The following is a 72,089-nucleotide window of genomic DNA, read 5'->3' as shown; positions in this document are numbered from 1 at the left end:
AAAATGTTGGAAATCCCCGAAATGAAGTGTTTCCAAGATGAAATAACTTTCATTTTGAAGAAAAAAAAATTCAACAGATGTTATTCAAAATCGCCACTTGTCCCTTGATATATCCCTTGACAAAAGGACAAGAAGTAATGGGCTTAATTTGCAGCAAGAAAGATTTAGGTTAGATATTAGGCAAAACTTTCTAACTCTAAGGGTAGTTAAGCTTGGGAATAGGCTTCCAGGGGAGACTGTGGAATCTCCATCATTCGTGGTTTTTAAGAACAGGTTGAACAAACACCCGTCGGGGATGGTCTAGGTTTACTTGGCCTCAGGACAGGAGGCTGATGACCTTTCAAGGTCCCATCCAGCCCTACATTTCTATGAATCTTTATCATGCATTTCTGATTGCCTCCACTGCTCTCTGCCTGGTAATCGTTTCCTCAGGACTTACTCCATGCTAACCCTCCTGAGCAGCTTCCAAGAAACAACTCTGTTTTTGTGTGTGTGTGGAGAGGGGGGGATTGGCAGGGTTAGGAACAACCTGCCATAGAAACAGTTCCTCCTTAGCTCCCACTACACCTAGGGGGAAAAAAAAGAAAGATGCTTCCACTTGAGACATATGACAAGCAAGATTCATTCCTGTACCAGTGGCAGGTTTTCTGTACCGTACGTTAAAATATCACTACTTCTAAGTTTTAATTTGCAGCCCTGCAGAGAGTTAGAAAATGGAGTTTTATTTCACTGGGAAAGGGAAGATGTCCAGCTTCCCAGTACAATCCAAAATTCTAGCCCTAAGAGGGCCTGGTGTCTGATTTTAAAGTCATAACATTTTTAGGTCTAGAAGAGTAATTTTAGGTCATTTCTGGAGGATTTTATAGCTCTCTATCAGCCCTGAACAGTTGGTTTAATGGTAACTAAGGCTCCACTCCTACAATGAGCTCTGCATAGATAGATATCTCCACCCATAGGGAATTCAAAGGACTGGGGGAGAAGACTGTAGAGCAAGTGGGATAGATATAGATAGATTTTAAATTATTTAAATTTCTACCATAACAGAATACCTGATAGTGTGGTATACTATAAAGGTTTACCAGCAATCATAACTACAAAGTGGTTTCATTTTTATACTACCACACCACGCCATTGTGTGAGTGTATAGATAATGGTGATACGCACTATAAATTACATAATCATGAAAGCTTTCAGAGGAGCAGCCGTGTTAGTCTGTATTCGCAAAAAGAAAAGGAGTACTTGTGGCACCTTAGAGACCAACAAATTAATTTGTTGGTCTCTAAGGTGCCACAAGTACTCCTTTTCTTTTTGAAAATCATGAAAGAATCATGTTTTGGAATTCATGAACACTATATTCAACTTTCTGAATTTTTATCTTGCTGTTAAAACAACATTTTCTTCAGTACATTTATTATTTTCCTGCATGGTCTTCTTACTCCACTGGAGCTCAGTAATGTTTGGAAACATTACATGCATAACCTTAAAATGTGACATACTGAACAGGTAGATTTACGGAATCCTCTTGCCTTCACTTGTATCATCAGAACATTTGCTCCTTGAGCAGGCAGAAACAGACAGCCTAGAAAAAATGGTTGTGACATCTTCAGTTGCACAGGTGCGTGCTGATAAATCAAGGACAGCCAAGTAGCATGCTGACAGCCAATAGTAAGAATAATGTAATTATACAGATCAGTATTTCAGGAGCCAACACACTGGCAACTAAGGCATGGCCTACTTAGCAGGGACATTTTATTGCTCAAATAAAAGCAACGCTGGTCTGTTTTAATCAGGGATTAAAATATGAAGCATCACTGAAGTTTTTACGTAGTATAATCCTTGTTCTAAAACTTCTATATTGACCAATTTAGAGACTTAGCGACTGATTTTTGTTAAATGCAAAAAAGTTTATAGAATTGCTTTTAAAAGTGTTTTTAGTTACTTATCTTTCCCCCTAGAATGGTTAGGGGGCTGGAGCAGGAGGGCGGGGGGGGCAGGGAGAGCAAGAAGAGTTCAAAGCCTGCTCTTATTTAGGTAACCGAACACAGTGGAATTCCCTATTTTAAAATTTTTTGTTTTCAAAAAAACCTATATCAGATCAATGAAAATCTCATTTAAAGCATGAGCGCTAGTGCTACATCATCAGAGAAATGAGTAATCCTGAACACAAAAAGTTTTAGACTGGGTAGACCATTTCCAGTCAACTGGATCCTGTTCACTCACCTACCTAAGCATTAAGCTGAAATTAAAAATGATCCTTCTAGTTCTGAAGTTCTCCCACTGATACCAAGCACCCCATCTGGGGAAAATGGCTGTATATTATTGCAACCATGGTACTCTACTCACTTAGTTCTTCTCTCAAATGACTCTGGTGTTTCCTTTCTTTCTGCAATATCAAACAGACTATAAACTCCTTGGGGCAGGAGCTATGTGCCAACTTCTCTCATTTACATGGTGTAAGCTAGAGTAACTACACCGAAGTAGTTACCCATTTAAACCAGTGTAAATGAATGAAGCTGGTCCTCATGTCTCTTTTTTGTCTCAAGTGCCCCACACATCTGTGATGCTATAATAACGTCCCTGGAACGAGGCAACACATATAAATGACTACAATAGTAAGAAGCACTAGCACCAAAATTGGACTTTAGTTAAATGATTCATGTTGATGTGGGCTTAGGACTGCCATCAGTCTAAGAATTTTACTTGCAGACTATAGGCACTGTTTTTATTGCAACATCCCACTAGTGGAGCTCGCTACTGAGCAATTGTGAGGCAGAGATCTCAGAGATTGAAATAGCACTAGGCAGATCTATGAGGACATCTACAGTTAAACCAGTTCAGACGCAATTTCAAGGGCTCTGAGTCTGTGCACTTCAGGGCAGGAGCTAATCAGCAGGTGGTGGTACAGTACTGCACAATTAGGTGTGTCATGTTTGTTTTGCATCTTGTGAACTATTCAGCATTAGGTACGGTTGGAGACACGATACCAGAACAGATCGTTCATTGGTCTGCTTCAGTCACTTTAATCTCCAAGATATCTAATGTAAACACTGAATAAATATTCCCTTTAGAGAGCAATTATACTCTGAAAAGTGACTAGTTCAAAAGCCACCTTCCTACTTAGCAGGTCTAGTGCCAGTGTGTATTCATAGTCGTGTCTGCTGATTTTTACCAATGCGGGGGGGGAGGGGGAGGAGGGAGAGCTTACATTACTTTTTACTAATCATCACTATAGAGCTTACACTTCTATTCAAAAAAAGAAAAGGAGTACTCGTGGCACCTTAGAGACTAACAAATTTATTTGAGCATAAGCTTTCGTGAGCTACAGCTCACTTCATCGGATGCATACAGACTAACACGACTTCTTTTCAAGTGACCTTGTCTCTATAGTGGCTTGTACATCAGCAGTTGGGTCCAATTGTAGAACCGTGCCCACCTGTGCAACCCTAGTGAATCAATCTAGAAAAACCTGCATCTGGTTAGCTTTTTTCCTCTCACCCAAATGCATGAAGAAAAGACAATCCACAGAATCAGATAAGAGGGTTGCATAGCTAATCACAAGCAGATCTGGCCTATATAGTTTTTATTGCTGGTGATAATGCCTAAGTCAGAGGAAAAAATACCCAAGTTAGCTTCCTGTTGCCATGTTGAGTTTGCGGACCAGGCAGTTGGAAAAACGGAGCAGACCTTTGTAAGCTGAGCACATTGGATTTAAAAATCACTACGACACACAAAAAATTGAACCCTACACTGCCATTTTCACTAAGGCTTTGTCTTCAAGGACATTAAAATGTGTGTGTTTTGACAGCAAGAAAACTAAACACACAACAGTTAGCTCACTATAAAATCCCAAGTGGAGACAAGACACTTCTAGTGTTTATTGGGAGGTTCCTAGGCAAGATCAGCACTATATACCTCCCTTGCCCCCCACCCCTTGATCTTGGCTAGTTTACCTCCCTGTAAAACTAAAGTGGCTCCATTATGTTTTTACAGCAGCATTACGAATGTGTGTTAGTTATCTCATGGTGTAAACATCTTTTTGTTAGCAAAGACACAGTCCAAATCTCTTTTCAAAGTAAAGCTGCTCTTTAAAGCTGTTCACACAAATTGTACAGTCTAGCAATAGTAACAGAATTAGGTCTGCTCAAAAAAAAAAAAAAACCAGATAGCAACTGCACAGATATAGTAACAAGATGATTTTCATGACACATGGAAGACTCTTTCCATCTAGTTAAACACAACTTGTGTTTGGAGTTAGCTAGTTATTATAAAACATGCTTAAATACACTAATAAAAGGAACCCCAAAAAAGATGCAAAATTAGCATCCCCAAAAATTTCACATTCCTTCCCCAAATGAACCAAGTTTTGTATACTTGTGGAACTTCCACGGTACATAAGGGAGAGGGCCACAAGTATCCCCTCATATCCTAGGAACATGTGAAAAATACATGCTTATCCCTTCCAATGGACCTGTTGCACACTGCATTATTTGGACACAATTCACACAGCTGGGATTAGAGCTACCCCAGTGCAAATAAATAGGAACAAACAACGTGCCACACATGGGATAGCTCAGTGGTTTGAGCATTGACCTGCTAAACCCAGGGTTGTGAGTTCAATCCTTGAGGGGGCCATTTAGGGAACTGGGGCAAAAATTGGGGATTGGCCCTGCTTTGAGCAGGGGGTTGGACTAGATGACCTGCTGAGGTCCCTTCAAACCCTGATATTCTATGACTATGACATAGTATGGCTGAAGACCAACTGCTGTTACCCTTCTTCCCCACACAATGAAGCTCACCCATCTATCAAATGCACAAACCTTTCCACCACCCCATCTGTTAGATTAAGGGTTGAATCATCTCCCAGATGCTTTGACCCGCTTGATACCCACCTCCACCAGACATCCACCTGCCTTAACACATTGCACCCTATAAACCAGACATCCATTTCAACCTATCTCCCAGATGTTTCAATCATGAAAATACATCCACCCATCTCACCTTCCTGCTGCATCAACCCACAAACACAACCCCTGTCTGCCTCCAGTTATGTCCCTGGGGACATGTCATCCAACAGTCAAACCTACTGATCTCCCAACCAGCCAATATGCACACCCCACCTCCTAAAGGATGCACTGGTCAAGGGATTGAAGAAGCAAGAGATGAAAAGCTGCCATGTATTCACAAGCCCCAACTCTCCACTTTTTGCACTAGTTTGACAGTGATGACTTTGTATTCAACACAGTTACTCCTGATCTACAACAGTGTCAGGGGAGAATCTGGCCTACCATTCGCAGTACTGTTTAAAAAGATGATAAAAAATTCCATATTAGGCCATTCTTCTTAAATTAAAATGATAAGGCCTTCTCCTCAGCCGCTGTACACTGGCATAAACTCCTCTGGAATCAATGGACCTATGACAGATTATAACAGCAGAGGATCTAGCCTGCAAACTGTTGTCAGAGTGATAAATTCTCATGCTTAATAAAAACCTTCCCCGTTTTCAGTAAAGGAAGGCGAGTCTTAATTTTATTGTCTCCTGAAGAAAGCCAGGAACTAATTTTTAAATAATACAGTTCTCATTTATGCTAAAATCCCTTATAATTCCAGTGTAAATGGGCCTCAAAGTGGGGGTAAATGTATCTTGCCCTACCGGGGCAGTGTAAAGGAGTCTTACTGTAAATGAGAGTCTCAGGCAGTAGCTCCAGTGCTCTCAGTTGGGGTACTGACTATTCCTTTCTCAGAATCATATGTTAGCATCATAAAAAAAATATCACTGAACAGCAGCAAAACAGGGCATCTCTAGGTTCTGATAATCTCACCAACTGCTCTGCCTTCAAAGTTGTGCTTCACCAGTGTGTCCGTTCATCATTCTGCATAAGAATTCTTGAAATGTTTGTGAAGGGAAGACTTTTAGTGGAAAATGAATTAAAATTCAATGGTCACCATTGAACTGTCAACACTTGCCAGGTTAGTACAGTTATCTCCCATAATATGTTGTGCACACTGGAAAATGCTGACTTCACAATGGTCAACACTAACTTAACGTAACCAGTCTGGACCACAAAGCTACTTACTCCACAGTACTGATCATCATTAAATATCTGGGGTGGCAGCGGATTGCCCTGTGCAGGCTGTCTTTCCTCAGGAATATTTTTATACATCCATTGTCTTTGTTCCTCCGACATTGTGATATCCACCTCTTCAAAATCTATCCTGTTGGCTTCCAGAAATCGTATCACATCTTGCTGCCTCTTCTTTATCTGAGAGAGAGAAAGAGAGAGGAAAACAATACATCACAGCTAGCCCATCATTACTAAAGATATGTTTAAAGCCTGAATATGCTTGTCTATTTTTTACTCAAAGGTCAAAAGGTTCAATAAGAAAGTCAAATATTTCTAAGTTAAACATATGTGACTTAACACTGCAGTTTCTTTATTTACAAGTTACGAAAGTCTACAAAGTTCTGCCTCATTTTCTAGGCAGTTGGCTGTTTGTTTTTGGGGGGTAGTTTTTGTTTTTGTTTTTAAAAGATGCCTGTGATAGAGGAACACCCTGACTGGTACTCCAAATAAGTCAAAGATAAAAGAGTAGCTGGTTTTCAGATTCACCATGCATTACTGGCCACATTTTAAAGGTCTTTAGGTACCTAAAGACGCAGATAGGCACCTAGTGAGAGTTTCCAAAGCGTCTACATACCTTTTAAAATGTGGCTGTGGGTTTCCTGAATAACAGTTTATTCATATCTTAGGTTCATACAGAACACGCGCATATGCTTTGAGATGGAGATGTTCTTGTCTCATACCAGCTTTGTCTTAACTGAAAAAAAGGGGGGAGGTGCCCTGTGGGAGGCTTGTTTTGGTGGGGAGGGTTAAATAGAGATTATCTTCTTGACAAAGTCCTAGCAGAAACAGCACACAGGTAGCTTTTACCCTGATGCAGCTAGTCAAAGTCAACTCTATATGACTGCACCCGCCCCCCCGCAGTGTTTACCTTGACTAGTTAAAAAACTGCCTGTGCCCTGTCTTCACTAGCACTTTGTATAAAAGGGATAACTATGTAAAAACACACCTTTTTTTGCAGTGAAGACATAGCCATAGAGTCTTCGAGATTGAGGTAAAGCCTCTGGGTTACTAATTCAGCCAGGATCTGTTCTGCATTACAACCAGCTTCACACTCTATTTCCAGCACGTCCAAGATCCTTCTACTAAGGCACATTCCACCTAAAAGGGGCTACACACTGTATTCACTATACAGTCAGACTACTCAAAACATATTTCCCAGCCATACTGTTTGAAGATAAAAACTTATATTTAAGAATTTTACAGTATAAAAATACTGTGGCGCAAGATCCATCCACTCGCTGGTTGGTTTAAACTATGGGTGGATGGATGTTACCTTTGGGTACCATAGGACCCAGACAGTATTTAAAAACTATCAGTTTTTCAAGTGTGTGTACGAGCTGTATTTGTCACACCACTCTTCATATTGGAGCCATTTGATACATCAAATAACAAAAATAATAATCTTCAGTGAAATTTATTACAGATTACAGTAAAAATTCATATTGTGCCTTTCAGGTGACTTTCAGTGGTGAAATAATTACGTCCTCCTTGAAACAAAGACCATGGATATCTCCAAGAGGCTTTGGTCCAATTTCTGCAAAACAACGTATTTCTAAAATGTCTGAACATTTATGTGCTCTGCTGCAGAAGGAAACCGATTGGCTCCTAAATGTGTATTCCTTGTAACGTAACAACCAGTTATTCAATACATTTGTGTTTCTTTCAGTGGTTGGTTCCTTCTTTTACGTATGCCGTACTGATTTTTCAAACAATGCACATTATGAAAGAGCAATCACTCTCATACAAAACTTTTCTTCTAAAACTGTATGCAGAAAATACAAGATTACCAGTAGTAGCTCAGTTACCATCATTACCACCATTTTTCTGCTAATCAAAGCACAATGCTGAAAGTAAAATGACTTCTTGTACTACGACATTAAACTCATAAAGGAATCATATTGTAGAAGTGAGAGAAACAGTTCTTATCCTCAGTAACTTACAATAGAAGATGAGAGACAACTTCAATCTGAAATGGAGATTGAGATTTTCTTAAAACTGGCCATTTTATTAAATATTTGTTCAAGTAAAGATGTGCAGGCTAAGATGATATTGCAGGAGGGTTTTCCTTGGAAATTCTGCATGTGTAATGAAAGATTTTTAAAAATAAAAATGCCTTCCCATTTCACAATGTTCATTCTGCCTGCCAATTTCCACTAGTCTTGGACACTGGCGACACAGACTACTGACAATTGCAACGTAGATTTAATCAGATCCTCAGCTGTTGTACTGATCACACAAAGTGAAAATTCTTGGATTTCCCTTACCTTTTATATAGCATGATCCTAATCTGCCTTTAACATAGTAAAGAAAGTCATCACAATTTAATATAGTATTAATCTTTAGAGCTCAGTGCTTATAGTGACTCCTATATTATCTACATGCTGATAATTTAGAACATATGTACTTTGTTTTTGGTTTTATTGTTAATCCATACTGCAAGTCACAGAAATAAAACTGAAAAAAACAGAAATCCCCATCTACACCAGATCTAGACTTCGTGTTTGGAGCTGGTCTCCCTAACAGGGTTACAAAACAGCAACAAAAAGAGAGTGTCATGTAAATATACACAGAACTGCTGTAATTATGTAGTTTGTCACTCATTGTTAGTAAAATTGCTCATCTGATAGATGGGGCTTTTGCAACGGGGAAACTGAAACGTCCAGGTTCTTATTTCTTGTTCATATTTTTTATTGATTTACTCCAGAAAATGAGAAGGCATCCACTGCTAAACCACATGTACTGTTTCTAAAAGATACTTCAAAGAGGGGCTAACTAAATGGATCTGTAAGAGCTATTTAGATCTGTGTGAAAGTTTCGTTAACTTAAAACATGGTCAGATTCACAGAGTGATTCAGCAAAACCAACAAGAATCAGGCTAGGTCACCCCCATCCACACAGGAACTTGCCATTTCCAACAAGTTCAGTCTATCCTCTACTTTGCCATCCCCTATGTTTACTGAAATGTGTATGGGGAAAGATGGCCTAGTGACTTGGCTCCTGTTGTCTTCAGTGAAATGGATGGCTTGCTCCCACCTCTGGATTTCCAGGGGGCAAAGAACTTACCTCCTTTCCTTATTCTGATTTTTTAGGACAAAGCAGAGCTTGCTTTCTCACAAAATCCTCTTTCTGAGCATCCTTTAGGGGAACAGGTGACAGACTGGTACTGAGACACCCTGGAGTTAACTGAGTGAGCAGGGAATACATGCAGAGGTTTCCCCAATAGCCTGGTGCATCCCAAGACATATCTCAGTGCAGAGTGCTAAAGTAGTATTGACAACTGTCAGACCTCATGAGCCTAGCTTGTGATCCTACAACATCAGGATGATGATAATGCTTCATACTTCTGCACCATCTTTGATCCAAGGACCTCAATATGCTGCACACAAAGTTAGTTAATTTAGTGTCATGACCCCTCTCCGGGGTAAATCAGGATTACTGTCTCCATGCTATATAGGTGATTACACTCAGAGAGAAATATTAATGCAATCTTTTCCTCAGGGAGAACTGCAAGACACTAAAATTTACTCACCCTTGAACTTAAAAGATTCTTAAAATACACTCAACTCTGCTCTATCCTGCCCACCTGTTTAGCCGAAGTTCCAAGAACAAATTAGTTTTCTTTATAACATGGAAAACAGTGAGACCATGCATACGCATCAAACAAGACATTCTGGTTTTGAGATAGCATGAGAACATTAATACTTTCTGATATGAACAGACAATAAAGATACACCTACTGAAACGAAAAAGTGTACCAGCAAAAGTTGCCTGACATTCCCCAGGCTGTACGATGGAACGACACAGATTGCCAAGCAGAATTAATGACCACTGCATACTACTATTAGTACCTTTTAAACCATGTTATATATCATTGGTGTAGTATATTCATTCTGATTCTAAGATTCTTATCAAAGATAAATTAATTTGCCAAATTTCATAGCACTTGCTGCAGCAATGCTATGGGCTGTAACTGAGGCCAATATAAAAATTAGCCCTGGAGTGCCACAGGATTCTAGTGACCTCTGTTATATTGATCGAAGAGAGAAATATTATAATAAGTAATATTTACATTTAATTTTGGACAATTTACGTTTGTATTATCAACAGAAGGAAACGTAGAAGATTTTGGGATTTATGAAGAAATTAGCTCGATAACATACCTTTTTGTCCTATAAACATAGGATCAGCATGTCTTTAGAAATCTGAGTGCAAGTGAAACGTAAAGAATTGGCACTATGACTAGCAACCTATGCTGTAATGTTTTTCAGGCAGCTATAACAACTGTTTCATCAGCTTGACCCAAGAGAACTACCATCTTCAGGGGATCAGACTCCATAATGAAATACCATGCTCTTTTATTTTGTATGCACAATGAAAGTCTTCATGGAAATAATGGATATGTGAGGACTACTATTTTTGTATTCAAATGGAAGTCTGTCTTGACACAGATATTGTATGTTTGTCTCCAGAAGGTGGTGATCAATTACCAGTCCTTTCTTTACATAAGCTTTCCCCCCCTACTCTTCCAAAGTAAAAATATATCAGCAACATGTTGTGGGCATGTTGTGGATATAAAACTATTACATCAGCATCTTCTGTTACCATGTTAGTATTCAGACAAAGCATTTTTACCAAAGATAGGTAAATGTTTTGTAAATCTCTTAAAATGTGAGCAATTTACCTTTGAGGGGAAAAATAGATTTGGTAGCTGTGCATTATAAGGTGTGACTGTTGATCGAAATGCTATTAAAATTATAACAACCTGCAGCAAATTGTACCAAAGAGCCATTCAGTCCCTCTGGAGCCACGAGATTCTTTTCTGAACCTTTTCTCCTAGGATTTCTGTATTTTTTCATCACCACCCATGAGGTGGGCAGACAGAATAGATCATGAACTGTTTACTTCCATCACTAAAAACAGACACTAGATTAACTTCAGTGGGACTCATGAGAAAGGTGAGCAGGATTTGGCCTGATACTTAGAGAGGAATCAAAGTGATCTGGTGAACTCTAGCCATTTCTGAACTGGGAGTGTCTGAAGGAGTACAGATAGTGCAGACACGTCGTTTCATATAGCATTTGTTCTTTGGAAGGGAATCGTGGTTACAGGGCTAGCTGCACCACTGTTCCCTGTCTGGTCTCTCTGAATGCAACCCTCCCTCCTCAGATATTTTGCCCTTACTGTCTCAGGGTGGAATCTCCCAGTTCTTCCATTTTTAGACAAGGACCCAGATACACTACCTTGTGGTAAGTGGTTGGTATACACACACTGCAGGCCTGACTGGGTTTCAGGCACCTGCAGGAGAGACAGAGACACCTCAGATTAGCCAGTTGCCGGATAGTTAGGGCACTTACCTGGGATGCAGGAGACCCATGATCGAGTCCCCTAAATTAGGCAGAGCAGCCACTTGAACCTTGCTTTGCCTAACTCCAGGGACTTGATCCTGGGTCGCCCACATCCCATATGAATGTCCTAACTACTGGGCTATAGAGTTAGTCTCTCTCTCTGAATGAATATTTTATTATACAAAATGGAACAGTTCCAACGAGAGGGAGAGAGAGAGACTGTATGACCCAGCGATTAGGGCACTCAACTACAATATGGGAGACCCAGGTTCAAGTCTCTTTGCCAAAAAAGGCAGAGGAGAGATTTGAACCTCGGTCTCCCCCATGCCAGGCGAGTGCCCTAACCACTGGTCTTCTCTTTCTCTTCTGTCATATATTCCTCTTTGGAATGAAACCAAGTATCAAAACAGAAATACTGTTTTCCAGCCAGCCCCAATAGTTATTTCCCTTCCATACAAGCGTAAGCACTTTTATACCAATATTACTGAGCTCTCACTCAGGGAGTTTTATTGCTTTAAACTATACTTGTAGAGTTAAAGTGGAACAATTTGTCTGTAGACTAAACCCTTAGAAGTCAAGCATGTAAATCCAATTTTGATATACATCTAAATATGCAATTAATAGAGTTATTTATAGTCATTGTCCCACAAGGTTAATAATTATCTTGCAGACATGCACCACCCTCATTCACCAGTGCAAACACTGCCTCTCCATCCATAGACAAATGAATAGCATCCCTAGCCAAGCACAACAATCGCTTACATGAAAAAGTACAGTTAGGAAAGGATTATTATTACAGTAGAACCTCAGAGTTATGAACACTAGAGTTACGAACTGACTGGTCAACCACACACCTGATCTGGAACTGGAAGTACACAAATCAAGCAGCAGCAGAGCCAAAAATAAAAAAGTAAATACAGTACAGTACTGTGTTAAATGTAAACTACTAAAACAAACGGAAGTTTTAAAACAAGGATTTGACAAGGTAAGGAAACTGTTTCTGTGCTTGTTTCACTTAAATTAAGATGGTTCAAAGCAGCATTTTTCTTCTGCATAGTAAAGTTTCAAAGCTTTATTAAGTCAATGTTCAGTTATAAACTTTTGAAAGAACCACCATAACACTTTGTTCAGAGTTACAAACAACCTCCATTCCTGAGGTGTTCGTAACTCTGAGGTTCTACTGAATTTGTGAGACAAGGTGGGTGAGGTACTCTCTCTTATTGGGCCAACTTCTGTTGGTGAACGACGCATGCTTTTGAACTACACACAGTTCTTCTTTGTGCAGCTTGAAAGCTCGTCTCCTTCACCAACAGAAGTGGGTCCAATAAAAATATATTAAGCTCACCCATGTCGTCTCTCTAATATCCTGGGACCAACACAGCTACAACAGCACTGCAAACAATAATTACTATCTGTAATCCAGCACAAAAGACCCAGTTACAATTGGAAGTGCATTGTGTTAAGCGCTGTACCCCCCCCCCCCAAAAAAAACCCCCACAAACAAAAAAACATCACAGACCCTTAATGTAATTTACAACTTAAGGGCCCAGTCCTGTACCACTGAAATCAGTGAGTTTTGCCATGGACTTTATAGGGAGCAAAGTCAAGCCCTAATACAGGGGTGGCCAACCGGGGGCTCCGGAGCCACATGCGGCTCTTCAGAAGTTAATACGCGGCTCCTTGTCTAGGCTCCAAATGCGGGGCTGGAGCTACAGGCGTCAACTTTCCAATGTGCCAGGGGGTGCTCACTGCTCAACCCCTGGCTCTGCCACAGGCCCCGCCCCCACTCCACCCCTTCCCGCCCCCGTCCCTCAGCCTGCCATGCCCTTGCTTCTCCTCCCCACCACAGCCTCCTGCACACCACGGAACAGCTGATCGGGATGTGCCGGGAGGGAGGGGGAAGCGCTGATGTGCGGGGCTGCTGGTGGGTGGAAGGCACTGAGTGGGGGAGGAGGGGAGCTGATGGGGGGCTGCTGACGTATTACTGTGGCGCTTTGGTAATGTACATTGGTAAATTCTGGCTCCTTCTCAGGCTCAGGTTGGCCACCCCTGCCCTAACAGGTAAGACGGAGGAAGAGTGGGGTGGGGAGGGAGATGCAATATAAACTAAAGGGGTTAGAGAGAATGGTAGCCACCGTCATGTTGGTTCTGTGGGTTTTTAATGATCTATGCACAAATGTACACAGTATTGTCTTCCAATGAAACTACACGTAGCAGCTGAAGACAGGAAAGAGAAACTGCATTGTATGAGCAGCAAACATTGTTCTACTGTGGTTATTGTTCATATGCTCATTTCACATACTGATAAGTATTCCTCTTGGACTTTGGTTGTTTACTTTTACAGAAGACAGAATTTTATTACTTCCTTTTTATATGTAGATTGTACAAATTCATAGATTAATAAAGTCATTGTGATCATTTAGTCTGACCTCCTGCATAACACTGGCCATAGGACAGCCTGGAATTAATTCCTGCTAGAGCTAGAGCATTGTTTTCAGAAAAACAGCCAGTCTTGATTTAAAAATTTCTAGTGATGGAGCATCCACCACACCCCTCGCAACTGGTTTCCCTTTGTTTCTCCGAGACTTTGACATGTGGCACTATATGATCGTGGCTACTGAGTATGCTATTTAACTTTTGTCATTCATAATCACAGACAATTTAGTAGTAACCTCACAAAGAAACTATAAATCAGGCTATAGATCATGGGAGGAGGGGCTCAGAGTCTTGAGGCAGGCATTACTGGTGCTCTGAAAATCTGCCACTATACTAGGGAACAGTGCTGTATGGAGCGCCACTCGGGGTCCAGTACTCTCCTCAACCAGCCATTGCTTTGAAAATGTACAGCGCTCCAGTGAGACTTGGCTAGATCCTGGGCTGCACCACCTGAGAAACAAAGCACAGAAGGGGCAGCACAATGGGAAAGGGTGGGGAAAAGGTGGTTTTATGCCATGTTGTACCACCTGGATTCTGAGTTGGAGCCAATATGTAGCAAGCACTTAGTGATCAGGAACAGTCAGCATGGATTTACCAAGGGCAAGTCATCCCTGACTAATCCAATTGCCTTCTATGACGAGATAACTGGCTCTGTGGATGAGGGGAAAGCAGTGGGCATGTTGTTCCTTGACTTTAGCAAAGCTTTTGACACAGTCTCCCACAGCATTCTTGCCAGCAAGTTAAAGAAGTTTGGGCTCGATGAATGGACTATAAGGTGGATAGAAAGCTGGCTAGATTGTCGGGCTCAACGGGTAGTGATCAAAAGCTCCATGTCTAGTTGGCAGCCGGTATCAAGTGGAGTGCCCCAAGGGTCGGTCCTGGGGCCGGTTTTGTTCAGTATCCTCATTAATGATCTGGAGGATGGTTTGGATTGCATCCTCAGCAAGTTTGCAGATGACACTAAACTGGAAGGAGGTAGATACGCTGGAGGGTAGGGATAGGATACAGAGGGCCCTAGACAAATTAGAGGATTGGGCCAAAAGAAATCTGATGAGGTTCATCAAGGACAAGTGCAGAGTCCTGCACTTAGGACGGAAGAATCCCATGCACCGCTACAGACTAGGGACCAAATGGCTAGGCAGCAGTTCTGCAGAAAAGGATCTAGGGGTTACAGTGGACAAGAAGCTGGATATGAGTCAACAGTGTGCCCTTGTTGCCAAGAAGGCTAACACCATTTTGGGATGTATACGTAGGGGCATTGCCAGCAGATCGAGGTACGTGATTGTTCCCCTCTACTTGACATTGGTGAGGCTTCATCTGGAGTACTGTGTCCAGATTTGGGCCCCACACTACAAGAAGGATGTGAAAAAATTGGAAAACATCCAGCGGAGGGCAACAAAAATGATTAGGGGACTGGAACATATGATTTTAGAGGAGAGGATGAGGGAACTGGGATTGTTTAGTCTGCGGAAGAGAAGAATGAGGGGGGATTTGATAGCTGCTTTCAACTACCTGAAAGGGGGTTCCAAAGAGGATGGATCTAGACTGTTCTCAGAGGTAGCAGATGACAGAAGGAGCAGTAATGGTCTCAAGTTGCAGTGGGGGAGGTTTAGGTTGGATATTAGGAAAAACTTTTTCACTAGGAGGGTGTTGAAGCACTGGAATGCGTTACGTAGGGAGGTGGTGGAATCTCCTTCCTTTGAAGTTTTTAAGGTCAGCCTTGACAAAGCCCTGGCTGGGATGATTTAGTTGGGGATTGGTCCTGCTTTGAGCAGGGGGTTGGACTAGATGAACCTCCTGAGGTCCCTTCCAACCCTGATATTCTATGATTCTAAGTTTCAGAGTAGCAGCTGTGTTAGTCTGAATCCGCAAAAAGAAGAGAACAAATTTATTTGAGCATAAGCTTTCGTGAGCTACAGCTCACTTCATCGGATGCATGAAGTGAGCTGTAGCTCACGAAAGCTTATGCTCAAACAAATTTGTTAGTCTCTAAGGTGCTGCAAGTCATCCTCTTCTTTTTATGATTCTAAGCAGGACTAAATCATCACGTTTTCTTAACATTTCATAGGGACTGTTACTTATCAATCTCTTCCTTCTATGACAGTAGTTCGTATGCTTCTACACCACTTGGTTTTGCTGCCTTAAATTACACAAGGGGGGAATAAACAGTACAGAGAAACCTATTCCCATGTCTCATTTGCAGTAAATATTTTGCTTTATTCAGAGCAAGCATTCTGAGCTAATGCTATGTGCTTTATCAGTCAAATGATTCTGTAGCAATGTTTTGCTGACACACACTCTGCCCATGAATTTTGCTAAGTGTGGTCTGTGCTTGCAGTTTTACAATGTAATTGATGAATAAATTCCAGGGCTTACAGCACATTCACTGTTTGTTTTGAGAGCACCAACAATTGTTTTAATTTTTTAAAAGTTGTAAAGATGCTAGGAAGTAGCAGCTCCTTGCTTTTTAAAAGGTGCTACCAAATCTGCTCCAATTAGCTACAGGTTAGCAAACGCTGAGTAACTGATACTTGTGCCCACATCTTGAGAAAATTACAAACAAGAAACATAACTGCAAGACTAATTGCAAATGTAAACATATTGGTGGCTTCAAACATACCAGCCAACACTGAATAGGTGTAGGTAGGGCTGCATGGGGAGAAAAAGTGGAGACTAGGAGAGCTTTTTGAAGGTAAAGGAATGGGAAGAGTTAAATATCTTGCTATAAAAGAGGGACTGTCCTGTACTAAAAGGAAACACTTTTCAAGTTAGTGTCCCCATTAAATAAAGATTTTAATGGATGATAAAAACAAATGGCGTCCCTTCCTCCTGCTTCATGAAAAGCTCTTCAGGCCCAGTGCTAAGATCTTGACTCAGACAAAGCTCCCATTGACCAACAGCAGGAGCTTTGAGTGAGGATTTTAGCATAGGCCCCTTAATAATCAGGATGGTAAAGTGCTTAGTTTATTTAATAACCTCACATTTAAGAAAAAAACAAAAACTTGAAAAAGATTCTACTCTTTAATACCATCTGAATCATGTAATGGTGGTTTTGTCTTGCAGCCCTTATATTTGCAGTGCTATTGGTCTGAGCATAATCCTGCTCATTAAAATAATGGCAACACACCCACTGACTTAAACTAGAGCAGGATTGAGCCCTCACACAAAGGACAGGTTGCGCCCATGTAATCCTGTAAAGTTTACCAGGAATATTCAGGGATCAGTCTTCTCAGTACATTGCAGGATCAGGAATTTAGTTCGCAGTTCCCCAACTTTTGAAACATTCAGTTACCTTATTGAATGGAGAGTTTAAAGGAGAAGAACTGCATTCTTTGAAATGAAAAATAACAAAATAGAAGAACACACGTTAGTAAATATTATGCAGTATGTAGATTAGAGAACAAGTTACATTAATTAGGAGAAAAACCTTCCTGTCAATTAGGATTAACTGAATTAAGGGTTGTGATTGTACAGTATATGTACAAAATACATTTTAATGGGGAAGGTAGACTTTGCTATATGAAATGTTTATTGTCAGCATGCAAAATACTTGTTAAAATGTCTTATTTTAACAAAGGAGAGTGGTATCAGAGGGAGTTGAATGTAGAGTACTAAATAAAGGATTCAGATATAGATAAGATTGACAAACTTGAGAAATCTTGTATTGGAGACATACAAGAAAATAACACTTGCTTTTCAGCCATTTTCTTGAAAATTACTTAATCATCTGCTAGATTACAAATGAAACATTAGTCTCCAACACTGCGAGTCTATGGAAATAATTTAGCTGTCATCGGGGTTTGGAAACACACACATTTATTAATCCCTGGAGTTGCAAAATAGCATGCACATTTTTCCAATATAGCATAGCTCAGCAAATGACAGGTGCTGGGCACAAAGATGCATTCTGTCTTCTCAGCTACTTTGATTTCTTGAACGAACTGTAGCCTGCCACCATACTTTTATCTTCTCAGCAACCTGTATGTGCAGATTTGGCTTCAAATGGGCTGTTACAGCTCTAGTTAAGCTCCCCATGCTGGATGCTCTCCAGAGTGCTGTGTTTGGACCCAGATGCTGAGCCTGTGTGCTTTCAAGCTTTCCTTCATCTGAGTAAGCTCCAGCATAGACTATGGCTATGGCATCTCTGGCTCACTTCCTAGACATGGACATTCTGTCTGATACCCCTTCTGGAAGTGGGACCCCACAGCCAGCTCCCAAGGACTAGTGCTGCTCCCCCTCACACACACCCAGTAGCTCAAGCACATCCTTTCCCAGAACTAGGGTTGCCAGGTATCCAGTTTTCTACCAGAACACCTGGTCAAAAAGGCACCCTGACGGCAACCGGGCCATTAAAAGTCCGGTTGGCACGGGACTAGCAGTCTCTCTGCTCGGCTCCGCACAGCTCCCGGAAAGTTACCAGCATGTCCCTCCATCTCCTAGGTGTAGGGATGGCCACGGGGGCTCCACACACTGCCCCCACCCCAAGCGCTGGCTCTGCAGCTCCCATTGGCCAGGAACTGGAGGGACACGTCACCGCTTCCTGGGAGCCTGCAAGGTAAGCACTGCCCAGAGCCTGCACCTCAACTCCCTGCCCGAGCCTGGAGCCCCCTCCCACACCCCAAACCCTTCATCCCCGGAGCCCACAACCCCAGCCAGAGCCCTCCCCCCCCACGCACCTTAACCCCCTGCACCAGCCCTGAGTCCCCTCCTGCATCCAAACTCCCTCCTGATGCCCACACCCCCTCCTGTGCCCCAACCCCCTGCCCCAGCTCAGAACCCCGTTCCACATCCAAATTCCATCCCGGAGCCCAACCCCTCCTCCCCTGCCCCAGCCCTGCGCCCCCTCCTGCACCCAAACTCCCTCTCGGAGCCTGCACCTCAACCTCCTGCCCCAGCCCAGAGGCCCCTCCCATACTCTGAATCCCTCATTTCAGGCCCCACCCCAGTGAAAACCCCCTGCCCCAGCCCAGTGAAAATGAGCGAGTGAGTGGGGGGGGGAGGAGGGATGGAGTGAGCAGGGGCAAGGCCTCAGAGAAGAGGCAGGGCAGGGGCAAGGGTGTTCGGTTTTGTGCGATTAGAAAGCTGGCAAGTCTACCCAGAACTCCCTCCTGATGGGCACGCTGGTTTATAGTTTACTCTTTCAGGAACATGTGATAGCTGAAGCGAATAGACACAGACTTTGCAAAAGTATTTCTAAAATTATTTTCTTTAGACAGTACAAGAGACAGATCCAGCTAAAACCAGAAACACCTACACGCCATTCCCTGCCTCCATCTCCTCACCAGTCTTGAGTGGTCTTTGGGATTTGGGTCAACATTCTTTCAGGATTCCAGGTCCCCTCTTCAGGACCATGTTCCTCCAGCTCACGGCTTATCCTCAGATTCATGGAGTCTCTCTGACCTTCGCAGTCAGCTTCTTTCAGTGCTGGCTGGTCTGCAGTCAGCAGGTCCTCCTTGGCTCCTAGAGCCTGACCCTTTTGTTCCTCTCTCCGAGTCCCTCTCTGCTTTTAACCAAACATCTCAGTCTCTTTGTTCCCTTTCTGGGGAAAGTCCACTGCTCCTCTTCCTCCTCCCCCCGCGGCCCCTCCGATACCCCTTATCTGCAGTGAGAACTGGTTCTCCTAGCCTTCAGCCATCCCAGTGTCCTAAAGTGCTTCCATCTGAATGGGAACTTGCAGTTTAACAAATTTCCATTGTCCCTAGTCTGAGAGAGGCATGATACCAGCTCTGAAAGCAGATAACGGATTCCACATACACCAAGGCACTCATTGATACAACAATTTCATAAAATCAACCGGAATTCATAAGTTGTACATAGACAGGTTCTCCAAACCATCACACGTGCCTCTTCCTTAGAGTAAAAAGAAAAGGAGTACTTGTGGCACCTTAGAGACTAACCAATTTATCTGAGCATAAGCTTTCATGAGCTACAGCTCACTTCATCGGATGCATCCACTGTAGCTCATGAAAGCTTATGCTCAAATAAATTGGTTAGTCTCTAAGGTGCCACAAGTCCTCCTTTTCTTTTTGCGAATACAGACTAACACGGCTGTTACTCTGAAACCTTTCCTTAAAGTACTTTCTATCAAGAGCAATTCAAACAGAACCCGAGCTGTTTAAAAAAAAAAAAATCTTAGCTCCTGGAGTAATAGGCACATTAGAAATCTCTAAGGAAGAGAGCTAACTATATGCACTATGCTATGGCAAACTGCCTGGTTAAGTGCCACTGCAGCTGCTTTCTGGGAGTCAAAAGCCTATTTGACTGGAAAGGCTGCTGCCCTATATGGGGCCTCCTTGGGTTGCACCTCTGTATTAAAGATGAGATAGTAGAAAGTGGACCATCATACTTTTCCTTAAACTCTGAAATGTCCAAGGTGTTTCAAGCTATTTGGATGTCCATTTTGAGAAGAGTGTATCTCTCCTGTGGCATACATAGTGCAGCAGTTGCTATGGCAAGTAACCATTGGTTTAGCTAGGTAGCGAATGGTTATGCAATACTGCGGGGTGGGGGTGGTTTTTAGCTTCTCGTGTCTCTTTTTTCCCCGAAGATGCACATAGGCGAGTGATGTTATCTTGCACTTATAGCAGGGGACTGGGAGTCAATGCAACTGGTTTTGGTAAAATTACACTTCTGTCACATATGATAAAAGCCCCAGTAGGGGTATAGAAATTGTCTTGAATCAGATATGCTTTCCTTACCTAAGAAACGCAGTAGAAGCAAAAATAGGCAGAGTACATCTGTCACTGCAGGCTCAAATGTAACAAGAGCATCAGAAACGTGCATGGCTCTATGATGGACTCTGCGATGGTTTCTCTTTTGTGCTTATATCAAAACAGCAATGCAACGAAATAGAAGACGAAAGAATGCCAGGACTGTCACCTCCTGTCATTTTATAAATCTGAATAAAGAAGAGTGAGGTGCGTCTGCAGTTAATCAGTATTAAATTAGAGGTATGTTCATCTGATTCTGCTAAGGCTTCATCACATCTCCTGTTATGGCTTAATATTTTCACAGTAAGATGTAACTGGGAATGTGATTTAATCATCAATATGAGAAACAGAGATAATAATCCAGCGTAGTAACTAGTTATTATGGTTCCTGTAGTACAACAGATTCCCTTTGCATTACTTTGCAAGACTAATGATGTTTCTGATATTTTTGACGTGCACAGAGGTGGAGGGGGAAGCATTTCAAAGAGGTGCTGTCTAGATGACTCCGATTCCAAACAGCCGGAGCTGTTCATCCTTCAGCTTTTCATGAGCCACTCGGTGTGTGTCTCTCTCTCTCACACTCACACACACACGCCTTTTAAACTTCAATTGATCAAAAGCTAGTTCATAGCCTGTAACATTACTTATTGGAATTTTACAAGGGGAACACAGATGTAGAAAAGCTACCTGATTTGCCCAAAGCCATGTGAAAAATTAGTGAAAAATCCAGAATTGGAAATGGAGTTGTTGGTTCCTAATCCCATTCTAGGACTTCACTTGCCCTCTTATTAATTGTCTTGCAGTAAATTTGATTCTCTTTGCTGGACCTGGACCTCCGATTTTGTAACCCACATTTACTCTGTGTGGTTTGCTGGATCACAGAGGTTTATAAGTCTCCTACATCTTTTTTTCTAACAGAGCTGAGCGTTTTAGCTCAGACAGTACAGGGTTCAACTTTTCTATCTGGTTCAATCCCCACTGCTGACCCCAGGGACATTATATTACATTTGTAAAGTACATCAGTAGGGTGCTTTCAGGCTGGAGCCTAGAACATTGCACAAAAGTTTTACATTTAAGAACAGCAATATAAAACATTAGCAAAAATACAAACTGAAGATATTTTGTTTTTTGAAGAACTCCTACCCCCACCCCAACCCCCACCCCCTCATTGCCAAACAAACACACAAATAAGATACCTTTAAGGTTTAATTACTAGGCACAGAAAGCTGCAATGCAATTCTGTGAACCTTGTATTTAGTCAATTGGGGCCTGATTCAAAGGCCACTGAAGTCATCAAGGATCTTTGGATCGAGTCCTTACTGTATCTGATACAGCAGCTATTACAGCACCTTTTGCTAACACGACTGTCAAGACGTTGCTGCAGTAAGGAGAAAATCAAGAAAATCAGATGTGGATACTTAACACAGTAAAACATTGCAGCCCAAGAGGTCTGACATTAACTTGATATTTTCCTTGAACAAGATGTCTTCACTCTGCATTCAATGTAATTCATGCCTATGATTTGTTCTAGAATAATTTGTTTCAATAATTAAAATACTGAAACTAGGTAAAGGAAAAATGCTGAAGTTTTGTGCTGCTTAGAATACTTTGCCCAAACAGGCACTTTGGCTAGTGGATCCTCAGAGCCAGTAAATGCCTTTAAATCAGATTGCCTAAGATAAGAACTTTCACACAATCCTATTGATCCATGAAATAGAATGGAATTCAACTCACTCTCTTGGTTGTGTTGGCTTTGCAGGGGTAACAGGAATAAAACCAGACATCTAAGACCAAATCCTGCAGTGAGCTGCTTGTGGATAGACTCTTGTACCCATGTAAAGCAACACTGAAGTCTTTTTTTATTTTTGTCACTAAAGTAAGCAAACCTGATGCTGAATACAAACACAGCTCCAGGTTCTCTTACCTCTTTGGGTTTTAGTTGGATTACGCAACTGCTTTCTAACAACAGAAATGGGTTATGGATTATTTTTCAATTTCCAAAACAAATGTGATTGGAGTATCTTCATTTTGCTTTTCCTTGATTTTTCACATTTGCATTGTGGATGCTATATGTCAGTAACCTTAACTGTTTGAAATCAAATTCAGTTAGCAGACATGGTGACTTAATAGATTAAGGATCTTCTACAATCAGTGCCAGTAGTGACAATAAAGAATGAAGCAAGACCCAATAAAGGGGCCACGGTGACCACTAGTGAAAAAAGGTCTATTCATGGGCTAGACCATTGTCTCATGGAACTGTTAGCTCTACAGGCTAAAGAAATAAAATCTTTAAAAATGTATGAATTGTTCTTTATCATTTCACAATCATGCCAGAGTGAGTGAATTCAGAGAAAAGAGATAACCTTAAAAGTACATGTTGTGCAATTGTTAGAGATTGGGGTTATTCACGTAGCTGAAGTTGCGTAACTTAGATCGATCCCCCCCGCCCCCACTGTAGACCAGGGCTGAGTTCAGGACATATTCCCCTGAAGGGACAGAAGTAGGGGTGAAGAAGCAAAAGGCGGCAGGGCCAGCAAAAACCTGCTAGGCTGTCTTTACGAGGTTTCCCACTGGTTTCAACTGCATCAGCTAAAATATGTTAAACTACAACTTGCCCTGTCTACACTAGGGTGTTTTTAAAAACTTTTATTTTAGTCTGGACAAGGCCTTAGGGTTTTCTGTAGTGCCCACAAGCAGTGATAGGGGACTGTATGGTGCAAACACTGAAAGGAATATTTACATTCCAATTAAAGCTGTTTTACTGGATATTTTTAAATTCATGAAGCATTTGCATCTACAGGTTTCATAATAAAATAAAGCCATCAGAGCTATTACAGTTCACCATCAACCATACGCAGGACTAGAAACAGCGATGTGCTTGAAAAGTCTTGGGATTCTAACACCAAAATGAAGTGTTGAGGTATTTTCTTTGCTGCTTCTGGTGCTCAACCTCTTGCTGGATACCATTTTACCATCCCTCCCCAAGAGGGCTTATCCTTTGAACTTCTACACATATTTATAGACAGGCCATTTTTCTTTTCTCTGGCATAGGTCAGATTGCACTAAGTGTCAGGGATTTAAAAAGAAAAAAACAAAACAGTGAGAATACACCTAAACAAAGGGAACACTGTGCTAGCAATGGTTAGTATATTTTTCAGGGACATTTCCAGCTCAGTACACTTAGTACAACCTGGGTATAATTGTGGAGATTTCAAAGGAATTATATTGGAGAAAACTTGGACCATTATGCTTGCCAAACAATGTCACCTCTCCTCGTGGTTAGCATACAGGGGTTTTGTTTAAACGAAAATAAGATGATTGATTCCCCTGTCCTTCACCCCACCTTCCATGCAAGCACATTCACACCAGATTTATCACAGGCTAAAGAGGAAGAAGGTTTGTTAAATCTCCCTGTTAGAGTATTGGCAACACATTGCTGTGTAGATAACAAAGAAACCAAACCCAGTATTGGAGGCTTGTTGAATATTTAAAAAAAAACAAAACTAGTAATTTAACCAAAATACCAGTGTAACCCTTCTGCCCGTCAGAGTTGGCAGCAACGAGGGCCGGGTTCAATATCTAGGGGATCCATTCCAATAACACAATGCAATCCGGCTCGAGCCCCCACCCAGTGACCTGGGACAAATATATACCACCCCCGCTGGGCGCCTCCAAGAGGCAATACTTCCCCTCTCGCAAGCACATAGTCTGAGTGTAGCAAAAAGCCTTTTAATAACAGAGAGAAACAATGTGGCATTATGTTGGGGAAACACCACCAACAGGATTCTTAACACAACCCATGAGCAAAAAAACCCACCCCAAGAAAATTGGGGCATGCCCCTTTCCCTTTGGTTCTTGAGTCCAGCAACCCCAAATCACCCAAAGTCCCAAAAGTTCAATGACCCAAAAGTCTCTGTCCCTGGTCAGGGCAGCCCCAGAGTTCGAAAGTTTATCTGTGGAGCTTTACCTCCCAACCTGGGTGGAGATGGGACGGGGGTAAGAGGCACCTTACATGATCTGAAGCTGACCGCCCCACAGCTCCATAGGCCTTCGCTTCGCTCCGCCAGCCACCCCACGAACTCCTTCGCTCAGCTCCGCGGCCCACAAGCAGCTCCTGCCGTCCTACGAACTGCTCCACCAGCCTGTCCACAAGGCACTCCAGCCATCCCGCAAACTGCTCCACAATATATCTTCAGGCTCCCCCACTACGTAGCACAATACTCAGTGATTTCAGCTCTTAGTCAGTTCAGCTCTTTAGTGAATTCAGCTTGTAGTAGGGGAGCCTCAGTGCTAGTGCACCATTAGCCCAAAGTGAGCTCAGCAGCCCGTAACTAGACTCCTAATGGAATCAAAATTAGCTCTGATATTCCACAGTGGAGAGAGGAGGAAGTGCAATTAGCACGTAAGGCCCTCACCAAGGGGCCCATGCCACCAAGTATTAATACTTGTCCCCAGCCTCTCTCAATTCACAGAGTTTTAAAACCCACGACCCTTGCCTACCGAGTGCTACTTAGTTGACGGTGAGTCCCTCCATCATAACAAAAGGCCAAGTACAGTTCCAAGCACAGTTCCCATAATCAGAGTAATAACAATTTATTCTTCCTGCCCCAATAACAGAGACACTGGGGATCCCACAGCAGCCAAAGTGACGGGCAGCTATGGCCTCATTCTAGGCGGGGTGGGTGTGCCTATGCAAATGAGATCAGCCCCTAAAGTTCTTTTCCACAACTTGCCACACCTCACCACCAGATGTCAGGGTGGAGCTCATCCTGACACTGCTTACACCAGTAGTGAGGTTAAGAAATGAAAAACAAAACAGTCATACCACACACCTTGTTACAGAACATTGATCTCAATGTTATAAATATAGCTACAATGGGCTAGATTCTGATATCATGTAAATCTATTTGACATCAGTGGCGTTATTACCGATTTACAGAATCTTGCCTCTGCCACAAAGCCGTGCACTGTTAAGGAACAGGTAGTTAAGGTATAAATTTCTTAAATAAATCACACACATTTAAAAATGATGGTATATCAGAATTCAGACAGCCCTTGTATAAGTACCAATATTGATAAATAACTGTTATAACAGGATTTTGCATAACTGTGAAAAAACTATTTTATTTCTATATTTGCAAATACCAGCTTGTCATAATGTTTTTCATTTTCAAAAACTGCCCATCCCCTAGTCAGTACTACAAACACAGGCATGGAGACATCCACATTACATTTTTTTTTTTTATTTTTGTATATAGCATCTTTGCCAAGGAAGAGAGAGTACCTTTCAGTCTAAGGTATGTTTTAGGTATCAGTCACTAATTTAAGTCCCAACATCTAAAGATATTTCTTTGTAAATTCTTATGTGTGCATATTTCCTTATGTTGACACTCCTGTTTCAGATATGCATTATGAAAACTGCAAATATAACAAAAATAATCTTAATTTACTCACATTGTAAATAGAACTCAATCAATGGCACCATCGCTCTTTACAGAGCAAGGTGTATGCGCCAATGAGTTCTCTGATTGCTGTTAAGTCCGACGCATGAGCGATGGGCCTGTCCACAGATAAGGCACACCCATACACTAACAATGCTCTGAATCCAAGCAGCAGATTCTTTCCTCCTCTGACGCCAGTCCTCACAAAGCCCGATCCAGTCTGCTTCGCAATGCCTTGCTCCATCTATCTACATACAAGCTGACGCTGCTAATTAGAGTGACATTCTTCACTTCTTTCCCAATCATCCAAAGGATTCCAAAGGATACTAAATCATCTTTGCAAGCATCCTGAAATCTGCACAGTGGTCTGCCTCTATTTTAGACACTTCTTGAGCTTCAGAGTACAGCGCACGCTTCTGGATCTTGTATTCCAGCATTCACTTGATATGTCCAAGCCACCTGAGTCTTTTCTTACTAATCAACATTCCGATGAATGACATACCAGCATGATTTAACACTAAATAGAATTAGTTTATCTACAAACAATGGAACAGAAAGAGAAGGTAACTGAACATCCACAGCAGAACAGAAGGGCAGCAATAATTTCCTAGGGAAAATGATGGAAGAAGCATTGCCTAAGACATTTAAAACTTGATTGGACAAAGCACTAGCAAATGCACTTGAGAGAACAGTCCTACATGTATGGATGTCCTACAACTTCACCCAAGATGTCATAAGGAGTGGAAATCAAACCATCAGTTCCTTCCAGACCTGTTGGTGTGGGTTCTGGAGGGGTGTTTCATTATTTTCTAGTGCCCTTGGCAAACAGGGAGATAATGCTGTGTCCTGAATTGCACAGGAGAAGATGCAGGCTCGGCTTTCCATGCACTTGGAAGAGTATGGACATGACCTAGCTGGTCTTTCCCTTCTCTGATACCTGATTCTACAGTGGTCTTCTCAAACATCAAGAAATAAGTTTTAAAACTTCACTGTTTTAGAGTATTACTAAAGTAGAGAATCGGTAATGGGTTGCAGTGCCTTTCCCCTTTATGTCACCTATTCTATTCTGCCCAAAGATACTAACAAATGAAAGTCTTTCCTATCAGATGGCCGTACAATAGCTTATATAAAGTGAGTTGGTGGTCTTAGTCCAGTACTAATGGTCCACGTCATCTAAGTCACCATCATAATTGGCCCTACTGCTGGCAGCCAAAGCAGAAAAGCCAGTGGATGAATTGACATGAAAATTAAACTTCACTTCAACCCCAGAACTGGGATGGCAGGGTAATGGGGGGAATCTCTAACTGCTGCTGATCTTGGTGTAAAAATTAACTTGTTTGTCAGTCAGGTAATAACTAGCTAGATTAGCCCAGCCATCCCTACCTGTGCCTGAAGCTGGGAATGGGCAACAGGGGATGGATCACTTGATGATTACCTGTTCTGTTCATTGCCTCTGAAGCATCTAACAGTGGCCAATGCCAGCAGACAGGATACTGGGCTAGATGGACCTTTGGCCGTTCTTATGTTCTTATTCTTAACTATTCTAGCTGGTGATTATTGGACCAAGCTTCTCCTCCCCTAGCCCCCCCAAAAAACTCAAATAGGTCATTATGGTTTGAAATAAATATGAGACAAATTAAACATATCAATATTGCACTACTACAATATGAACTGACTGCCAGTTAATGGGAGGGAGTGTTTCTATTATGAATGCTCACTGAGCATGTACTGTTAAAGTTCTGAAGACATTCTGTATTTGCTCAATAGGCTACTGAAATGGATAATTCGTTTTTATTAGCTGTATGCAAATAGTATGCAAATACTAAGCATTCCAAGCACTTCATGCCAAACTGTATCAGACGACAAACCTGTCATCATGCAACTGACCTGAACACAAACAGTGCACAACAGAAGACCAAAGGAAGAGAATACATAAACCTTCAGTGGGGAACAAAGTCCACTGTCACTCTACAAAAAAAAAAAAAAAAAAAAAAAAGAATGCCAATAATAGCACTGCTCAAGCATAAAGTATACCAATTATATCTGAAGCCCTGTGATGTTTCTCATTAAAGAACACATTCAGATGAGCATTTCCATTCCGATTGTCTTCATGGAAATATAAGCTGTCATTTTAAATAGGAATATGGATATTTATAGGTCACATGCATAATTAATTAACCAAGAGAAAACTGTAAGGACTTCAGCTACTATCAAAGGACATAATGATTGATGCCCTTCAAAATTTAATTCAAAGAGTTGTGCCCACTTCAAAATACTTGTTAACTTGCAGATACGCCTTTGTCCTGAGGTTGTTCTGTGGTTTGTTTGTTTTGGTTTTTTTTAAAGCCTCCAGTAATTATCAGTAGACTTTATTTTGTTTGTTACAGTGCCCTGAGGAAAAATACGTATTTCAGACTAAAGCAATGCTGTTGCAAGACTCCCCTTCTCTATCCATGGGACGTGACTAACAGTGGTAAAACTAGGTTTCAGAGTAGCAGCCGTGTTAGTCTGTATTCGCAAAAAGAAAAGGAGTACTTGTGGTAAAACTAGGCTACTTTACTCAAGAAATCTCATCAATAACTTAAGGAAGAGTTTTAAGGTTTTTTTTAAGTGTCAGCTTACCAATTTTATTATACTTTCTTTAGTCATTTTAATTTTTTCCAAGCACACACGCATGACCCCAGACCTCCCTGGACATTTTAAATACCTTTCATTTCAAAGCAGGCAGGCTGATACAAAAAACAAAAAACAAGCGGGACAGCATAAATAAATTTTCTCTCACAGTAAAGTTTTTGTACGCCAGTGCTAGATGAAGACTGACTACATACAACCAAGTATAATTATGTTGGAAGCAATGCTACAGTAAATACTAACATTCTAGTCTAAATCAAGTTTAGAATGGAAATGGTGGAATAACAACAGGGAGGGCTGTACCATGATAAGAACTTCTGCTAGGAGAGAGGAAACAATCTATCACAGCAATACTCTTATAATAAAACGAGGAAATACACTTTATTTAAAAAACAAAAACAAAAAAAATACCAAGCAGATATCCTGCTCTGCTTGTTTTTAAACTAAATTATGGGAATCATAGAATTGTAGGACTGGAGGGACCTCAAGAGGTCTTTTGCTCCAATTTATTTCACTGCTTAAACACCCTGACAGAAAGTTTTTCCCAAATAAGCAACCTAAAGGGGAAGGATAGCTCAGTGGTTTGAGCATTGGCCTGCTAAACCAGGGTTGTGAGTTCAATCCTTGAGGGGGCCATTTAGGGATCTGGAGCAAAAATTGGTCCTGCTTTGAGGAATTTCCAAACACTAGATGACCTCCTGAGGTTCCTTCCAACCCTGATATTCGATGCAGGGCCGGCTCTACACTTTTTGCTGCCGCAAGCAGCACGCCAAATTGCCGCCTGAAGAAGGGAGCTGCCACTAAATTTCCGCCGCGGGTGGCCGAAGAAGGGGGCTGCCGCCGAATTGCCGCCGTTGGACTGTGAAGATACAAGCTGATGCCGAATTGCCACCGTGGCGAAAAAACTCATGCCGCCCTAACGACGCATGGCCTGCCGCCCCTTTAAGATTGCCACCCCAGGCACCTGCTTGGAATGCTGGTGCCTGGAGCCGGCTCTGATTCTATGATTCTAAACCATACCTGCTGCAATTTAAGCCTATTGGTTCTTGTCCTATCCTCAGAGGTTAAAAAGAACAATAATTCTTGTATGAGGCAAGATACTGATACTGTAAAAAGAAAAGGAGTACTTAGAGACTAAGGTGCCACAAGTCCTCCTTTTCTTTTTGCGGCTACAGACTAACACGGCTGCTACTCTGAAACCTGTCAGATACTGTAGTTTCGCAAATAAACACGGAATTTATGGTTCAAATTTGAGACCTCTTTTCTTATTCCACCCCACCAAATCTTATCAACAAAGGCACCCCTGTCCACCACTAACTACTATCTGAAATGTAGGTCCCCTAAGCAATTGGCCCCACCCAAATCCAAGTGGTTCCTTGGAATTTCCAAACATTTGATGAGCAGCAGAGTTGTGTGTAAAAAGAAAAGGAGGACTTGTGGCACCTTAGAGACTAACCAATTTATTTGAGCATAAGCTTTCGTGACCTACAGCTCACTTCATCGGATGCATACTGTGAATGTTTGCAGCGGGGAAGCGCCATCCCCCCAGCCAGCTTTAGCGACAGCAGCGTGGGTGGCTGGGGATCCCAAGCAGCCAGCTGGCCGCAGCCACCGCCTGCCCCTCTGCCCTTCCAGGTGCGCCTCCCACGCCCCCCATCACTCACCGCCACCGAGCCAGAGGAGGATGCGATGAACACCCGGATAACCATCCTCACTTCATTCGCCGCTTCTCTCCGGCCAAGGGGAGGCGTGGAAGGGCTAAGGGGGCTTCCACTCCTGCAGCTGAAAGCCGCTGCTGCGAGCTGGGGGGTTGCTTGCAGGACCTCGCCCGCCTTGCTCACCCCGCTGAAGCCCAGAGGCGCTAGCAGCTCCAGCCCTGCCTTCGCCTCGGGACTCCCGCTTCGCCTGGCAGGAGCCGCAGCCGCAGCGCAGACACCCAGAGCTGAGCGGGAGGCAGGAGACGAAAGCAGAAGGGGGGAAAGAGAGGGGCGTGCGCAGTGGTTGCTGGGAATTGTAGTGCTGCCGCTCTGCCAGCTGGTGGATGTGTTTCCAGGGGGGCAACCTGCACCTCCCAGCTGGGGGGGGCGACAGGTCGAACGGGGCCCCACCCCGGTCTGAAAACCGGGCTTTAGATCCGTCCCCACGGTCAGGTAGTTTAGTAGGGAACAACCTACTTAATAGTAGCCGCTAATTCTGGCTGTCTCTAAATTCTGGTGGCTCCCATAGGGGACACTTTGAGGAGGCCTGATTCCGAGAGATGTTGCACACCCGCAGCTCCCATTGACTTGAGCCTGAGTTGGGGGGCTCAGTATCACGGCCTGCCAGGCATGCTGGTCACCCCAGTTATTTATGGCCAAGGATCTAGACACCCTCCCAAATCAACAGTGGAACAGAGGCAAGTAAGGACCATTTTTAAAGATACAGGCCACAGTGCCTAACAGCTTGTTTTCATCTGCAGCATTATTAAAGTACATCCATAATAAGGGCTTCTTTCACATTGAGCTTTGCCTGCATGCCAGCTGATGGTGTTTAGAAATGACAAAACCCTATTTTTCAGCTGAGTTTTGAATTCCCCTCACTCTCAGCTTTATTTTCTACTGCCTGGCCTAGTGTCTACCCGTCTGCACAAAGTGGGTGTCAAAGGCCACCATTGTGATCTGGTGGCATTTTTTACACTTGCTTCACACAAGTGAAAATTACAATACAAGGTTTGAGACCGAAGAAAATCAGACCGCTTGCCCTTTCAGAAAGTCATCCTAACCCACTATATTTCAGTTGCGTTAAAGTGGGTCCCAGTCTTCACCCAGCTGTACATATTTATAGCTTTCAAATGTTGGCAGGTATGTGGCAGATTTTCTCTGAGCTGATTAGGGTAAAGAGATGTCTCAGTTTACCAGCCAGTGGCTAATAGGGATTGAGCCATCCTCAATAATGTTCTTTACATTTAAAAAAAAAAAAAAACAACCCTTGAAACCTACAGATTGTGTCTCTAGCTAGTCACATATTCCTGTCATTGTTACCCTCATCCTCCTAGGTCTCCAGACCCAGCCAGGTGGCCAATCACCCCTCTGATTAACCTCTCCCCACCACATGATCTATCCCTGCTGCTGAACTGGCTTGTGTTGTTCTCCATTATGCTCATGTAATGCCACTGACTTAAATAACGTTGCACTGGCACAGGAAGGGCAGAATGTGACATTTGGACTTTCCTTTCCTGGCAGCCAAAGGATATGAATGTCAAGCACATTTTTAAAGCTATTTTCATATTTTATTATATATATTGAGATCCTGAGACATTGTTTGGCTGTAAGATTTAAAATAAAAATAATATACAAAATCACGACACGCAGTGTCTATTTAGGTCCTGATCCATGAAAGTCATTGGAAAGACTCTCATTGACTTCCAAATAAGCTCTAGAACAGACTATCAATATCCTGAAGATTAAAGCACAATCTTATAAACTAATAATGCTCCTGTCTTCTGCAAAGTTTTAAGAATTATACCTCACTTTATTGAAATCAATGGGACTGCTCATGTGGGCAAAGCAATGCACGAGTTTAACACTTTGCAAGACTGGTCCTAAAGCTGTTGCATTCATTCTAATGCCATGTTAGAACCTTTTAAATAATATTTATTTCCTTTCCAATTTTGTCTTTTTTTATTATTTGGCAAAAATATTTTCCCTTGTATTCTAAGAGTCTTAACATCAATTTTATTTTTTGTGTTTATTTTATTAGAGCTCAGTGCTGCAGTCCTTACTCTCACTGTGGGGGCAGAAAAAATAGCATCACCCAACAGTTTATTGGTTAGCCGCTGCTGAAGAGCCAGCAAAGGGCCCAAAGGACCCCAAACTTTAATTATGGTTAGTTGTTGTATAACCAGGAACAATTTGTTAAAATTTCTTGATGGCAGCATGGTGGTCATAACAATTTGTTAGACATTCCCCATTACATAGCTTAGTCCACTCTCCTTTCGATGCAGGATTGTTTCCTACATTCTATCTTCCAGTGGTTTTCCAGACTGTTTTTAAGTGTGGACCTTCTATGACTTCCCACCTGATTCTACAGTCTAATAGATTTTACTTTGGGAAATTATTTAACTTAATATCTCACCTAAATGTTCTCTATTCAGTATTTTATCCTGATATTCCTAGTTCAGCCCTACTAAATATTTATTGGTAAAGTACAACAGCCCGAATCAGGCCTATTGAATACAGCTTCTTCCATTTGAAGATCTCATAATGTTTTACAAATATTAGTGACTCTAGCCTTCCAACGCTGCTGTGAGAGAGAGAAGTATTATTAATCCCATTTTACATATAGGTAAACTGAGGTACAGAGAGATTACGTGTCCAATTCTGTGGAGTGCTGGGTGCTCTTAACTCCGATTTGAGTAAATTGAAGCTGAAGTCACTTAGCGCCTCTCATGAACAGTCCTAATATGTGCTCAAAGTCAGATAGGAATTGTATAACAGATCCAGGAATTGAATCCAATTAAACTATTGTATATTTGGAAAGGATGCAGTAAGGAAATAGAAAATTTTGAAATGCTTACATGCTATTAAAGTCTGGCAGCATAAATACTGTAAGATTTTTCTCTTATATTAAGGTTTCTTCTATTATTTGCTAAGTTCCAAAGCCACATATCTCATATCCATTAATTTTTCCCTCCCATTTCATGTTTGTCTTTTAAAATATATCAAAGAGTTCATGTTGCTTCATTGCATTACAGAGCTGCAATAAACTCACTAAAGCCATGGGAAGAAAAAAGCTTGTTCTATTTGTTTAGGTGGCCTCAGGCAACATTACTAAGAAGCTAGAGGACTTTCCATATAAAATATTCTTGAGTACTTTAAGGCTCTTAAAACCTTTTAAATGCTGTATTCAAATATTCTGAAAGTGCATCTGGATTATTGCTGACATTATTTTGTTTTTTATAGTCACTAAGCAGCATTTTCTTTCTATTCTTAGGGATATTAATTATAAATCATAGTATTGTATTGTGAGCTGGTTTAAATTGAATAGTTTTTATATATGTATATATATATATATTACTGTAAATAGAGTTGGGCTCAAGTAAGAGTTTGGACAACCCCAAGACCTGAGCGGGGGTTAGACATGGAGATTTTGTGTGGGCCCATTTTCTGATGTTAAACAAATGCTGCCTTTATCTTCCATTTAAAATGAATACTTTGATGTGTGCCTACAGCAATGAGAGAAAGCTAAAAAGAAATCTGTGTTTCATGTACAACTTCAGATAAAAATAACATTTTTCTTGGGACTCAGATGCAGCTATTGAAAAGAAGTGAGGGATGTGATCAGAATTGACTGCAGGCAGGCGATGAACCGGAACAGTGGTCATATGTCTGCTCTGCCACAAAATACTTTTGACAAGATATCAAACAATACCTGCCAGTTCCCTTTATTCTCTCTCTAATTATCCATCTGCATCACTAACCCTGAAAGTTTAGTAATATACACACTGGAATATGTCTCCCATGTTTTGGTCTCTTCTGATCAAGAGCATGCCTCATTTCAATGTGTTTCTATTGTCACATTCTCAATTTTTGCAATGAGTTTCTATTATCTTGGGCCCACTCACATGTCTTGTGTCTGTAATTTCTCAGTATAAAATTTTACAAGCCATACGTCCAAACTATTGCAAATCCAGATTTCTTTTTATTTCTCTTTACAGTCCATGCATATGAAACATCCAATCCTGCAAGGGACCAAGAACATTCAAATCCCAATGGTTAAGTATAAGAAATTTGATACTGAGAAATTACAGACACATAATCTTGTAGATCTGCATTTTAGCCTGTGTGTACACTATACAGAGATACTATGAACTCTCTAGAGAGAAACAACTAGCAGCCATGTGAAATTTTACACCAAGAAATCATATAAATGCAGAACCTTTGCAGGACGAGCCCTTAAAGTCAGTTTCTGCAGCCACTCCTGTCCATATCCTGTAGCCAGACTCGCATTCCATTTCCATTGTGCAACATTAGATGCTTGGAAACCAAATGGCAGAAACATTTGGTTGAATGTAAAGAAACTTGCCATAAAATAAAATATTGTTCAAATGATTTATGAGCAGGTTTTCATGTTTACAGGGAAGGCTGAAATATTTGCATTCTGAGACAAGTTGAAAATGTAAACTATGATTTTTTTTAAAAGGTTTCATGGTAAAAATAATTAATTGTTATACCAGTACTTTATGGAAGATTAAACAAAACTGTGCTGCTACAAATGTAATATAGGGCACAAAAAGAAATGGCTGGGAAACAGGAAGGTAGAAATGTGTGTGCAGATGTGTAGCTGACAAGCCAATTCTAGTTGTGGTAGAAGATTGTTTGTACGGGGCAATGCTGTAGAGAAGGGAAAATGAAGAAATCTCTCTCTCTCTCTTCATCCCAAAACATCTTTGCAGAAGCCTGGAGCAGTACAGCATCACCTTTCACTCCTGCCCATAGCTTGTTCTTCCCTTAAGCCCAGCCTGGTCATGTCCTGCATATGATGTCCTGCCATCTAATCAGTGGTCATTCACTAGGTCTGATTGACCCTAGCTGTGTTTGCATTATTTTCTTTGGCATCCTATCATCTGTTTGTCTTCTGTAGTGTCTTCACCATCTTAATCCTTTTTGATTGTAGCCAATCCTATATCCTGATTTCACATGCCACTTTCCTTCTAACTTCTTCATTTGTCTTAAAATCATTCCACCTTACGCCTGCCATTTTTTGAAGAACTTTCATCTCTACTGACTCCAGCATTCTGATGTCTATTTCATGTAATGCACTGCTTCCAGACCATACAGCAATACTGTTAGTACACTGTTTTGATAAATTTTCATTTTGGTGCCAAATGTAATGTTTTTATCAGTCTATAATTTCATCAGTTTCTGTGCAGCACTGGTGGCTAAGGCATGTCTCCTTTTAACCTTATTCCTGAAGAAACTGTCGTTGCTGATCAAACTTCCTAGGTACACATAGGAGTCTGCTTGTTTTACAACTTCACTGCCGCTGCATTTCAATACTTTACCTATAGTCTCTTTTCCAAGATGCAACCACTTCATCTTCTTGGCATTTATTGAAATCCAAATAGACTACACCAATTTTCAAGCTAGTGAATACTATTATCATTAATTCAAAATGTGTGTCCTAGCTGTACAATATTATCTGCATAAACCAAGGAGCCTAATTCTAGATCATCCAGTGTCACACCTTCCAACTCATCTAACATTCTTAAGGTCCAGTTTCAGAACATGATGAAAAGCAATGGTGATTCCATGTCCCCTTGTCTTTCACAAAACTTTGACTTGAAACAGTTGCTTTATTTTCCACCAATTTTTATGGCAGTTACAGGAATCTTCATACATAACTTTTGTAATTGCAATTATCTTATCTGGAATGCCATATGATTTTGCTACTTTCCATAATGCTTCCCTCCAAACCAAATCAAATACCTTTGTAAAGTCAATGAAAACAGCAAACATCTTTCATCCCCATTCTTGATTTTTTTCCCGATCAACTGTCAGAATGTGAATATCCGATGAATACGACTTCGGCCTGGTCAGAAGTTGCACACTTCCTCTAAAACTGGCCTTAATCTGTTGACAATTACTTTCATCATGATTTTTCCTGGTATTGGCAATAAGCGTATACCTCTATAATTATTTGGATCAGCAGGGTCTCCTTTCTTCAAGATTGGTACAACTATTGCCTTTAGCCAGTCATCTGATACCTCCTCTTGCTCCCATACCTTCTTGTATATTTTTTCCTGTTACTTTGATAGCACTTGTCCTGCAGGCTTTTATCAGCTCAGCTGTTATATTGTCTAATCCAGTGGTTCCCAAACTTGTTCCGCCGTTTGTGCAGGGAAAGCCCCTGGTGGGCTGGGCCAGTACGTCCTTTGGCCCGCACCACTTTCTGCAGCCCCCATTGGCCTGGAGCAGCGAACTGCAGCCACTGGGAACCACGATCAGCCGAACCTGCAGACGCAGCAGGTAAACAAACTGGCCCGGCCCACCAGGGGCTTTCCCTGCACAAGCGGCGGAACAAGTTTGGGAACCACTGGATTAGACAATGTAACAGCTGAGCTGATAAAAGCAGAACAAGTTTGGGAACCACTGGTCTAATCCTTCAGCTTTCCCAATTTTTTACTGCTTCCCTGCTCTTTCTATTTCTTCTTCTAATGGTGGTTCAGTGCTACTATCCATTCTGCCTTGCAAGCTGCCCTGTTCATCTAGCACAGGGGTGGGCAAACTTTTTGGCCAAAGGGCTACATCGGCATTGCAAAACTATATGGAGGGCTGTGTAGGGAAGGCTGTGCCTCCCTAAACAGCCTGGCCCCCGCCCCCTCCCACTTCCTGCCCTCTGACTGCCCCCCTCAAAACCTCCAATCCATCCAACCCCCCCTGCTCCTTGTCCCTTGACTGTCCCCTCCTGGGACCTCACCCCCTATCCAACCCCCCTGCTCCCTGTCCCCTGACTGCCCTGACCCCTATCCACACCCCCGCCCCTAACTGCCCCCTGGGACCCCATCCCCTATCCAACCCTACCTGCTCCCCATCCCCTGACTGCACCAACCCCTATCCACACCCCTGCCCCCTGACAGCCCCACCCCGGGACTCCCACGCCTATCCAACCCCCCGGTTCCCTGACCACCTCCCTCCCAGAACTTCCTCCCCATCCAACCGCCCCCTGCTCCCTGTCCCCTGACTGCCCCCGGGACCCTCTGCCCCTTATCCAACCCCCCCCCCACTCACCCCCTTACCATGCTGCTCAGAGCAGCAGGAGCTCGCAGCCATGCCACCCAGACAGAGCCAGCCACGCTGCCTGCACTGCCCGGCAGGAGTGGCGGGCCAGAGCACTGGTGGCACGGCACGCTGAGGCTGTGGGGGAGGGAGGACAGTGGGGGAGGGGCCGGGGGCTAGCTTCCCCAGCCAGGAGCTCAGGGGCTGGGCAGGACAGTCCCATGGGCTGGATCTGGCTTGCAGGCTGTAGTTTGCCCACCTCTGATCTAGCATGTCTAGAATGCTTGCATCTGGATGAAAGACAGGATTCAGCACTTTGTCAAAATGCCCCATCTATAATACCAGTGTCACATTCTGTACCTCGTGGGAACACCCAACACCCCCGTGTTAATCCTTATAATATGATTGTGTGGTGTTTAATGCAAAGTTTGTCATCTTGGGTGTCTTTGGAAGGCTCATGATGCACTGAGCATTGTTGTTATAATGATGTTGTGTAATTGTTGTTATAGTAATGTTATAGGCTATAATTTCATGCATATAGTTATGAGACTGAAAATGTGTCTTCATGGCTTAAAGTAAGCCCAGGCAAAAACTCTCCAAGAGCAGAGATGCAGTTCACACCTCATCAGGGCATATATAGGACAAACCCAGCCCAGCCTCACAGGAACAAAGGACGCTGGCCTAGGCAGCAACAAAAGGATCTGTTGGACTCTGAGTGAGTCACCCCCCTTCCTTTGGCCAGTTTGGGACTGCGATGAGGTAATGCTCACCTGACTCTGAAGGGTGGGGGCAAAGCCAAGAGGGAAAAAAGAACATGATAAAAGGGATAGACATTTGCCATGCTCTTCCACCTACATCTACAGACACCACACCAAATGACTGAAGCACTGATCAAAGGGGAAAGCCTGGCTGAAGAGCAACCAGCCAGCCTGTAGTGAAAAGCATCTAAGTTTGTAAGGGCATTGCAAGATCATCTTAGAATGTGTTTTGCTTTTATTTCATTTGACCAAATCTGACTTGTTATGTTTTGACTTATAATCACTTAAAATCTATCTTTGTAGTTAATAAATCTGTTTGTTTATTCTACCTACAGCAGTGTGTTTGGTTTAAAGCATGTGAGAGGCTCCCCTGGGGATAACAAACCTGGTACATATACATTTCTTTGTTACAGTCACGAACTCCTATAAGCTTGCAGCGTCCAGCATAGGTGCCGACTCAATGGGTGCTCCGGGGCTGGAGCACCCACGGGAAAAAATTAGTGGGTACTCTGCACCCACTAGCAGCCAAGCTCCCCTCCCCCCTGCCCCGCCACTCCTTCTCCTCCTTGCCCCTGAGCGTACCACGTCCCCGCTCCTCCGCCTACCTGCCAGTGCTTCCCCTCGGCCGCTGCCAAACAGCTGTTTGGCGGTGTCGTGGAAAAATTAACCGCATTGTGTTTGGATCAGAACAAGCCTGTGGCTACTTTATTGATTACAAGCGCAGGGGGTAACAGCTCTAAGTAGCTGCCCCCAATGCAAAGCACACACCGCTTTTTAAAGCTTAAAACCACAGACAAATTACACATACTTCCATATTAATTACCTTATTTGGAATACAGTGCAAAATTAACACTGGTCAAAAGCAAAAACAAGCGTCTCCCCCACTAGGCCCTTCCTGTTATTCACTGTCTGTTCTTTTGCGATCAGCGACCTTTCTAACACAACTGTTGCAGTTATATATTTCATAAGCTTGAGTATTGCAAATTTGTTCTGTCTGGGGACCTTTCCATCCTGCCTCTTCATGCCCCTTATGCACAGAAAAACATTGTTCCGTTTTGGGGAGTTTCCATTGTGACTTCTCCTACCCCTTGATACACATAGACATGCAGGATCTCAGTTTACAGCCTGCAGGCTAGCTTGACCAAAATCAGGGCCTTGACCTGAGTTTTATGTCCTATTAATTTTCCCTCACAGCAGCGTGGTGCTGGGAGGGAGGAGGAGGAGCAGGAACATGGCACACTCAGGGGAGGAGGCGGGGAAGAGGTGGTGCCGGGGTGGGATTTGGGAAAGGGATTGGAATGGAGGCAGGGCAGGGGTGGGAAGAGGCCGGGCAGGGGCGGGGCCACATGGAAGGGGTGGAGTGGGGCAGGGCTGGGGCAGAGGGCGGGTCGAGCACCCAGGGGAAAGTGAGGAAGTCGGCACCTATGGAGTCCAGTGGGCATAACTGGGCACTGCAAGACGGAGGTTCCTAGGGTTGTGTCTGGGACCGGAGATATTGGCTAGTGTCATTCAGTTGCACAATCCAAGGAGCAGCTTACATGTCAGAGGCTGTGCGTGAACAGCCCAGGAGTGGGGGTTCTTACAGTGCAGCAGGGTAAGGCTGGCTCCCAGAGCCAAGGTTTGGAGTGACCTCTCAGATTACCGGTCCAGATTACACCAGGGGAATGTCACAAGCAGCACCTCTTTGGCATTTGTTGTCAATTCATTGGTAGCCTTTTTTACCACTGGCTCTGTTGGCCTAAATCTGTTTCCATACAATGTAACCTTTTTTTGTATATTGCTTTCATATCTTGTTTTCTTGACACCTCTAATTGTTGCACCTCTTCTTTCCAAATCTTATGTTTGTCTGATCTTTGTGAAGAAATAATAAACCAAAAACCTGGAGAAATCAAACCTCTATCCTAGGGCTGAGTAAGATGCATGACAGTAAAAAGGAGGCCGTGTGCTCCACCTTGATTGGAAAGGAGTGACTTGCATTAACCAGCAGCAATCGTATTTGTACATTTAAGAGGGGCTTAATGGGCTATGAGCATTCTGACCAGTCTTCTTTGGGTGGAAATATGGCTACAATGCTGGACCTCACAGAGTGAAGTTGACAAGAAACAAAGAAAAAGAATCTGTATGGCTACAGCAGGGATATGGAGGACTACTCCCCACCTCTCAATCTGAGAAAAAGGAGGGATAAAATAAAGGCACTAAACCATATTAAGAAGCTTGGGGATGATGTATGGTAAATTATTACATTCATTCAATTATCTAATAATGGCACCTAGATAATATTAGCTAGTAAGAGAGAGTTTACATTATTAGAAGTGGATAAGATGCAGATTTCAGAGCTGACTCTGAATGCACTTTCCAGAAGTCCCAGTATATTTTAAGATTTAAGTTTAATCTCAAAAGGGGACTCAGGGTTCACTTATTAAATGGTGGAGCCATGTATTGTACACAATATCCCAACTTCACTGTTGCACACACAACAGGTCAAATCATCATTCAAGATCATCCTACAGTTTGTAAGAAAGTGCTGAAGTTTTTATATAATACACTGGAGTCCTCCAATAGCAAACTCAGCTTCATAGAGGATTCTGTTCTTCAGGGCAGCTCAGAATATAACCAGAGAGTTACATTCCAAACACTTCATAACCTTTCCGACAGTTCAGTGTTAGAGATAATGTCCATTGTCCCAAGATGAAGTTTCCCCTGCTTTGGTCTGAAATACCCTGAACCTGTCTATCGCCTGGGCCCGCTGCAAAGACAAGACATTTGAGTAAGCAGTTGTGGAGGGCTGAGGCAGTTGAAGGTGGAATAATTTTGAGGGAGACTGGCAGCATGTGGGGAAGGAGAGAAAGGTGCTGCTGTTTATGTTTTGCTATGATTTGTGTTTTGTTTTTCATTGGTAGCAAAAGCATGTGGCGCCTGGGATAGGCCTTCTTTCAGGAGTTTGTATTTAAATCTAAATAAGTACATCTCTTGATAATGCCAAAAAACTTATCAAAAGTTATTTCAGCATTTGTTTTTAAAGCAGGTATCTCAGATCCCATGACAATATTTCATTCCGTTAATTTTATTTCTATACCACACACCTGATGGGTGTCCATTTAACCTGATGGATGTAAATGAAATTCAGTTGTAATTGTTTACTCTGCTATTAGAGAATAAATGTTTTCTGATTGTCTTAGAGAAGCGTGTTGTTGTACTTACACCAATACAAGAGCCTATGCATTTTTTTAAAGTATACTTAAGCAATAACACCCCCACAATATGCGTTCCTGGCTACTAATGTGCACAAAGCCATAAATGGACCAACTGCTGTGAACAATCTTGGTGCTATTATTTATGGCCATTATTGACTACCACTCAGTAATTATAAAATTTAATGTTTACCATTAAATTAAAAGAATCTGGAAGAGAACTGGTCATTCTGGACCCACCACTTAAGATAAAAATTTTGCCCTTTCCAGCTGCTGCCCTTTAGCTGAAGCTATGGTTAGCTGTAGGTAGCCGTGGTTGCCTTTTCCCAATTCATAAACTCTTCACATAAAAGACTTTTAAAAGAGACAACAATGAAACCATTTTCCAAATATGTTCACAGACTGACAAATCCCTGGCATTTGATTTGTAATAAATGAAACTGGAGAGGAAAGCATTGTTCAGACATTGTGTGCTTTTAGTTATTCATACTTCCTTAAATGTACATACTGCTGAAGCTTAGGAGTTCAATTTGCACTCTTGTGTTTAAAAATCCACTGCAGCACTTACACAGATACCTGCTCCTCAAAACCTACCCTCTTATTTTTGTGCTTTTTTTAAGGCATTCAACAGGTTCCATATTTTCAGCTGCACGCTATACAAAATGCCTAACTCCCAGTTTAGCCCGTGCAATTCAGTCTTCAGATTCTACCCTCATGAAGTGCCACTACTCCCTGTGTCACTCTGACACTTCTTTGCCACTCAAGTTACTTGTGATGATTACTTCAAAACTGCAGAAATCAAGTTCTTTTAATAATAAAGACCATTTGGTGGAAACTCTCACTTCTGCAGCCCTTACTAACCAATGTTACTGGAGAAGGAATGAAGAGTAAAGTTAATGATGGAGAATCACAGTAATATCATGCCCCATTTACAGTCCCAAATGAAATCTAAATTATGAACTAACATCTTGTTTCAAGATACCACAGTCATTCAGCTAAAAGTCATGCTAAAATCTATTCTTACTAAATCATATCTCCCCAGCCCCTTTCCACTCTGCAAATGATGCATTTTTGATACTGCATTTGTCCACTTCCCCCAAACCATCTCTTTTCCAGGCCTCCCTCGGCACATGGAAAGCCCTCCCCATTTTGCTGTCAAGCCACAACAGAAGACTAATTTCTTCCATGAGTCACATAAGAAGTGACTCAGCAATAATATATGTATAATGTGGACAACGAGTGAGTCATCTTATACAGAATGAGAAACTTAGCTGAATAAATATTGGCAACTTTTGTAAAATGTTCATGCCAAGGAATCTGAGAAGTCTACATTATTTATTATTTTTACAGAGCTCAGAAGTTTCTTAGGTGCTCTATATATAGGGCAGATAGAAGAAAATGATCTCCCTTCCAAAGAGTTTGCCAAACAAATGTGCACATGATGTGACAAATGGGGGTAACAAGATGGTGTGTGTGGTTTTGGGGGGAGAAATGAGTGAAGATGGACTATTGTTAAGCAAAAAAAAAAATCACATGGTTATTCAATGTAGATATGACCGGTTGTGTAGAAAGTAGAAATAAAAGCAAAAGCCAGACAAATTTATTTAATTATAAGAGCAATACACCTAATATGTAGCTCTACTGAATCATAACTTACCTTATTCAGCCATTAATTGATCAAGAGAAGGATAAGCCATGAAAAAAATAAGTTATGGAGTCTTTTGTCTTAGAAAATAGCAATAATCATAGAATCATAGAACTGGAAGGGACCTTGAGAGGTCATCTAGTCTAGTCCCCTGCACGCGAGGCAGGACTAAGTATTATCTAGACCATTTCTGACAGGTGTTTGTCTAACCTGCTCTTAAAAATCTCCAATGATGGAGATTCCACAACCTCCCTAGGCAATTTATTCCAGTGCTCAACCACCCTGACAGTTAGAAAGTTTTTCCTAATGTCCAACCTAAACCTCCCTTGCTGCAATTTAAGCCCATTGCTTCTTTTCCTATCCTCAGAGGTTAAGAAAAACAATTTTTCTTCCTCCTCCTTGTAACAACCTTTTACATACTTGAAAACTGTTATGCCCCCTCTCAGTCTTCTCTTTTCCAGACTAAACAAACCCAATTTTTTCAATTTTCCCTCATAGGTCATGTTTTCTTGACCTTTAATCATTTTTGTCGCTCTTCTCTGGACTCTCTCCATTCATGGCTTGTGCATAAAGTGCTAAAGGAAATCTTGAAAGGACAAAGTTGGAGAGGTGGAAATAGGAACCATTTCCGTTACCAAAGGCCAAATTCTACCCTTGATGACAGATATGTGGCTCTCATTGACTTCAATCCAGGGTAATATCTGGCACTATGTTTTTTGTTTCAGATACTATCTGAGACATGATGGAAGTGATTTTCTGAGTTGGTTAGCTGACAACTTAAAAAGCAAGCATGAAATACTAAATTGAAAATTAGTCTTTGACCCAAGCTGACAAGTTTTTTCCTGTTGAATTCCCAATACCTGACATTTTTGGGATGCAGACCAGCGTCAGTCTATGAGGAAATGTAAAATGATTTTTTCCATTCTCCATACCTCTCCTAGCCTCCAGTTTCCCACTGGAGAAAGGACAAGTTTATTCTCATAAACACATCATATGCACAAAAGAGATTAAACAACACCACATACCTTTATGGGCCAAATTTAGATCTGATGTAGGTGAGTGCAGTTCCATAGATGTCCATAGAGCTGCACTCACTTAATGACCATATCTGAATTTGTCATTAAATATGCAACAGGATGGAACTGAACTTGCAAATATTGATGCTTTTTTAGGAAATTCACCTCTGTGCAGAAGACCCAAACAAGGTCTAGGCACCACCTAAGTTAAAATAAGATTTAAGTGGGACTTAAGTGATACAGAGGCCTCTAAGGATCATCTGTACAGGAGTAAATGTCACTCTTTTTATGCATATACACTCCAATAAGAAACAGTACTATGTTTTTGCTATGTTCATGCTTCCACTGTGTTTGCTTTCCCAGAATGTTCCAGTGAAGTAACTTACTGGCAACTGTGGTGCATGGGTTTGGGGGTGTTTTTTAATATTAGAGAATATTCCTAGAGAGCAAATTTTTAACTTGTGAACACAAACAGTAATATCACACACCTACCAGTGACCGAAAGACATAGTTCAGTCACTGGTAGGTATGTGATAGTACTGTTATACATATCACTGAATAAGCCTAACTTTTCAAATTAGGTATGTGATAGTACTGAGATATATATATTGTGACAAAGCTCTGTCCTTGCCTCCGTGGGTCCCGCATTTCCTGGCGGATTTCGCTAGCCTCAGAGGCTCACTGTGACCCTCCACGTAACCCTTCTCTCTCTAGAGACAAGGGTCACAGTCTACTGAGCCATTTTCATTATAAGCCAGCAAGGGAGGTGAGGAGAAACTATCCTTCCTTGCACAGTCTCTGTTGTCTCCCAGTCTCAGTGATTAATCAGGGGGCAAAGGGGGGAACCCAGACCCACCCTCTACTCCAGGCTCCAGCCCAGGGACCCTAATAGTATCAGCTATGGTAGCTGACCTTTTAGAGACATGGCATGTACAATTCCCTGTACATGACATGTACAACTTCCCCCACAGCAGCCCTCACTTCCTCAAGCTCCACTTCACCCTTACCTTACCCGGCAGCATCCGGGTGTGGAAGGGCTTAGTTAGGGGGGGATCCAGGTGTGGGGGCGAGAGGGTTCTCTGTGAGGCACTCTGGATGCAAGCAGCTCAGTGGGGGGAACCATGTGTAGGGGATCTGTATACACAGGGACTTGTTGGGGTGGGATTCCAGATGGAGGGGCAATGGAGCTTCCAGGTGAAGGTGGCTGGGGCTCAGCACGGGGGGTCTGTGTGTGGAGAAATGGGGCTCAACAGGGGGGTCTAAGTGTAGGGGGCTCAGTGCGGGGATCCAGGTGCTGGGGAAGTTGGGCATGGTGGGTTGGGAGTTCGAGTGCAGCTGAATGGGTCTCAGTGGGGTAGGGGTCCAGGTGCGGGCTTGTTGGGGTGGTCCAGGTACATAGGGCCTGGAATTGTTGGCAGGGCAGGTTCGAGTGCAGAGGGCTCAGTGGAGGTTGGTCTGGGTGCAGGGGTGGGGATACAGATGCAGAAGTGTGGGGATCACTAGGGGTTCCAGGTGCAGTGGGTGAGGCTAAGCAGAGGGGTTGGGTGTGTGGGGGGTCCAGATGCAGGGGGGTTTGGTGGATGGAGGAGCCGCTGGGTGGGTGTGGAGCTGGGGAGGTTCTGGGGGTGGGTCTGGCCCCGGCCACTCCACACAGATGAAGTGCGCTCCCCCTCCCCCAACCCAGCCGGGACTAGCAGCTGATCCCGGCACAGGAAAGGAGCCACTAGCCAGGGTTCCCCACCTCTGAGGAGGGCCAGTGCAGGGAGGTAAGGCTCAGGGAGAAGCTTTGGTGGGTCTGGATGCACAGGGGTTGGCCAGACAGGGGTGGGGTGGGTCTGACATGGCACTGACCGGGGCATCCCCGGCCTTCCCACCAGTGATTTGCCTCTCCACCAGCTGCTCCAGATGCCTGAAACAATACGCCTGCACTGCTGGGGAGGGGTGCATGACAGCTCTTGCAGCTTCCCTTTGCTTCCCTGTCAGAAAATCATTTTTCTGCAGGGAAGCAAAGAAATCTGTGGGCGACATAAATTTCTGCATATGTGCAGTGGCACAGAATTCCTGCCGGAGTAACCTGCTGCTGCAGCCCACCCATTTGACTCTTAACTCATGGAGAGACCGAAGCTGAGAGCGTTATCCAAGAGCCCCTAGGACACAAATGAGAAAAACAGGTTTTGCCACTCACACTAGCCCAGTTCTGACCAGGCCCTCCCACATGAATATGTTGCCCTAGAAGTCATACACTGCAATTTCTATCCATTGTGGGGTTTGGGCCCTGTGGACTCATGCTATATACAGACCCATTAGGCATACCCCCTCTGCAGTGCTGTGCTGAGACTCCGAGAGCCACCCTTGAAGCCTCTTATATAGCGTCTGTGTATGATTTAGCTTTCTGTGAGGTCATTGATGTCTAGCATTCTAGTGTAACTGGATTATGGCATTTCTTCTGTGTTCGGGCCTTAGGCCATTGGTGAATTCCACCCAAGATTTGACTCTTCTTCCTCTGTAACATTGGAATTAGCATCCTTCATTTAATAAGGGAAATGAGAGACACTGACTTTGTTCCCAAATGTCTGCAATGCCAGTGATTCAGCACACATTCATAAGCATTTTTCTTATGTTCAAAATACCAATGTAGACTCAAATGTATACAATGGGGATTTGATATGCTTACATACCTATTCTATGATTTTAAAACCTTCTGTAAAATAATTCTTTATCAAAGAAAATGTGAAAAGTATGTTCATTACATTGTAAGATCTTTACCTCATCTCTCCTCTATTTGGGTATTCCTCTTCTTCTATCTCTGTTGAGATTTTTTCTATTATATTTTCAACATTTCCTTAAATGTTAGTTATTTCCAAAGGAGGGTTTTAATGTATTGAATGTTTGGAAACGCTATCCTGTGTTTTTTTTAATTTTAATGCAAAAGTGAGAGACAAACCAGAGTGTGTTTTAGTTAGGAATTATTCAGAAACCCTGCTGATCATTCAGTGACTCCATTTATGCTTAATGAGTGAAATATAATGCTAAAAAATGATATGTCTGAAAACCTAAAGTGATGCCTATGAAGTTAGATCTTTGGTAAAGGGTCAGTGACAGCTTTCAGAAAATTTTCTATGTAAATATATATTCCTATATTTTATTTCCCAGGGTTTAATTTTTCCTTTTTGGGTTCCCCATGGGTGCAGGCAGCTTCTATTTATGTAATTTCAGAACACTACCCCAGAAAGATGACAGTTCTTCAGTAATTTAATTAAACATATTTCTTCATGCATATTTTTACTCATTCTTAGCCTCCAGTGATTATTTGTGTGGAAAGCAAATGGCTTGAAATGGTATATTTAGAGTCTGATATATTGGATTAGAAATGTAAACCAGTTATGCAATGAGGTTAATCTTAAACACTGTAGAAATTGTACGCCTCTCTTCAGTTTACTGTATATTGGCAGCCATTTTGTTTGAGGTCACATGATCTTCAACTGTAATGTCAGATCTAACTTTTCTCAACTAGAAAATGAACATCCCCTTTCAAAAAAAATAATGTTATGAAATTTTAAAATCTTAATGAATTAGAAGCATGAGCAGTTTTATTAAAAGCTGCTGATCTGACAGCTGTGATCATGTTTTATAAGGGATAAAAAAGGGATAGAAAAGTTAAGAATTACAACAATAGTATTATGTTCTTTCCTTTTTCTCCTCCTCTGGCACACTTTGGCCAATATAAGATTTTAAAATATCTATTTAAAATCCATGTTGAGTTTTATAGGTGCCTCTCCAATTGCCCCCCTTTCCCCCGTATCCATCTTCAGAAAAAAAGCTAAATACTTTAAAAAGATGTTTCTGGTTTTTTTAAAAAAATCAGTGCCATTTTCCCATCACTATCTGTCTAGGTACCATATTCTTCACCCTAGAATCCAAGCACCAAACCCATATATATGCACAGAGTAAAATTTGACCAGAACCAGTTCATCTGCACCTATGCTGAATTGTAGGTAGAGCACCCACACAAATGGGCTGTGTGACTCCTGTGTGTAAAGGGGGTCTACATGCTAGAGGTTGAAATCAGGAAGGGGTCAGGGTTTACAGGCTCCATAATTACACAGAATCAGTGGCCTTGATAACTCACAGAGGTGTCAAAGAAGGGCTGAGACTTTATTTAACGCTAAAAAATTACAGTAGGAGCTGCAGGTAGAGTCGGTAGGGACAGAGTTACAATCCATCCTTATACCCTGGCTCTGGGCTGGGGAGTCAATATTACTCCTGCACACCCAATTATTCAAGCTTTATGTAGGTGATATACATTTCAGCCATAATACAGGAGGAAACATTAATAAAGGAAATAGATTTCACCTTTAGCTTCAAGTAAGCTATTTTAAACATAGTAACATTTTTTTTAAATATAAAAAACACCTTGGCAAGAATTCTTTCTAAAATGTTCTTTTAACTGGTATTCACGGGAAAGGGCATTAAGGCTGCTCCATTATAATCTGCTAACTTCTGCATGATTCACCACAGGGATATTTTTATTTTCTAGGACATGGATTGACTTGAATGTTTTATTTCCTAAGTGGATGAATAGGAGCTGAAAAAAAAGGATTTAGAAAAACAGGATGAATCAGGCAAGTCAGAACCAGATTCTTTTTCTGGAAGGCTCTGATTCTCACAGGTGGGCCCTATACCTGTGCAGAACTACAATTACTTTAGTAGGACTTGAGGTGGCTATAAGGATCTGCCATAGTGGAACATTTGCAGAATGGACCTTTAGTGGTTAAAACCAAATATATTTATTGTATGATAATGGACAACTAAAATGCTAATCAATATATTACTCCTGGGGGAATTCTGTGCCACTACACACATGCAGAATTCATGTCCCCTGCAGATTTCTTTGCTTCCCCGCAGAAAAATGACTTTCTGATGGGGAAGCAAAGGGAAGCTGCAAGAGCGGTCATGTACCTCTCCCCAGCAGCGCAGGCACATCGTTTCAGGTACCTGGGGCAGCCAGCAGAGAGGTAAATCACGTGTGATGGGGTTAGGGATGTCCCAGGTCACACACCCCCTGGTCTGCCCCACTACCATGCATCCAGACTCCTCCAAGCCCCATTCCCCTCCACCGAGCTTCATCCCCTGCACCTGGCCCTCCCCAGCCCTATCCGGGCTGGGGACACTCTGGCCAGTGGTTCCTTTACTGCGCTGGACTCAGCTGCTACTCCCAGCTGGGCTGGGAGTAGGGGGGGAGCGCACTTTCCCTTCATGGAGTGACCAGGGCTGGGACCAGGTCAGACCAGCCCCCAGAAACCTCCTCCAGCTTCACACCAACCCCATTTCCTGCCCCCATAGCTCCTCAGCTGCAGGGGGAGGAGTCAGTGTATGGGGAGCTGCTCCCCCATCCACCCAACTTCTCTGCATCCAGACCTCCACATATCCAGACCCCCCTGCCAAGCCTCACCCACAAAACCTGGACCCGTCCACCGAGCCCCCCACCCCGTTGAGCCCTACCTCCCCAGACTCCCCGTGCTGAGCCCCACATCTCTGCATTTGGACCCCTGAACCCTGATCAACCCATGCTGAGCCCTCTGCACTCGAACCCACACCCCAGCAATCCCACCCCTGTGTACCTGGACCACCCCAATGAGTCCCCCTGTACCTGGACACTCATCACACTGAGCCCCAGCCAGCTGTGCTCAGACCCCCAATCCACCAAGTCCAATTCTCCCAGAACCTGGACCCCCCTGCTAAGCCTCCCACACCCACATCCCCCTGTCAAGCCCCATCCCCCCACAGCCAGACCCCATCTTCACCTGGACCTCCCCTGCAGAGTTCCATTGTCCCTGCAGCCAGAACCCCCAACAACAAGCCCCTCTATATCCAGTTCCCCCCACACCCAGACCCCCCACTGAGCCACCCACACCCAGACTGCCCGACACAGAACCCTCTCACCCGACACCTGGATCTCCCCCAAACTAAGCCCCTCCACACTTGGATCCTGCTGGGCTGAGCCTGCTTGCCCACACCTGGTGTAGAGGGACAGGACCCTGATGTGTTTCTGGGGCAGGCCTGGCCCTTGCACTGTGTCAAGGTTGGGTACAGTCTTCCCACCAAGTCCATGTCCTGTCATACTTCCTTTTGTTAGTTTTAATGGGGTCCATGAGTAGGAATCCTAGGCACTGCTGTAATATAAATAGAGTAATAATAATAATAATAATAATTAATAATTAATAATAAATGTAAAATGTACTTTATTTTCACCACTTGTGTTGCTAGGTTTTTTTGCATTTTACTCCTGTACATCTATGGCATTAGTTACAAATATTAAATAATTATTTGCAGATTGGACAGCGTGAAGCTGGATGGATGCCTTTACAGACAGTTTTGTTTCCAGGTTTTTATGCAGACTGAGTGGTAACACTGCATGGAAATGCTTTAATTAAAAATATTTTCATTCCCTTTTTTTTTTCAATGGAAATGTCTCTAATATTAGGTTTTGTGAAACATGTTTTAATACAAAACCTAAATTTTGACCCTAAGGTCCTTTTAACATTTTACTGATTGGCTATAATTATTTGTATATTATATAATATATTCTGATAGGTTGTACAGCAACTTGTTATGATCCATTTACATGAATATTTGTTACACATATCTTTCAAGATTTACCAAAGTTACACACAGATGACACCAACTCTTTGCATTTCCTATATTTTTAAAAATGGGATGTTCTTCTTTCTGACAAAAAGAGAGAAAAAGTTTAAAGAAGTAATAGCAAAAAGTAATAGCAAAATTTTTTCAAAGTATATCAGAAGCAGGAAGCCTGCTAAACAACCAGTGGGGCCACTGGATGGTCGAGACGCTAAAGGAGCACTCAAGGATGATAAGGCCATTGTGGAGAAACTAAATGAATTCTTTGCATCGGTCTTCACAGCTGAAGATGTGAGGGATATTCCCAAATCTGAGCCATTCTTTTTAGGTGAGAAATCTGAGGAACTGTCCCAGATTGAGGTGTCATTAAAGGAGGTTTGGGAACAAATTGATAAACTAAACAGTAATAAATCACTGGGACCAGATGGTATTCACCCAAGAGTTCTGAAGGAACTCAAATGTGAAATTGCAGAACTACTAACTGTAGTTTGTAATCTATCATTTAAATCAGCTTCTGTACCAAATGACTGGAGGATAGCTAATGTGACTCCAATTTTTAAAAAGGGCTCCAGAGATGATCCCAGCAATTACAGGCCAGTAAGCCTGACTTCAGTGCTGGGCAAACTGGTTGAAAGTATAGTAAAGAACAAAATTGTGAGATACATAGATGAACATAATTTGTTGGGGAAGAGTCAACATGGTTTCTGTAAAGGGAAATCATGCCTCAGCAATCTACTAGAAGTCTTTGAGGGGTTCAACAAGCATGTGGAGAAGGGGGATCCAGTGGATATAGTGTACTTAGATTTTCAGAAAGCTTTTGACAAGGTCCCTCACCAAAGGCTCTTAAGCAAAGTAAGCTGTCATGGGATAAGAGGGAAGGTTCTCTCATGGATTGGTAACTGGTTAAAAGATAGGAAACAATGGGTAGTAATAAAAGGTCAGTTTTCAGAATGAAGGGAGGTAAATAGTGGTGTCCCCCAGGGGTCTGTACTGGGACCAGTCCTATTCAACATATTCATAAATTATATGGAAAAAGGGATAAATAGTGAGGTGGCAAAATTTGCAGATGGTACAAAACTACTCAAGATAGTTAAGTCCCAAGCAGACTGCGAAGAGCTACAAAATAATCTCACAAAACTAGGTGATTGGGCAACAACATGACAGATGAAATTCAGTGTTGATAAATGCAAAGAAATGCACTTTGGAAAACATAATCCCAACTATACATATAAAATGATGGGGTCTAAATTAGCTGTTATCACTCAAGAAAGAGATCTTGGAGTCATTGTGAATAGTTCTCTGAAAACATCCACTCAAGTAATAGGCAGCAGGTTTAAAACAAACAAAAGGAAGTGTTTTTTCACACAATGCACAGTGAACTTGTGGAACTCCTTGCCAGAGGATGTTGTGAAGGCCAAGACTATAACAGGTTCAAAAAAGAACTAGGTAATTTCATGGAGGATAGGTCCATCAATGGTTATTAGCCGGGATGGGCAAGGATGGTGTCCATAGCCTCTCTTTGCCAGAAGATGGGAATGGGTGGACAGGGGATGGATCACTTGATGATTACCTGCTCTGTTCATTCCCTCTGGGGAACCTGGCATTGGCCACTGTTGGAAGACAGGATACTGGGCTAGATGGACCTTTGGTCTGACTAAGTATGGCCGTTCTTAAATTCTTATGTATTCTGCTACGCCCTGCAAACACAGAATAAAGAGAGTTGCCGCCCCATAGAATGTATAGTCTACTCTGGGGCCTGGTCTTGGACTGAACTCTGTGCAAACAGTCTACTGGCATAGAATTCAGTACAGAATTATTGCCTATGGAGTTACTTACTAATACAGATTAGGACATATTTTTAAAATATAAGGTTGAGATTTTCAAAACAGTTTAGGGGATTTAGACACACTTCTTCCATTAAATGGCTAAATCTCTGCACAGCTTTGAAAATTTCAACCTATTATCTACTGTTTGGTGGCAATAAACACATTTTAAGAGAAGAGTAAGGAGCCCCAAATCAAAACTTGGTCTTATTAAATAAAATGAAAAGGAAATATCCAACAAATAAATACTCAGAAATATGTTCATTGGATCAAAAATGAAAGAAAAGGGCTCATAAGAAAGGAAAAACTAGTTCAATTCCTACTTCCTTATAAGTGGTTCTTTTGTTTGGTTGTATGTAGCTGGAGAGAATTAGGTAGAAATGCAGGCCTATGCTAGGTTTTGCTGCTGCTGGCTCCTGGACATACTTTATTCAATGCCTCAGTCGGTGCTGAAGCTCCACCTAGAGCATTTCTGTGCAACTGTATTCAGAGTATTCCATTAGGTTCTGAAGAGGGTTACAGAAGTAAATCATTGCTGAGCTTCTGCTTTTTGGCAGTGAGGGGCTTCAAGCCTTCAATCATAAGCTCAAATTTGTCCACTCTCCCTAGCTAAGGGACTATGGGGAGATGTAATGACACCACACAGGGTTAACAATGGCAGGCAAAGATGGAAAGCTGCGTTGGGTTTAGGCCCTTCCTGCCTGGCCTGCAATGTAAGAATTCAGTGGAATTAACTGAAATAACAAGCCCCAGCTGGGAGAAGGCTTAGCCATGTGGGATTGTGGCTGAGCTAAGGAAGCAATAATGTGTAGTCGGGGTATGCTGAGCATGCTGCACAAGTCTATCTGTATTTCAAGTATTCTGTAAGATGATTATAAAGTAGTTATATGAAAACTTGGTGGGGTGGGGGTCAAAAACAACAGCAGATCTATAAAGCTTTGTGGCTGTGGCTTGGGCTATCAGCCACAGGTATGTCACAGATAGTAATGTTTTAAGTCTTCAAAATTGATTACCCAAAGTTGGGAGCTATTGCCAATATGAAGGAGTCCCAGAATACCACGCAGAAGATCTGGATGACCTTGTAAACTGAAGTAATAGAAATGGGATGAAATTTAATAGTGCAAAGTGCCAGGTCATGCACTTAGGGACTAACAACAAGAATTTTTCTATAAGTTGGAGATGTATCAGTTGGAAGTGACAGAGGAGGAGAAAGACCAGGCTGTATTGGTTGATTACAGGATGACTATGAGCCACCAATGTAATGTAGTCAGGAAAAAGGCTAATGCAATCCGGTATTTCCAGTAGAGACAGGGAAGTGTTAGTAATATCACACAAAGCACTGGTGAGACCTCACCTGGAATACTGTGTGCAATTCTGGTCTCCCTGTTTAAGAAAGTTTAATTCAAACTAGAACAGATACAGAGAAGGGCTACTAGGATGATCAAAGGAATGGAAAACCTACATTATGAGAGGAGACTCAAAGAGCTTGGCTAAAGAGTTTGACTTTTAGGAGCTTTGGATCCAGCCCTCAGTGACTTGTCTGATGTGCCCTCAGTGATAAATATTTATTTTGTGAATAAAATATTTTCTACTTTGGACTTTATCCAAAGTTTGCTGGACCTGTTAAAATCATGTTTACATGTCATCGTTAAAGAGATCATGTTTAAGATAAGTTTGTATATTCATATTTGTCAATGGATTCTTCTCTGGCTAAGTGAAAATTACTGCCTAATGGCCTAATCCTGATCTTGGTGCATTCCCAGTGTGGTGACTACCAAAGCTTCACAGCCAGGCTCCACTCCTCAGCTATGCAAGCCTAATGGAATCCTGAGGTGGCTGTTTAAAATTCATAGTCACACATCTTGTCCCTCTGGCCCAGGGAAGAGCTTGAGTCTTCTACAGGGTGCTAAGGATAATATCCAGGAAGTACTAAGTATATTGTGACAGGTTTTAGAGGGGTAGCTGTGTTAGTCTGTATCAGTAAAAACGAGGAGTCCTTGTGGCACCTTAGAGACTAACAAATTTATTTGGGCATAAGCTTTTGTGGGATATAACCCACTTCATCAGATGCATGGAGTGGAAAATACAGTAAGCAGGTATAAATATACAGCACATGAAAAGATGGGAGTTGCCTTACCAAGTGGGGGGTCAGTGCTAATGAGGCCAATTCAATTAGGGTGGATGCAGCCCATTCCCAACAGTTGACAAGAGGGGGTGAATATCAACAGAGGGAAAATTACTTTTTGTAGTGCTAACGAGGCCAACTCAATCATAGTGGATGTGGCCCCTTTCCAGCAGTTGACAAAAAGGTGTGAGTATATCCCACGAAAGCATATTGTGATTCTCCTACAGTCCCAAAGAGAGTGTGAGCCCCTCACTGACAAAAGGACCTCACACTGAAGTAGGAGGTAGGGAGAGGATTCAGAGTCCATCAGAGAAAAGATTTTCCCTTTTCACCAATGGCTACTAGCCCATGAGGGAGTAAGATAGAGGCCATCCATAGAGATCAGCCTCCCTTCCAACTATTGGCTTTTATTTTTTCATTAAGAAATTCAGGACCCTATTCTGAATTTTCTCTCCCTCAGTCCTAAAACTGCAGACCCTAAACACATCTGGGACAGAAAGAGGGGGAGAATCAGTGGAGTGTCCCAGGAGGAAAAAAGCAGCTCAATACCCAATCCCTTATTCCTGTATAGTGAGCAAGAATTCCCTCCAGCCAAGCTTCTTCCCTCCCACTTGTAGGGCAGGAATACCATTCTCACAATAGTGCAACCTAGTAAGCAGATAGCATACATGACCACATATGCTTATACTCCCCTTAAAACTGCATTCACACAGCCCTAGGATTTCGCCCTAAGGAGGAATATCTGAAATATTTCTTCCCTGTTGTTCTCTTCTGCTGCATGCCAGTGCTGACTCAATCAATGTCTTTGCTTTGATTCAGACTTTACAATTGATCTCATTATGTAGTAGGTCCTAAAAAGGGATCGATGGTTTCAGTTACAAAAGTGGAAAGAAAAAAAATAACCACCCATAAAACAAGCTACATCAATCAATACATAATATAGATACATCATATGAATAAAATGTTGTCCTGGCTTTTACCACTAAGACAAATACAAAATTAAATTATTACAGATCCTGTAAATGGGAAGATGAGATTGCTGGCTTAATGGTGTTTAATTCTGATAGAGGATTACAGTAAGGTGATGTATAGATTGCAAGGCTTTACCAATGTATGTTATTGCCTTTTGAATTGCCAAGTTACTAAATTACTGGATCAAAAAATAGAATAAAGAAGATGCTGTTGCCTCTTTTGACAAGCAGCTAGCCAAAAATTTGGGGTCTAGTAGGTTGTTCCAGTTAGGAGAAGAAACTGGTGACAGGTAGGTATTTCTCTGATGCAGTTTTGTTTATTTACAAAGAATGTATGAAGTCCTGTGTCTCTGAATGCAGAAGGAATCAAATATATTAGAACCCTGGTTAACCAAACAACTAGCGCACATAGGTCCAGAAGCAAACAATCTCTCCTGTGGCCATTAGATGGCACTTCAGCCTTGCACTTTCCCATTCTCCAGATTATCTGAATTTTTGATTACCCCATCTGGCCCTGGTTCCAGTTAGATAAGATAAAGTTGATCTCTTTACTCCAGCCTTTACACCAGTGATTCTCAACCAGGGGTACACTTACCCCTGAGGCTACACAGAGATGTTCCAGGAGGTACATCAACTCATTTAGATATTTGCCTAGTTTTACAACAGACTATATTAAAAGCACTAGTGAAGCCAATACAAACTAAAATTTCATATAGACAACTTGTTTATACTGCTCTACATAAAATACATGAAATGTAAGTACAATATTTATGTTTCAATTGATTTATATTATAATTAAATGGTAAAAATGAGATAGTAAGCAATTTTTCAGTAATAGTGTGCTCTGACACATTTGTATTTTTATTTCCAATTGTGTAAGCAAGTAGTTTTTAAGTGAGGTGAAAGTTGGGGTATACAAGACAAATCAGACTCCTGAAAAGGGTACAGTATCATGGAAAGGTTGAGAGCTGCTGCTTTATCCCACTGATTTCTACTTGGACAGAGCAAGATGTATCTGGTAGCTCTGCAATAGAAATGAAAAGGCAAAATTCAAAAAGGATGGATGTTCAGAAGTAACTTCCCTTGTCACTGTACTAAAGGATGCCTTATAGGCTACTTGGTCATACCACTAGAATACCTTTTAAATTATTTTTGGCAAAGGTTGTAAATATGAATAGTTGTGAACAAAATAAGAAGCTATAGATTACACAAAAGAAGCAAAAAACAAATTCCCAGAGCTGGTATGTTTGTCTTTCAAGAAGGATGGTGACTTACCTGGAAAAAGTTATCAAAGACTGCTATTAGCAAATATCATTATCTAATAGAAGATCACTAGGAAGAACATCCAGAAGAATCTGCATGAAATTTTTCTCTTTCCTTCTAACATGGCTACTAGAAAAAGAACATACTTTCTTCAAATGCCTCCTTCAAACAATTGTTTCTAATCAAGTTTTTGCTACCTCTCACTTCCTTCAGCATCTTTTTGATGTACCAGATCATGCTGTTTTTTTTAAAAAAACTGCCCATAAAATATCTTTCATGCCTCCATAACTGGTACCTGGCTTTGTTCTGTATTATTATAAATCTTGTTTATTCACACACACATATAATATGAACTGTTTAAGAGTCACAATTGCAGAAATGGAATAGTATGCAGTATTCTTCCACCACAAAGAAGTGTTAATGCATTGGTTTCCAAATTATATTCTTGTAAATGAGCAGCACCACTCTGCTTTTTACATTCACCCAGTGTATCTCAGCAATCAAGTCTAATTATGAGTTCAAAATCAAAACAGGTGAATTAAAAGAAAGATCTTGACAAATTAGTAAAAACTGTGAAATTGACAAATGGTGTGAAATATATAAATGGTTTAAAACTGTATTTAAATTGTATTTCGCCCTTAATCTTTCAACATTTCAGAGACCTGGAAAATAGTAATTGTTGAAAATAATTCAGCATGAACAATGCCAAATGTGCTTCTTTTGTACATCTTCAAGTTCAGTTCAGCTCACGGAAGCCTATTCTTTGTTGCCTGTTAATGATACAAAAGGAATGTCAGTAGCAACGATAATGCCATTGCAATCAGGAGGCTGCACAAGAAAATCCTGTTGAGGGATCTGCAAATAGCCATCGGATGAAAGTTGACAACAATGGAAAGTCTAAAGGGGAATAAATGATAAATGATAAAAGGTAAGTGGTCAAATCTGAGAGGATGATTCAGCAGCACTTGAGAAAAGAAACAATGAAGAGATTTCAGGTCACCTTGGTGGGGCGTGGGAGACAAGCTTGTGAGTGACCTTGGGTTTCTCACTTTTCAGGATGGTGATCAGGTGAATCATGGAGGAGGGAAACACTCTGGATTACAGTGACAGAGTGATTTACTTTTACTAAAGAGTTTACCATTTAAAAGGAGACCACAAATAACGTTTCCACTGAATCAGATTGACTTTTAAAAACTTTATTTTTATTAGTATTTAAGACATTTTTATACATAGAAGGCAGTAAAACAACACATAAAGTGAGTGATGTTTATGATTCATTGAAATGTTTTAACCATGACAGAGAATATTTCAACATACATTTTTAACGAAAGAACTTCTCTTGGTATCTAGAAAGCTTTTATTCCCAAATACAGAACTCTTAGGGGTGAATTCACAAAAGGATTTAGGTACCTCATTGACACTGTAGGGGCCTAAATCCCAGTGTCAGGTCCCATTGGGATTCACAAAACCCCCACTCAGCTGCCTCCAAACACTCGGCATCTAAACTCACTCAGCACCTATATTTTTGCAGTAGAAGTTACCTAGGAACCTATGTTTCCTGAGACTGCAGCTCCACTCCAGGCATCAAGATGCCCAAGCCCCAGAGCAAACCACAAACTAGGAGAAGATTGTGTTCCTCTATCTAAATTGCCTCTGGGGCCCAATCTGGTACGAATGCTCAGAGCTCACCTACCAGATTGGGCTCTATAGACAAGCTTACCCCAAATAGCAAGGGCGGGGAGGACAACCTCCCTCATAACCTTGAGCCTAGCTTAGGGTACTCTCCTGGGATGTACAAGACCCCCAGTTCAAGTCCCCTTTCTGCTTGAGGAGGAGAAGGGATATGAACAGGGATTTCAGTTACATGCCCTAGCCACTGAGCTATGGGATATTCTGATATAGGGCTCCTTCAATCTCTCCTGTTGAAGTTATTTCACCGTGAATAAATAAAAAGTCACTGAAGCAGGGTGACTGGACCCTGAGTCTCCCACCTTCCACTAGGCTACAGAGTCATTCTCGTGTGTGCTTGCTGTCTCTCTCTTGCCCAGTGATTCTTTCATTATTTATCCACAATGCCAAGAGAGGGTTTTCAACTGAGAATCCCAAGCAGAGGGAGGTGCCTCCCTACAACTGGATTTAGACGACTATCTTTGAGAGACTGGGTGGGTCTTAGCACATACCCCTGGGCTTGGCATCTCCCTTACCTATTTTAGGTGAGCATGCTGGCTTATGTGAATCCCATTCTCAGGCCTGGTTTACATCTATGTAATGCCCCTATCCACCCAGTTACCTCCTGTGACCAAGTGCACCCCTGTATTCACACCCTACACACTATTGTAATAATCTTTGTTCAAAACATGCCTTGTGAGGTATCATTTGAAAATTAACAACTTGGTGGTCAATAATATCATTGTGAAATGTATAGAGCAACGCTATATGTAAAGTTATGAACATAAGCTGAAATCATGACAGAAGTGTGTTTACCAAATAAGTCTGGGGAGTGGGTAAACCTGTTTCTCAAAGACAAAGGACAAGTTGACACCTCTAGCCAAGAGTCATTGAAGCTGATGGGCAATCACCTGTCAAGTGGCCATCCTTTGGCAAAGGGGGGGGGCGGAATAACCAGATCTGCATCTTAGCAAACAGCAGCATGGGACCTCTTTCACCACCAGACTCTATGTCTCCATCCTCAAAGTGAGAATGAACTTTATCCAGGGGTAACCCTCAGGAAAATGCATTTCAAAGGGTGACTGAATATAAAAGGGAGGGGTAAAAACACCCCAAGTTCTCTCTCCCTAGCCATCTCTCTCTTTTTCACCTAAGATGACAAAATAAACAGCCTATGCACTTGGAGAGCAGATCCTCATCTGAGAATTTGGTCAGCAATGTTACTGGGAACCTCTGGCAAGAATTTCACCTTGAACTAAATCTAGTTTGCTAAGTTCAAAAAGTGTTTTATCTTTTTTCTCTTGTAACCATTTCCAACTTTAATGCTTTATACTTGTATTCACTTAAAATCTCTTTCTAGTTAAATGAACTCGTTTTAATCTTTAATCAAAATTAATCCAGTGTTGTGAGCCTTGTGGATAACTCCATTTAGGGTAGCAAACTGTTGTATATTGATCCCTTTTGAGGGGCAACAGACCTAATATACCTGGACTGTCCAGGAGAGAGCTGGGCAGTGCAGAACACATTTTGGGGGGGAAATTCGGGACTGGGAGTATGTTGGGGTCACGCTGAAAGTGGTAACCAAGGCTGGTGGAAGCCAAAGTGTGACTAGTGTTTGCTAACAGGCTGCTGAGGTCAGAGTTGCTGGACCAGGGCTTTGGCTACATACAGACACTCAGGGTGCAACCTGTATTCTGTTTGGTTGTTTGTGAGGAGCCCAGATTGGAAGCTATAGCAGCAAAGCATTTTAAGGCATGCCAGGTTTGCAGGGCAGGGGTGACAAAGCCCCTCACTGGTCCAGATTGTACCCCAGAATGTCACACCTCCATTAATGCCAATCTCCTTATGGGTTTTGATGGACAGGCCTGGATTCATCTGGATTCCACCTTCGGCTCAACAGGGTATAACTTCCTTATTCTCTTCCCATATGACTTTACTCGGTGGGCCGTCCACTTCCCTCACTCCTTCCTGGCAGAATCACCAGGACAGTTTGGAAGGAAAATTCTAACCACAGGATGACCCTGAGTTACTTACCAGATAGGTGGAGACTCTCAAATAATAACACTAATACACAAAATGTATTCAGCAGAGCAATTGTATTAAATAGGAAGTAAATATAACATAATAGAGTAAAATACTACTCTCAGGGTCACCAGTGCCCTCCCCATGCTGATAATAACCATGAATTTCCCAAGTCACATGACCTTGTAATCACTTAAAATTTATCTTTCTATCATCAATAAACGTGTCTTATTGTTTTATCTTAACCAGTGTGTGTTTGAATTAAAATATGTGGGAAACTCCATTTGGGATAACAAGGTTTGGTGCATTATTATTTTCCTTTGATGAAATGACGGACTTTCTATGTGCTTACATTGTTCAGCAGAGTGCTGGACAGTACAAGATGCACATTTCTGGGGTAAAGTCTGGGACTAAAAATCTGTGGGTGTCACCCTGTATGTAACTCATGAGTGACTGGTCAGAGTGCTCATGTATTTAACTGGGAGTAAATTTACACACTGAAGGCTACGTGAGCAGGCCAGAGGTGACTGTTCTGGAAGTAAAGCAGTGCAAAAAGTACCCTAGGCTAGGGAATTAAGGGGACAAGGAATAATGGTCTCAAGTTGCAGTTGGGGAGGTCTAGGTAGGATATTAGGAAAAACTATTTCACTAGGAGGGTGGTGAAGCACTGGAATGGGTTACCCAGGGAGGTGGTGGAATCTCGATCCTTAGAGGTTTTTAAGGCCCAGCTTGACAAATCTCTGGCTGGGATGATTTAGTTGGGGATTGGTCCTGCTTTGAGCAGGGGGCTGGACTAGATGACCTCCTGAGGTCTCTTCCAACCCTAATCTTCTATGATTCTATGATACCTGTGACAGGGGTCCCAGTGGGAGCCAACTGAGGTCACTCAATTAGTGTGAACTGCAAAGAATGGGGCAGCCAAACCCCAAAGCTGGTGGATAATTCAATACTTAGATTTACCAAGCCATCATAAAACAGCTTCCTTATTACCTCACTGATTGTCCAGAAACCAACAATATGGTTTCCTTAAAGTAACCCAGCCTCAGGCCTCCATTCAGGTACCCAATTGAAATATGATGAAAATTCCTGTAAATCTTATTTCATCATATAAAAGAAAAGGTTCTACCAATCCCAAAGGATTGGACACATTACCTCCCAGGTTATAGAATATTCCAGATCTTACCCAAATACATGCATACTGCCAATCCTTATTAAGTAAACTAAAATATATTAAAAAAGAGAAAGTATAGTTAAAAGATCAATATACATACAGCGTGAGTTTAATTCTTGAGGTTCAGCTACATAGCAAAGATGGTTGAGCTTTGTAGTTGCAAAGAGTTCTTCAGAAATAGTTCACAGATTATAGTCCAATGTCCAATATCATATTAAGGGAGTACCAGCATAACTGGGATCTCATCTTGCGACTCAGACGTCCCCTGATGAAGCTTAAGCAGATCTGAGATGAATGACCCAAGGATCTTTTATACAATTTCATGTCTTCTTTGACAAGTCGGAGTCCCTCGGGGAACATAAGGTAATTAGGATGACTTTGAAGGTGGTCCATCACTGGTACTTACCAATACGAATTAACATAATGCAATTTGCTTGTTCCCCCACCATTCACAGATGATTTGCTATATATTTCAAAGAGATATGAATACAGAGCTATCCTGTGTTTACAATTCATTTAAATGCTAAGATGTTCTTTTGATCTCTGAATTATCAGAATAGACAGGGACCGTTCATTACATTGTTGACCATTACCATATACATGTAAATACGCAAAAACACAAACATTATTCCCCCACATGTCTTTAAGGGTTGAATTTGAGTCATTCATCCTGCAGGATGTTTAACCCTTTCTGGCTATGCATCACAACACCACTGCTCAACAGTCCAGACTGTACCTTGAAGAATGTCACAGCATCCGATAAGGACCTTCCTTTCTGCTCATGCTAGCTCCTCTTCCTGGGCTTTTGCTTTTCAATCATTTGACTCTAGCCCCCTCCTTTTTCTCAGACACTGTTCCTCCTTTGAGTAGACATGCTGGTGGCCATCCACGCATACATACTATGTCTGCCCCGCACCAATAGGGCCCCTATCTCTCAAAATAGTGTCTCTTCTCTCTCCCTTTTGCCTAGTGGACTGAATCGGCCTTTGGCCCCCCTTCCTCGCAGGGACGGTGTGCCTCTCCCTGAATTAATATCACACAAAGACCCATGAACCAAGATAACCTCCTTGTGGGTTACATCTAATACACTGGTCAACTTAGCTATGGCACTCAGGGATGTGAAAAATTCACACCCCTGGGAGATGTAGTTAGGCCAACCTAAGCTCTGTTGTAGACACTGCTAGGTCGACAAGAATTCTTCTGTCCACCTAGGTACTGCCTCTCAAGGAGGTAGATTTACTGCAGCAACAGAAAAACCCCTTCTGTCAGTGTAATAAGTGTCTACACTGCAGTGCTCCAAAGACATAGCTGTGTCACTGTAGTGCCTGTAATGTAGACATACCACCAGGCTCCCATCTCTCCCAATTCATTGCATAAGAAACCTCAGTAGCCAACGCAGGCTTAGTGAATCACAGTGATTTTCTAGGAGCCTAAATTTCTTTGTGAATTTCTTTAGTAACAATTGCAGGTACACCGTTATTGCATAAGAGAGGGGAAGCAACTAGTTTACTTGATACTAGAGATCACAGGCCTGGTCCACAAAGTTTGGTATGTCTGGAATATAGGGGTTTGGTTTAATCCCATGTTTCTTCAATATGACTAGCATTCTTGGAGTTTGAACCAAAGTGCTCTGTAATAATGTGCATGCAGGTTGCACACAGATAGTTATTACTGGATTTACATAAGTGTCTATGTGCTTGTTTGCAACATATACTTATCAGAAATTCCTGAGTTACATCTTGTGTTAAGGGAAAGAATATTGAGCCAAGAAAATGGGGAGGCAAAAGGAGACAAAAATAATCTTCTTGCTCATTGTTTGAGTTTTTAGTAAGATTTTTATTATCCGCTGATCTTTTGCAGAAGTTAAGTAGGCAGCTTTAAATCTCAAAAGGCTTTGTTATCATGATTCACCCACTGCTGGGTAGTAAACAGGGGCACCATCTCTGCTCCTTCATCCATATTGTTTTTCAACCAGAGAGCCCACAATTCTACTTAAAGTTCTGGCACTCAAACCAATAAAATAAAGATTTTCCCCCTTCAAATTCAAGGTTTGTTTTTGTTCTGGCAGCTCAGGGAATTTGTGCTTTATCCATCACATTAGATACAGTCACTATTATAGTCCCTCCTGTTGTGCCACGGCCATTCCTATTGTGCAGTGGAATTCTGCACCATTTTTCTGTGCATTGGGGATCTCCTTCAATATTTAGATATAACAATAGAATAAGCAAGGTTTCCACAAATTTTAACAATTCTGGGAGCTCTCTCGCTGCTGGTACACCCAGGAATCTCAAATTGTATGACACTATGACCTGATTTGGTTTTCCAATGTTTCCATTCAACTTTCTAAAAAAAAAATCCTACTTTCAATTAAGATTTGGGGCTTTGAAGTGTTCCATTTCATGTGTATTAAAACAGTCTTTTACCTCCTTCTCTAGCCCCGTAATGCAGCGCTTTGTTCCAAAAACTTTCCCATCCAGGTTTTGAATGCAAGACGTAAAGGCTTCAATCTTCCTTCTCAGGGATATCAGAGGTCTGCAAAGCATGAAGTCTTGCTAATATTTGCTTAAATAACTCATGCATTAGTTTGTCCTGCTCCACGACAGGCATCAAGTTACACACCAATTACATAAATGGCACCAACTGCTCACTTGACAAATTATCTGTATGTTTTAGACTTAGCATTTTCAAAACATCCTCCAAACAGTTTCTATTTCAGTGTGGCAAAATCTCTGTGTTTGTTCCAGTTCAGCAATTGATTTAACTGCAATAAAACTGTTGTAACTGGAGAGGCTGATGGAGCAGTCTGAATACAAGTCATTCAGTAACTAATGATTAATTATTTGCAAACCAATTCACAAATAGCTAACTAATGATAATTAATCCTTGAATTATCGGAGTGAAGTTCTCTTCTACATTGTTTTCCTATTGTTCTTGCTTTCACATTGCTTTCTTTGCTTATCACTTTCCTGTCATTAGAAGCAGTGGGCTATGTAAGGTGGTTAGGTGGGCATAGAGAAGGTTATGAGCCCCTTATGTTCTCTTTGGACAGCAATGGTCTCAGATCCATCCCTCTGGTCTGGCTACCAGATGTGAGCAGTACATTTCCTCCTGTTGCAAACAATAAAATAATTCTGTCTTTGTTATCTCACATTTCCTTGTATCTGTTTGAAGGAAAACAATGATTCACTACAACAGCTCAAAAGCTTGTCTCTCACCAACAGAAGTTTATCCAATAAATGATAGTATCTCACCCACCTTGTCTCTCACTACCAAAACTGTCTGTTATGAATTATGTGCTTTAGCTGTTTAACACAAGGGTGAGTTGTACAGAACAATAGGAGGGCATACTTCAGAAGTAGTTCATACAAGTTCATCACTTTTTAACCACTTTCATAATATTACCAGTGCTACAGCAAAAGTCTTAACAATAATTAGGATAACTCTGAGAATATCACAAAGTAGAAAATTCACAGACCTAACTAGTTCTTGGAATTGCCTGTTTTCTATTGTTTTGGGTTAAAGTTTTCAAAAGCATCTAAGACCCAGATCCTCATAGACAGGGCACTATCAAATTCAAGGTCCATTTTGGTCAATTACATGGTCATAGGATTTTAAAAATTGTAAATTTCATTCTTTCAGCTATTTACATCGGAAATTTCAGGGGTTGTAATTGTAGGGAATCCTGACCCAAAAAGGAGTGGTGGGGGGATCACAAGGTATTGTAAGCGAGGTTTCGGTACCACTACTCTTACTTCTGTGCTGCTGCTGGCGTCAACGCTGCCTTCAGAGCTAGGCAGCTGGAGAGCGGTGGCTGCTGGCTGAGAGCCTAATTCTGAAGGCAGAGCCGCCACCAGCACCAGCACAGAAGTAAGGATGGCCGGGTATGGTATTGCCACCCTTACTTCTGCGTTGCTACCTGCAAAGCTGGGCCCTCAGTCAGAAGCCGCCACTCTCTGGCCACCCAGCTCTGAAGGCAGCAACGCAGAAGGGTGGCATGATATGGTATTGCCACCCTTACTTCTGCACTGCTGCCTCGGGAGTGCTGCCTGACCAACAGCTACTGCACTCTGGCTGCCCAGCTCTGAAGGCAGTGCAGAAGTGAGGGTGGCAATACCGCAATCCCCCTAAAATAACCTTGTGACACCCCCGCACCCCACTCCACGCAACTCCCTTTTGGGTCAGGACCCCCAATTTGAGAAACAATGGTCTCCCTTGTGAAATCTGTATAGTATAGGGTAAAAAAATCATAGAATATCAGGGTTGGAAGGGACCTCAGGAGGTCATCTAGTCCAACCCGCTGCTCAAAGCAGGACCAATCCCCAATTTTTGCCCCAGATCCCTAAATGGCCCCCTCAAGGATTGAACTCACAACCCTGGGTTTAGCAGGCCAGTGCTCAAACCACTGAGCTATCCCTCCCCCCAAATCTTTTGTCTCTCTGGGTTCCCACCCCTCCTTCTAAATGGAAAAGCACCAGGTTTAAGATGGATTCCAGTACAAGGTGACATGGTCCTGGGAGACCCCAAGCCTTCATTCTTCCTACCCTGACTCACAGGAAGGCTTGCAAGTAAACAGAGGCATTTACAACCAGTTGTCCTCTTTGATGGGAACCATCAAGATTCCAAACCACCATTAATGGCCCACACTTTGCATAATTACAATAGGACCTCAGAGTTATATTTCATATTTCTAGTTTCAGATACGAGAATGATACATTTATACAAATAGGATGACCACACTCGGTAGATTATAAGATTTGTAATGATACCTTACAAGAGACCTTTTGCATGAAGCATATTCCAGTTACATCATATTCACACTCATTAGCATATTTTTTATAAAATCATATGGAGTGCAAAATCACAGGCATATCTACACATACAATGTTGCAGCGCATCTGGTGATGACGCTCTATGACAATGCCCCCACACACAACCATCCCAGGCCAGCTTGGCGCCCCGCATACTAACCCCACCCCACCTCAGGCTGGCCTACCACCCCCCGCATGACACACACACAGAGCCGTCCCTAGGGTACAGCAATTTGGGGAAGCCACCCCGATTTGCCATACCCTAGGGATGGCTTTGCCCATCAGCATAATAAAACCACCTCTGTGAGCGGCACAAGCCACATTGGCAGGAGAAGCGCTCCCACCGACATAGCGCTGTCCACACTGGCGCTTATCTCAGTGTAACCTATGTTGCTCAGAGGGGTGGATTATTCACACCTCTGAGTGACATAAGTTCTGTGGTGTAGACATAGCCTTAGTCACATATTGAAAATTTTACCCTTTATCCCTATTTGTCTTTCCACTATAATTCTTTTTTTTCCCAACCATTCCTGAATGGTTAACCATGACAATGATGCCTGTAATTTTCATTGGAATATATATATTTTAAGTTTATTCTTTCTGCTCTAGGCACATTGATTAAATTACATGGTCATAAAGTGTAAGTTTGCATGTACAAAGCGCTTGTGGAGAATGAATGTACATTAGCCAGGCCGTTTTTAGGATTGACTTTATTCTAGCTTCTTTCACTGGGCATTTTTAAACTTATCATCTCCTTTGAAACAGACAAGATTTTTTCATTAAAACCATCTCTTTTCTCCCAAAGTTTATATATACAGCTCCCCCTTTGCTTTTTAATAGGAAATCTAGTTCTAACACTTCCATATGAGGAGAGATTAATAAGACTGGGACTTTTCAGCTTGGAAAAGAGAAGACTAAGGAGGGATACCATAAGAGGTCTATAAAATTATGACTGGTGTGTAGAAAGTAAATAAGGAAGCGTTATTTACTCCTTCTCATAACACAAGAACTAAGAGTTACCAAATGAAATCAATAACCAGCAGGTTTAAAACGAACAAAAGAAAGTATTTCTTCACACAACACACAGTCAACCTGTGGAACTCTTTGCCAGAAGACGTTGTGAAGGCCAAGACTATAACGGTTCAAAAAGGAACTAGGTAAGTTCATGGAGGATAAATCCATCAATGGCTATTACCCAGGATGTACAGGGATGTAAAACCATGCTCTGAAGTGTCCCTAGCTTCTGTTTGCCAGAAGCTGGGAATGGGTGACAGGAGATGGATCACTTGATGATTACCTGTTTCTTCATTCCCTCTGAAGCAACTGGCATTGGTCACTGTCGGAAGACAGGATACTGGGCTAGATGGACCATTGGTCTGACCCAATATGGCCGTTCTTATGTTAACACCTTGAAGCTGCATCTTTCTCATATTTCCTTGCATTTTGCACAGTGAATAATTATTTATATAAATTTCAAAATGTGTTACATTGGTTACAATGTTGGTATTATTCAGGTTTCCAGTGGGTTTTATGCTTACTGGTTTCTGTTTCCTTTTAGTGATCGAGTATTAATTTTGGAAGCTCTGCATGTTTCATGTATTTTACTGTAGTAAGATAGTTTTCTTGAGTGAGGCATCTGAGCAAAGATCTGTCTCTGTCTTTCTGAAGCAAGTTTAAGTGATGCCTCTCTTTGAACAGTATGTAGTGATACCCTTCACATGAGGTCATTGCGTATAACACCTATATGTATAACATTCTATTATTTTCAAGTTCTTATACTACTCTCATCTCTGTGGCATCTTCCAGCAGTAAACTGAATGAGGTGAATAGCATCTGCCATATACACTTCCGTCCACATTCCTCTCCCCAGAAAGAAGTCTGCATGGGTGGGTCTGTTATTTAAAGCTGATGTGCTTTGTGCTGTAATTTGTGAAGCCGTGATTTAAAAGGTGTTCTTTTAACTTGGATAGGTAAGTGGTGAGGTTTGAAATAGTTATTAGTTCCTCCAGGTGTGAGTGCTTCAGCCCTGGGCTAACACCGGAGTGGGAATTCTGTCATCCTTGATTAAAGCCTCGATTAAAGCCACTATGCCAGAGTGGAGTTTACAGTGGCACTTGGCAGTCACAGTCCTAGAAGATGAGGCAATCTTTTAGGTACCTTGGGCTCATTTTCAAATTCAAAATTTTTTCACAAACTCTAGTGTGTTGCTAGTCTTTTATTTTTTTAAAACAGAAATTTCAGATATTCATGAGAAGTACTAGTACAGCCAAAATCTTCTCAGAATAGGTTTCCACAATACTGTATTTTTGGGGATTTTAACCTCATTGTCATTATCAATTTTTGATCTATGGGGTTATATAATGTGCATCTTTTTGTTTTTATTTTTTTTCCATAAAGGTATCTAATAACAAGGGACTATCTTGCACTCCAAAAATACTTTTCTTTTTCAGTTTCTCCTCTGTCATACATTGGTTGCACAGTCATTCCTTGCTGGATTACCATTTTGCTTTAATCTCTGGGTTTCCACCTCTAGTTTATGGTAACTGATTCTGTATTTGGTAAATTTCTCTTTACTTTTGTATGTTTCACAGCAATTGAAAGATTCAACTGCAGCTGTTAAGCTTGTAGATGTGCTTTATCTGTTCTCTGACTTGTGCGTTGCTTTTAGATGTCCATGTGACATTTTAAGTTTTGGAGGGAGTCACTTCACAGCAATGACCTGGAGATTAGTATCAGAGGTCTGGGAGTTATATGGGGAGGGAGGTGCTATGTTTTTAGCATTTTTGGCCCAGCTCCTCAGAGTTTTTTAGGTGCCTAAGTGGGAGTTACATACCTTTAAGGCACCAAAGTAAGAACCTGAGCATCTGAGCCATAGTGCTTTTGTGGTGAAGGGCTTGTGCGACTTGGTGCAGGAAGCTGGACATCAAATAAGGGGCAGTTTGTCTCTTACTATACGGGAAGACTGAAGACGCGGCATTGTGCGGGGTAGGTGTTGGGCCTTTATCCCAGAGGGAGCGGTCTGGCAGGCCAGGCTGGGGCTGATCACACTGGGTAGGTCTCCACAAAAGTTGTACTGGTGCATCCGGCCTGTCAGTCTGGCTTGTCCGCGGGGCAGCCCCACAGCGTTCCCGGGGGGGAGGGGCGCTGCTGTAGCCATGGTGCAGCGGGGCACGACTTGCCAGGCGGGCTCCAGGGCACCGCTCGGAGCGCCGAGGGTAGCATTCGACTCCTCGGCCCAGCCTCAACCTCCCTGCCCCGGCACTGCGCCCTCCTCCTCCTCCTCTTCTTCTCCCCCTCCCATAGAGGCCAGAGTTCACACTTCACACTCTTGCACAATAGCCAATCAACAGCCCCCCCCTGCGCAGCTTCCACCAACCCCCGGCCAATAGGAAGCCCCGAAGCCAATCAGGAGCAGCGACGGGCTACGCACTGGTGATTTGGCAGGACGGGCAACCAACGGGTGGCTTCGTATCCGGTCGCCCGCCCCGCCCATTCCCCGCCTCCGCCCTTGCCCCGTTGCCCTGGAACCCGTTGTAAATATCCCGAGACGGGCGGCGGCCCCTTTAAGCGCAGCGCAGCCCGGGCCCGCCAACGGCCTGGGGCTGGGGGGGGGTCGGCTTGGGAGGGGATGCGGCGCGGAGCCGGCGGCACTAGGTACCGGGCGGGGGCTGGGCAGAGCCTCGTAGTGACCCGGCTTCATTGCAAGGGGCGGGGATGGGATCGGGGAGGGGGGTCGGCGAATGGGGTGTGGGGGATGGGAAGGACTGGGAGTGGGGTGGAGGGAGTTAGGACGGGATGGGGCGTGAGGGGAGCGGGGACGAGGTTTGCGGAGGGGGGCTGGGAGTGGGGAGGAGGGGTAAGGGGGCTTGAGGGGAGGAGGAAGGGGGATGGGGGGTCGGGGCTGCTGATTTTCCATCAGCGCCGTCACTAGCTGGGATAAGAGCCACTTCCTTGTGTTTCACGTCTGTCTGTCCCTTGCTGTGCCCAGAACTCTTCAGGCCTAGGTCGGCATTTACTGGGCATCAGCTATTTCCAGAGGGTCTCCTCACTAGTTTTTGTGTCTGGCATTAGTCTTGCAGAGTGTTACTGTGAAAACAAAATACCCCAAAGCCTGTGATCCTCAACTCTGGGTCCACATTTTAAGAATTCTGTCATCAGTGTTGTGGTCCAAATATTATCTTTTTATCACTTTTTATAATGTGGAACAACATAATGCTTAAACCCATTTCATTGTTTTGGGTGGTGGGGAAGGGTGTTTTTGTGTGCAATACCCAAAAAGGCTATTGAGCAATTCCCAGAGCAATAGCTATTCCTGTTCACATAATTGACAAGGGGATACATATTTGTCAGACATGTTTGACATGAGACTGTGGGAATCCTGAATTATCTTGCCCTTTCTGGGGGGTTTTCTATGTGAAATCTAAAAGCTGAACCACTAAAATATTCTCAGTTTCTTTTTTTTTTTTTTAACTGGTGTAGAAAAATGCATTATGAATGATGGCCCCTGATTGCTAAAATGAACGCCAAGAGCTCAGGTTCTGAACATGAGGATAAAAAAGATTTGGAAAGGAGCCAACAGTTTTACCTATAACTACTACTAAGTTCTTCCCTGTCAAAATGAACATTCTTTGAGAAAAATCTGAACAACTGTGATTTGAAAAATGGGAGAAAGAACAAGGAGCTTGGATTCTGACCATGACAGAACATCCGATGTTGATAAAAATAGCAACTCCTACTATTCAGATGAAGATAATGCATCTCATGCCTCTGACCAATCACTTTCACTAAGCTCTCAGTCTACAAGCCATGGGAAAAAAGATCACAAAACACAGACACTGAGCAGCCTTGTGCATTACCAAGGTAAGTAGATCACAAAACGTGGCACCCCGAAACAATCTACAAGTGTCAGCAGTATTTTAAACTTTGAGGGAAGAAAATATAAATTATTTTATGTTTAAGTGGTCTGTAACTTTTATTTTGATAACTCAAATTAACCTTTGTCTATAAAATTCTGCTAAACTTAATTTTAGAATTATTTATTTTTTCTGACATGAAATAAAAAGACAAGTGAATTCTGTTCTGGTCCCATCCTCTAATTGCAATAGAACTTCAGATCTGCTTATGTTCCCAAGGTTGTCATTGGATTTCTTGAAGCAAACCCTTGTTATACAGTGTATATATAGTACTTAAATCCAGGGAAGAATATTTATAATTTCTTGGACAAAATGTCCTAAAGATCTTTGTTATGGATATATGTTTTACTAGACTTTCCATTGTAGTTATATGCAGTGTGTTCTTTCTCAAAAGAAATATTTATATTTCCATCCTTGGAGCTTCAAAAATAAAGTGTTTTTAAATGATTATTCTCCAAAGTTAAAATTCATTCCACTCCCATCTCCCTTACCAACACACCCCCACCCCAATTCCCTGGTAAACTGCTTTGCTGACTGGGATTGTGGAGGTAATGGAACTTACTCCCCACCCAGCAAGAAGTGAGAAGAGGATAACTGCAGCTCCTAAGGTGGATAATGTCTGAACAGCTTCT

The 72,089-nt window shown here is 42.3% G+C and overlaps 1 protein-coding gene across 2 annotated transcripts in view; it reads left to right on the top strand.

Moving 5' to 3' along the window:
- Positions 1–71,039: 71,039 nt before the first annotated feature.
- The window catches only part of LCA5 (lebercilin LCA5), an 18,400-nt gene continuing 17,350 nt past the window's right edge, over positions 71,040–72,089 (top strand). For both annotated transcript variants that reach the window (XM_077812741.1, XM_077812740.1), the window contains exon 1: positions 71,040–71,404. In XM_077812741.1, the coding sequence (XP_077668867.1) occupies positions 71,206–71,404 (199 nt within the window). In that variant the 5' untranslated portion in view covers positions 71,040–71,205. The remainder of the gene's footprint in view (positions 71,405–72,089) is intronic.

The sequence above is a fragment of the Eretmochelys imbricata genome, chromosome 3 (assembly GCF_965152235.1).
Source record: "Eretmochelys imbricata isolate rEreImb1 chromosome 3, rEreImb1.hap1, whole genome shotgun sequence".
NCBI lineage: Eukaryota > Metazoa > Chordata > Testudines > Cheloniidae > Eretmochelys > Eretmochelys imbricata.
The sequence above is the reverse complement of the archived record's forward strand: the minus strand, read 5'-3'. Positions and strand labels throughout refer to the sequence as shown.